Raw genomic sequence first — 72089 nt, 5'->3', positions numbered from 1 at the left:
GCTTACAATAGCGCACATTGCTGCTTGGTGTCTTGAGTAAAGGTTGGTTGTCTTTTATATGCCTGCATAGTGCATTGTGTTCTGCTATACAGATATGTTCTTTGGAATATGTGGAACAACTATTACACATATTATATTGCATATATATATTGTATATCCCAGCTATATATTCTAGTTATCCGTTCTACCTGCCTTAATGTATGCCGGAATGGATCGCTGAGTGCATTCCCCATCCATTCTGGCTGCCAGAATGGATCGCTGAGTGCATTCCCCATCCACTCTGGCAGCCGGAATGGATCGCTGAGTGCATTCCCCAATCATTCCGGCTGCCGGAATTGAGCGCTGAGTGTATTCCCCATCCATTCCGGATTCCGGAATGGATCGCTGAGTGCATCCCCATCCATTCCGGCAGCCGGAATGGGGTTAAGAGTACACCTAAGCATCCATTCCAGCAGCCAGAATAAAATCAAAAAATATTTTATAAGTAGCTTTATTATAGACAGAAATCATTGGTACATGCACTGTTTACATTTTTGGATATGGAAAATCAGTTATATATACTAATAATAATACAAATCATAATAATAATAATAATAATAATAATAATACTTCAACTTAATTTTTTTTTGGTTCCTTTGGTTTTTTTGGACACTTAGGTTTTTTGGGCTTTCATCTGCGGATTGGTCATATGCCTTTGCAATCCAATCATTTTAACTGCTGATTCTCTGTGTTGTAGCTGCACACATTATTCAATGTGCCATTTAGCCATATTACCCAAAATGTAGCAGAAATCAAACTCATAAACCCACTGATGCAAAGGGGATTGTTTAACTACTACGCTAACGTGCTAGTGGAAACAGTAAGTGCATGAAATTGACTAGAAGGAAAAGCTGAGCATCACCATCTCTCCTAACAAACAGTTTAACGCCAATAACTTTGGATTCATGTAATAATCAATCTACTGGATGCTTATTATCCAATCTACGATAAAATATTTGAGCCCTCAATGCTTGGTACATGCACAGTTTACATTTTGGGATAAGGAAAATCACAACACAACACATGCATTACTGCCCACATGAATGTTGAAGGAGAAACACTAAAGTATTACACACACACATTGTCTTGTTCTACATAGCGAAAAATGTGTCATAGTAAAATTAATAAACGTGGATGCGGTTGTAACTGCTAACAATTCGCATTCATAATATGCACAGTAGCTATGTTGCATGGCAAAACATATACTAGCATACTCTTCTATAAGTTACACAGTGGAGTACATCCACAGAAACATGGGAAGATACAAAGTTAGCACAGATACAGGCATGATTCTGGGTTTGAACTCTTGACCATGCTGTTGCCAGATGGAATGGCTAACCACCACACTAACGTCCAGACTAAAGAGTACATATGTTATATAGTCGATACTGAAATAATAGATCATGCAACATATCTGCAATTGCGAAACCGGATTCTTTACACAGAAGGAACACCTAAGTATATTAGCAAACAATGAAATCAAACCAGCCACATACACTTACATATTTTTTTAAAATCAAATGCAAAAATATGCCTAGTGTTTTTTGAGGCAAAAATAAACACACTCACTCTCTAAACGCACTTGTGTCTGTCGTCATCTGAGCAGTGTCTCAGCGTATGCACCTGCTAATAGTTCATTAATTAGGATTCCCTTTAAAATCTCATTTGTTCCACTGGTTTTTGGTTGGGAGTTCAGTGGATTTTGGTGAGTAACACAGACGAAAAAGTGCAGTTTAGAGGTATTTGGAGCAGTACCTTTCACAAATCAAAGTATGTTTTAAGAGTTAAAATAGCATTGAGATGGGTTTTATTGTTTGATACACCTATGCTAATTTAACTATAAGGTTCTCTAATTTGTAAAGTAAGGGGTTTACATTTGATTGTATAGATTTGTTTTTGAGGGTAGGAGTAAAGAATATAAAAATAATCTATATTATCGACCTTCTTGCACTGTGTATTGTCACTTTGAATAGGGACTGCATCTTGATAGAATTATTTATAGTTTGTTTAATTTTGTGCCCCCTTTTCTTGTATATATTTGTTACCTGATCCCCCTTCCTAACAGATTTTATGAGAGAAAGTTCAGAAAATTCTTTTGGAGTAAGGTGCCTTGGCATAATTTGTGTGTGGTAAGTATACAGTGGCACCCACTCATGTCTGTTGGTTTTATATTTCTGTATCTTTCGGGTGAGGTGGTCTCTGATGTGGTGTCTTTGCTCATTCACTATGGCTTGAGTATTGATGCCTTTCTTTTTTTTTTTCAATAATTACTGACTGTACTTGCCAAACCCAAAATAGAAGATGAATCGTGATTTTGTTGAAGTATAAGTTTCAAGTTTGGAGTCTACAGTGAAAACAGCAAGTTCTAAAGGCCTCACCTAATGTTTTTGTTGGATTGTAAACTCAGGCTTTTGTCACACATACAGGCGATCCTGGAGTTGGACGAGAGTCTTGTTCTCGAGGAGGCTGATCCTCCACAATTTCCAAACCAGCAACTGGTACAACATCTCTGTCCTAGGGAGTGTCTTCAGGCAACGTGGCAGCCTCTTTGGGAGTCAGATGCTGAGGTTGTCCATCGCTATCAGCTTACTACTCATGTCATCTTGGACACCCTGCATATTGTGCAGAGTGACCTTAAGCAAATGCGCCACATCCCGACAGCAGTTTCGCCTTTGACCAAACTGTTGACGATACTACATTTCTGTACATCTGGGTCATTCCAGACCACAGTGGAGGTTATGGCAGGTATGTCAAAGGCCACCTTTAGTCATGTGCTGAAGGTTGTGCTGAGGGCATCTGCCACTCAATGAGGAGTCCCTTGTGCGGATTAAGCAGCGGTTTGCCACCATAGCTGGCTTTCCACACGCCATATGGGCAGTAGATGGGACGCATGTGGCCTTTGTACCGTCGAATGGGGATGCTTCTGTGTATTTGAACTGGAAGCATTTCCACTTGATAAATGTACAGGCTATTTGTGACCAGTCTCCAGATTCGAAACCTGGTTGCCAAATGGGGGGGAGTACCCATGACTCCTTCACGTTTAGGCAATCGGGGATGTGGCACAGATTACAACAGAGGCAAGGGGATGCAAGGCCACATGGAGACGCGTGGCTTCTTGGTAATTAGAATAATGTATTTACTCAATTTATTTATATGCTTGTTTCTACAATCTTCTTGTTTGTGCCTAGGCGCAACCTGGGGAGAGAGAAGAGAGAGAGAGAGAAAAAAGGGGGGGGAAGGAGGGGGGGCAGGGGTGGTGTGTGGAGAACACAGTACAGATGCGGTACCAACAATATACTCCTGGGGCTTAATGTAGGTTATTGCTCATTTTGCTGGTGTGGGTCTATAGCTCTTTGCCCTATTTACAGCCCTAATTGCAATGTATATTGTGGTGGTTAGGTACCTCCTGTGAGGGGTGTGTCTATTGGTCTGTGGGGGGGTTTAAAAGCTCTTGTCCCACTAGACCAGGCTTGGCTAAACTGTGGTACTCCAGGTGTTGTGAAACTACAAGCCCCAGCATGCTTTGCCAATATTTAGCAGCTTATTGCTGTAAGGGTATGCTGGGACTTGTAGTTTAACAACGTCTGGAGTACCACAGGTTAGCCAAGCCTGCACTAGACTCAGATCATTTGATAGACTGTCCTACCTGTTGTTGTCACTTTTACCACCTGTGGCTGCTGACTTCTTTAGTTGCGGCTTGTCTGGATCCTGGAATGTTGAGGGCCCTATTTGGAAAAAATAATGGGTACATTTAGAAACGCCAACCATCCCTGCCATTAAATCAACAGCACCCACATTTAATAATTAGGCCTCTCTCCAGCCTCAACATTAAAGTAATAGTGCTCATATTTGATAAATAGATCTATTTCCCTCCAACCAACCCCAACATTAAATTAATAGTATTCCCATTTAATAAATAAACCTATTACCCTCCCTCCAAACAGCCCCAGCAATAAATTAATAGCATTCACGTTTAATACATCCGTTTCCCACGACCATTCCTAGCATTAAATAATGAATATTCACATTTAATAGATAGCCCTCCTCCCCACACTCAGCCCCACATTCAATTATAGACCCAAACCACCTCAGCATTAAAGGTCCCATCACCCCCTCCCTATAGTATTCTCTGTGCAGACCCCCTCACTATAGTTTAGTATAGTCAGTCCCCCTATTGTTTAGTATAGATAGGCAGCCCCCCTATGCCACATAGTAGTGCCCCCAAAACAATGTTATGCCACACAGTAGTGGCCCCAAAGCAATGTTATGCCACACAGTAGTGGCCCCAAAGCAATGTAATGCCACACAGTAGTGCCCCAATGTAATGCCACATAGTGCCCCCAATGTTATGCCACACAGTAGTGCCCCAAAGTTATGCCACACAGTAGGGCCCCAAAGTTATGCCACACAGTAGGGCCCCAAAGTTATGCCACACAGTGCCCCCAATGTTATGACACATAGTGCCCCCAATGTTATGCCACACAGTAGCGCCCCAAAGTTATGCCACATAGTGCCCCCAAGGTTATGCCACACAGTAGTGCACCAATGTTAGGCCACACAGTAGTGCCCCAAAGTTATGCCACATAGTGCCCCCAATGTTATGCCACACAGTAGTGCCCCAAAGTTATGCCACATAGTGCCCCCAATGTTATGTCACCCAGTAGTGCCCCAAATGTTATGCCACGCAAGTGACCACAATTCACACACACACACACACACACACTATATATATATATATATATATATATATATATATATATATAAATATATATATATTATAAACAAAAAAATTGGTTAAAGAATATACTTACCGATATGTTGATTGCTGCAGGGCAGGCTCTCTGCTCTTTTTCCGGCGGCGGGAAGATCAGCTGACAGGGGGAGGGGCGGGTCACATGATCGCAGCTGCGATCGCAATTGAGCAGCGGGGACGCCGGGTCCTCGTGAGGGGCCTCCAGGTAAGCTCCGTCCATGGGTAAACGGGGGTGTGGCCGTAAGGTAGCCGGGCCTACCGGTGGTTTCACCGGTAGCCGCTGGGCCAGTCCGACACTGCTGTAGGTCATGTATTCATGTTAATATGAGGCTTCCTATTGTTGACTTATGGCAAAAGGCTAAGTGTATGCATATTCTCCATCTGTAGAAACATACATCAATAAATCGAATTTCATGTTTCGCAAATTTAGCCTTAACATTACCTCTTTGTTAACATAAACAACAGGAGATCTAGTACCTGTCCTCTGTAAAAAACTAGTCAGGCTAGTGTTCTTTTTCAAACACAGTGGACTGAATAACCAACATTACATTATGCTGTAACCTTTTATATAGATTGTGTATATTTAGCCTTGCTATTATGATGTTTTGTAGTGTGTTTCCAGGCACAACAGGGTGGCTTTCTGTGCCTGATGTAATCATCTTAATTATGAAATTGGTATTGTATTCCTATGTCTTAATATCCTGAGACACAGCAGAGAGTCAACACACCCCTACAGCCTGAGGCTCTTCTCAGAAATATCTGGCTGCTGTAGGAGGTAATGGTTCCGGGCAGTTGACGGAGGAAGGAGATTGTAAGAAGGACTGTGACTACTCTTGTTCTTAATCCTTTGGCTACAATTACCCCAGGTCTTGTGATTCTGTGTGCTTGCCAAAAGCAAGGTGACAGTGAAGCCGGACCAGTGCCCTGCTGGCAGGCACTGGGGCTTCACACTACCAGGAAAGCATAAGCGTTTATTTTGAATTTCAAAAATGGCCATAATTGGACCAGCATTGTATTGTATGTACGACTCTCGTGTCCATTGTGCCTCCCTGTAATTGAAAATCTTGAACCATATGTTTGATTTGTGCCTGTTGTTGGTGTTACATTAATTAAAGAGACCATTGATAAAGTAGGATATCTGCCTTGTTGTAAGTATTTACACACCTACCGGGGAACACTGTAGGCTGTTCAACCTTTGGTACACACCATTCACTCACACAAACCATGATACACTGCAAGTGCTGCAAATTATATCTCTCTTTAGAGGCTAAGTTACAGTATGACAGTTTAACCACAATCCTCTAAATGTTTCAGGCCTTCACACCAAATAATTTACAAGTAAAGCACACTACAAGGGCACCTTTTTATGCAAAACTGCCGAATGGATTTTTTGTCTAAGTACTTAAACAGGGCTCTAAGGTCTGAAAATAAACATGTACATGCAACACAGAGCACAGAACAATGAAAATTTTGCTTGCACTACATCTAAGTAGTACACACATCTCTGAACCTCGCAACAATGGACAGATAGCTCTAAATGTTTGGAGATCATGATACTCAAATTTAAATGTTGTGTAATCTGACGTTACACACTTGTCACTGTGGAACAAACTATTATAGTGTTCTAAATTATGCCTCGTAGGTTACTATGTACCTTGGAGTTTGGGGGTATTGTCTTGTTATGGGTGAAATGCTTGGGTATGTGTATTATTTCACTCCACCCAAACTTTGCCAAAATAAGACATAGTATTAGAGGGCCTGATTCATTAAGGATCTCAAATGAAGAGGATACTCATTTCAGTCTCCTGGACAAAACCATGTTACAATGGAAGGGGTGCAAATAAGTGTTCTGTTTTACACATAAGTTAAATACTGACTGTTTTTTCATGTAACACAGAAATATTTGATAGCTTATTTGTACACTGAAATTTAAAGTTGATATTTGTGTGTTACATGAAAAAACAGTCATTATTTAACTTATGTGTAAAACAGAACACTTATTTACACCCCTTCCATTGTAACATGGTTTTGTCCAGGAGACTGAATTGAGAATCCTCTTCATTTAAGAACCTTAATGAATCAGGCCCAGAGTTTGCAAACACTTTGCAGGGCCATTTCGCACTGAAATGTATTGTAACACAGTTTGAAATGAGTGCTTTAAGGGAAGACTCGGTGTTCTGATGTAACAATGTACTGACAAACACCAATATGTATGAATTTGTCCATAAAGACTAATATGTCTACAATAACCAACAGCCAAAGTTATAAATGCAAAATGTAATTTTATTTTTCATTACACTGCGTATTTCAATTTTTGCTCCATACGGGTTAGGGTGATTGAAATTTCAGCAACATATATATCTAGGGATTCAGTGGGGACACAAAATGCTTACTGATGTGCGACAGTGACTGTTGCCTCGAGTCTTGCAGGCACCCCCTCTTCTGGCCTGGTAACAGCCCCCTCCTCTGCCTCACGTTCTGCCTCCTCCTCATGTTCTGTATATAGAAAAAAAGAAAATAACAACAAAAATTAACTTTTAAACTAAGCAAGTAAAAAATAAACACATTGGCCAAATATTATTTCTGCACAAGTGTGATGCTTCCATTTTGACAACAATATAGGGAATTTAGCCACAACATGCATTGGTATTCCAAACTATCAACCATGTCTATTAAGTATATGTGTTTTTGACATTAAGAAAGAGCCATATTTATGCTTTGAATTAGATTGGAACAACACATTAACACATTTGCAAATCAGTATGGACATCTCATTCCCTATTATGTGCTGCACAAACAGAATATGACTGGAAAGGTTACATTAAGTCACATACTGATAGAGATGCCACATGTTCCTAAACACAATATAAACATTAACAAACAGAAATATTAAATATTGCTCATGTACCTAGGGGAGATAGCGGCCGTGTTAGAGGTCGGTCACAGCCTGTATCAATTCGGCCCATGCCAACTATAGAAACCTCAGAAAGGGCCACACTTGCACGCTCCTCTAGGGGTGTTTGTCTTAGATCTTCCGGTGGCCCCCCACCAGTTTGCTGAGCGTGCCTCCTTCCAGCAGTGATTTTGTTTTTCAAGTGTTGTTTATAGTCTGCTCAGCTGTTAAAATTTTAAATAAAAATTTGCATTAAAATGGTTAGATAGTCAAAAACATGGCACATAATAGTGTCATTTTACTATTTACACACAAATTCACACTACAACTACACTGTTAAATGTGTGTGGCTTTTCAAGGGTGGATAGTGAACCAAACGTGACCTTTACATTTGTATAAGTACACTTTGAGGCAACCATTGCCATTTTGTAGTTTCAAAAAGGGCTTCACAGACAAATGACTTACACAGACACAATATGTGTCAAGCTCACAGTCGTCAGACTTATACTATGTTTTGAGGCATCTAAATGAAATTGTGGTTTAGAACATGCTATTTCATTGTACCGTTTCTGGAATTCATGGGTGAGATGCCAAGAGGGAGCTATGGTGTTAACTTATCTCTTCCCATATCCTCGATTTTTCACCAGCTGACAGCCGTCTGTTGGTTGCATGTAATTTGTCCACCACTTGCTCAACAAGCACCTGTAACTCCCTGTTCGTTCAACTGGACATGTTGACAAGCTGGTCCCAGCATCAGATATTGTGATCTATAATAGAAATTGAGTGCGAACATTGACAAATCCAACACTCATGTCAAACATAAAACAATCGGCATGCTGAAATGCTATACCCCTTCCTAATGAATCTGCTGTGTTTAAACAAAATGTGCTGGCTAAGGTTATGTAGCGAGACACGCTGTAAGAGATTCAATTAAGTAAACTGTTACTTTGTAAATAATAATATCAGCTAACCTCAGCATGTCTTGTATAGCCCTTTGATATTAAACAAACTGCATGTTAGCTTGTTCAATGCCCGCTATCATAAAACCATCTTCTGCTGCAAATTAATAAGCCTATCTTATCTTTTCAAGTAAATACCAATTGTTAAAACAACTTTTGATACAGGAAACTAAATTCAATCAACTGATAATCACATTTTTGGCGTACTAAGACACCGTGCCCTGATGTGCGTTTCGCACAACGCATTATCAAGGAGATATCAAGGAGAATGCTTACCAGGAAGTATTTAAACTAACATTGTCCAATCCAGTTGTTCATCTATTGATTGACACTCATAGGGGCCAATCCAGACTTTTATAGAATCTCTCTCTATTATACATTCTGGATAAAGTAAGGTTTAATAATTGCTGTCTAAGATTAATATGCTCAATATGAAAGGATATAATGATTATACATAAGCTAACTTGGTCTTTATTTCAATTGTTATTTTATAATTATTAACAATAAACTAATAAGAAACTAAATATTTTGGACATACATATTATATATATAATTAATCCATTTAGTGAAATAAGTAAAATTGTGAGAAATGTGTGAAAAATAAATAAATGGTGAACTAATTATGTGACAAATGTATTAATAATAGTAGAAAAGTGAAAAACAATCAAATATTTTAATAATTAATAATAATAAGTGAAATATAGTGTAATACTGGTGTGATAATTTTTAAGGCGAAATCCTAGTAATGTCATTCAGTGATATTAAAGGGCTCACTGTGTATGTCCCCATAAACTTCACAACAACCTTAAAAATTCTTAACCATTTATATAAAATAAACACAGAGTCATGTATAAGTTTGCTAAAAATGAAGGACATTTTATTATTATATTAGTATTAAACTAAACCTATGGTGGCGGAGAAAGGGCACTGTGGTATAGCTCCAAAGCTGACATAACCAGATAACGTGGAACTGGCACAAACCGCCGTACATCCACTAACCATGGGGAACACATCCCAAACTATCATGTGCTGAATTGGTGTCAGGGTGACTGCCCCCCTTTTAAACTCACGCTGCCCTCCCTCATCGAGCCAGACAGGAGACCCTTCTCACCGAAGGACCAAAAAGGAGTTGCTGGTGCCTCTAAGGGGACAGTGACCTGCGGCCAAACACCTTTGTGCCCACTATTCAGCCGCTGAACGCAGTGCCTTCCTACCACGCTGTGCCCCTCAGTCGCCGCAGCCCGCCACCAACTAACCAAGAAACGCCGACACTCCCCCGCAAATCCTATCCACGTAAAAACCCATTCCTTCATCCGTTAAGTGCACGCCGTCCCCTCTAAACAACTGCAGTGACCCTACCCCTATTCCCGGGTGATCAATAACTAACCCTCCTAAGGGATCCTACACTATCTTCCGAATAGCACTATTCAATTTTCTAACCGTCATTGTTCTTACGGGGATAACTGTTCTCCATACTAGCCGGGGAATTAGTGCCAACGAGAATATGATGATGTCCGGCCAAGTCGCATGAATTCGACGCACGTCCTCCCGAATCTCAATAATAAGTTCCAAAGATTTTCCCTTTCCCAGGTCATTACCTCCCGCATGCACTATCAAAATGTCTGGTGGGCCTTGTTCATTAATGAGCCACACCAACCATGGCATAAGATCAGGCCAACCTAAGCCCTGTCTACCGCACCATCTTATTTCAGTGCCATTGTGATTCGGGATTAACTTTGCCCTGGGGTGGCCAGCGGCCCAGAAAACGAAGGAGTGACCTATGATCCACACATGCTTAGCCGAAACAACTTCACCTGTAGGTAGAAAAACCAGTGTCAGAACAGTATATCCATATGCTTGAAGACAGGTCAAGATTAGATAAAAGTTTCTGAGAAGGATAGTGCATTGAAACCGATCAAACAGAAAGGGGTAAGGGAAGGAGACACATATGAGGAGCAGGCCACCCAGACAAAGGTAAACAACACCCGCGTAAAACGCCAGCTGCACACCACTAATCAGGACTTATGCCCAGGGAAACCGTGGGTGAAAATCCCTTTGCGCCCTCGTGTAAAAGAGATGAGCAGAGGAGCCCAGGTTAGCCCACCAACTGGAGGGCGAAGATGGGGTGGGGGAGGGGGAAGTAAGGTGGGTTGGTGTAACCAGAAAAGAATAAAAAATAGAATAAAAGAAAAACTGTGAGGATGAAAAACACACTTGATTAGGCATAACAACATTCAACAATCAACAACATATCCTAACATATTACTTATATGCCGTGGATTTCCATCAGCCCAGAGCTTTAATGGTCTTCGTAGATGACCCGGCTATGGCGGCGGATGTAGCCGCCCCAATCCTGAAAGAGTGTGTCCCGTACAATGAACTGTCCAAATTAAGGGACTGCAGCGCCCGCTTCATAATGGTTGCAAACTGATATTTTGTCAATGTCGTACCATCACTGTGACTAAGAAACAAGCAGGCCTCGGGTCTTACATTTATAAATTGCGATGTTAATCTAATTGTGAAAATCTGATTATTCTGCTGTGATGTTAATTGTACCCATGTACCTTTACCGCTCTGATAAGTTTTCGACTTACATATTTTACAAGCTAAAGTCCCATCACGCAAAACGACATGTTCTGCTCGTAAACCAGACTCTTAATGTCCCCTAGATCTAGCCACCAGCTCCAAAACTCAAAAAGCTCCAAAAAACGCCATGGAAAAAGTTGTACTAAATAAAAGCGTTTCGTAATCGTCTGCTGTGACCTGACCTAAATTCCTTAGCAGACCCTCTAGGATGTTGACGATAATTGGTATTCGAGCATCCGCATGTGTAGGCCACCCCTTTGCCCAACCTTTTAGAGCCTTGCTGATAATAAAACCCTTCGTGACATCAAGTGACCCGTGTAGTCGTGCCATAAATGAAATCCCCGCCAGGGTAGAGGACATGCTGGTTTTAGAATCACCTCTCGAGAACCTATCCCACATGAAAGCCAACAGAGCGTCTCTCTGACCTGCTACCAAATTGGTCTCTCTGGCTGATGTAATGTGACCACTGCTTCCAGGCCGTCTGATATGTTTGCAGGGTGGAGGGAGCTACGGCCTGTTCCACAAGCCCCCTTATGCCGGCTTGATGATCTGCCAAACACAAGAGGGACAGGGAATGCCAACTCTATCTGCCTGGGGGGCCAAGCTACGAAGCCTGCTCCATTGGAACCGAGACAACGCATTGGCCAAGCTATTCTGCACTCCTGGAATATGCTTTGCTTTAAATGATATATAATTTTGCAGACAGCAATATTGCGTGATTAGCGGAGGCACTCTGTTTGTTAATGGATTGAACCACTCCCAGATTGTCGCACCAAAAGACTATGTGCTTACCCCGCAATGCGGGCGCCCACAGCTCCATTGCCACCACAATCGGAAATAGCTCAAGGACCAGCAAGTTCTTAGTAATGCCTGCCCTATGCCAACTATCCAGCCACTGTACTGTGCACCAATGCCCGTCCAAATAAGCCCCAAAACCACATGCTCCGGACGCATCCGTAAATAGGTTAATTTTGAAGTTTGCTACGGGTGGGGATGGCCAAATTTGCCTGCCGTTAAATTCCCTGAGGAAGATAAGCCAGATCTGCAAATCCTCCCTGATCTCTATGTATAAACAAATCACCACATGCGGCCTACTCCTACCCACGGTGGCTCTCTGTAATTTTCTACAGAACACTCTCCCCATGGGAATCACCCGGCAGGCAAAATTGAACCGACCCAATAAGGACTGAACCTCTCTCAATGAACTTGAGCTGGAACCTAACACCCGCCTGTATACACCAGTGCAAGAAACTGCTAAACTTTTCGAATAGCGTGCAAGAAATCGAACAACCCATAGGTAGACAGCGATCGATATAGTATCCACCGCGATGTCGAAAACCCATGTATTGATACGAATCTGGGTGAAGGGGCAACAGCCAGAACGCAGATTCAATGTCAATTTTAGCTAACAGGGACCCCTCCCGCATTCTTGCACCAGTGCCAGTGCGGATTCGAATGACTGGTAACTAACCGAACTAAGGGAAGTGTCAATGGCGTTGTTTACAGATTGGCCAGCGGGGTAGGAAAGGTGTTGCATAAGTCTGAATTTACCCTCCGCCTTCTTGGGGACAACCCCTACCGGGGACAAAACCAGATTTGGAATGAGAGGTTGGTGAAATGGCCCTATCATGCGGCCCAAATTAACTTCTTTCCCTATCTTCTCGTCTAAAACTTCTGGGAGGCCAAGGGCTGATTTCAAATTAACCGGAGCTGCTGTGGATATATTGCCCTGAACTGGAAGCCTAAAGCCAAAGTGAAAACCATCATGAAGCAGCGCAGCTTCATTGAACATCGAGAGCCATTTGTCCAATGCCGCCACATTAATTGGCAATGAACCCTTGATCTGGCATAGCTGTATTTACGCCTCTTCCCTTACCACCACTACCGCGGGACTGGACGCATTCTGCGACTGGGTGATGTGCGCCACACGACGCACAGGTGTGCTTAAATCTACAGGCTGTTCCTCTCTGACAAGATCCTGCATTGAAGTGGTAGCATCTTCCTTTCGAGGGGAGGGCGATTTAAACCCTTCCCAGCCCTTGAAACCCTCCATCCTGCGCCGCCCTCCGCCGTCTGGTTCCTCGGTCTCATCAATTCTAACCAGGTGTCAATATCTTCAGAACCCAGGGGCAATTTCTCCCACCCACTCATACGCTTCCTGAACAGCTCATCGTATGCTCTCCATATCACTGGGCCGTCCTTTACGAACATCCCGCTAATGAGGTGCATATACCTCCAAACCTCCGCCTTTTCGCTGGGCCTTGTTTCGAGGTAAATCGTAGCAAAAATGCAGAAGGCATTAACCCATCTGGGGAACGACCGGTATCTCTCTTCTCCCATGACTGTCCTCTCACACGCTGCCGCCAAGGCTTTTTAATCCTCGCCGGTCAGTGCAAACATATCTACATACTTTCCCCGTTTGATTCTGTCTTGCATGCTAGGCCTGATCCCGTGAGTTATTTCTAGGGTTTCGACCTGCCCTAAATCACTTTGTACCACTGACTGCTCTGTGTCTCTAAAATCCTGATCAGTTTTCTGTGCCTATCCTCCGAGTCAGAAGACTCACCGCTAGTGGAGAGCACTGGTGAACCCAACAGCTGTGACTGGTGCATAATTAAAGTGGTGGACTCACCCACGGGAGCAGGGTTACCAGCACCAGCAGTCGTCTCCCCATCTCTGGCTGCAGCGACCTGCCCTCCTGAACTGCCCGGTGTCGACTCCTCGGTTTCCCTTGCAGGCCTCTGTCCCAGTGGTTCAGACCCGGACCAACCGCAGCTGTCCACCATCGTCTCCTGACTCGCGACCACTGGCTCTGAAACAGAATGGGGGAATGTGAGTTGTGACCTAGGAAGGTAATCCAAACGCCGCCGCACCGCTCCAATGTCTGGGCCGCTGTAATCTTGGCTTGATGCTGCATAGTGGCCTGGACTTAAATACCCCGCCATTTCCTCACGCCGCTGCTGGGCGTGGCTATCGTACCGCGCCTGGAACGATTCCCCAATGTAGCCACTCGGGAGCACATGATCTCGCAATGGCAGGGACCATTGTGACGAATTACCGACGTTAGTGTGGTTGTAATCAAATACTAAATTATTGGGCACGCCGCCCTGACCAACATAGCCGACACCCCTCACTGTGTTAACCGGGGGAGGAGCCCGACGTGTCCTAAATGCCCTGTCCACCGCTGGCGACAGAAATTGACAGTAAAGAGGGGGCCACACAGACGCTTCACTCCTTACCCTAAAATCGCCTGCGCCCCCGCTACTAAATGCGTCCACCCCTGGGTGGCGCCGTTCCAGCGCGGTCTGCGGCAAAATATCCCTCTGCGGTGTGAACTGGCCATGTACACCTCTCGCTACCAGGGGGTCTCTACCGTATTGTGCGCCCCATGATGAGCCCCTGCTACTGTGGGGCAAAAAGGGGCTTGGGGGAAAATGGAGCTGATGCATGGCAGGAGGATTTTAAATTTGTGACCCCCCCCGTGAGATGAGATGGGGGGAGGTAATTGGGCACTGCCTAAAATAATCTGTCCTCCGTGAACTCCCTGGTGAGCTCGTGGTTTCCATGCCCCTGACCCCCCTTGTGCTAGCCGCAGGAGGGGAGCTACTTTCAGCCTGCTGAGCTGCGGCAAAAGTGTAGCCGCCGGGGACCCGCCACCTCCCCCTACTGATCCCACTTCCCCGCCGGTAACAACGCCGGACAAGCTGGCCGGATGCGATGGCGCCCGCGTTCTGCGCATACGCGGGCTTGCCGTTGGCTCCAAATGCGCCGCACGTCCCCACCGACCGCCGCGCCCTGCTCCTCTCTGCCCCGCCGGGAAAGTGTTGAGGGTCCGCGACCTGGAACCTAGAGGTACTGAAGGGGGCCGCCGAGAAACCGCCGCAGGAAGGGGGGCCGCATAGGGGGAAGCAAGATGGCGACCAGCGCTAACGGGGGAGGGGAACCTAAGGCGCGCCGGGCGGGTTGTAGCTCGTTTGGGATGGGGCATGATGGAGGCTAGATATTAAAAAGGGGGGCCACAAATGGGGAATATCAGGGGAGTAAAGTGCCCTAGTCAGGAGGTAAGGAAGGGACTAAGGGAGCTGGAAAGGAGGAGGAGGGGGAGGAAGGGGGGATAGAAAAAAGGGGTATATAGGAAAATAACAGCAAGAAAGGATCACAGAAAAATCAGAGGGAATAACACAGCTAAACGATGAAGCAACAAAATTATATTAGTTTTGATCTAGATATTTGTTCTTGGGGTAAACCGCAGTACTACGCATCTACTACATTCAAACCCTGCATCTTAAACCACTGTATGCTCTCATTCGTTATGAAGCCTAATCATCTGATATCACCTGACAGGTCCTGTCAATATTACACCACAGCCATTATCAGATGCTATACAGTGTTGGATTATATGACTATATGCTATATCAGGTCAGTGTTATTGAATCGGAAGCTCATTCAATAACATTTTGGTGCCTGACCACCAATAATCCCCACCATGTGCTGAAGTAATGTGGGTATGTGGCTGACCTTTCCTTCCTAAATGTTTTATTAAGGACTGACACTGATATCTGAAGTAACCTCACATTATCACACCTACTTCAATCTTCATGGGCAAAGATAAGAAGGCAGCGGCTAAAAAAGAGGCCGTTCGTGGCAGAGACACTTCCCCGCATCCAGATCCACACCAAAATTTCAAGGCATCTTCCTCCACCGCTGCATCTAGTCCACCCCAGGCAACACAACACCGAAACGAGCAACTGAACCCATAACCATGGCGAACTCAGAGATCTCCAGGCAAAAATAGATGATCTTGATAATTGGGGACACCGCAACAACCTACGAATTAGGGAGATACCAGAAGACGTTCCTCCGCAGGGGATTGTAGATGTTCTTACAAAGATCTTCAATGAGGTGTTGAAACTTGATCCATCAACCTGCATCATCATTGATAGAGCCCATAGAGCCCTGCGCCCTAAAGCCCTCGCTACAGAAAAACCAAGAGACATAATTTGCAGATTGCATTACACACCCAAAAAGAAGAAACTCAGAGACCTGGACAACATTGACTATAATGGTAATAGAGTCCAAATATTCCAGGATCTCTCATGGAACACTTTATAACAGAGGCGTCTCTGAGACCTCTAACGGAAGAGCCCCACAAACGCAAAGTAAAATATTGATGGGGATTCTCTTTTAGTCTACTCGCCAACTGTGATGGGAAACAGGCCCTACTAAGAGACCCCACAGATCTTAATACTTTCTGCTCAACTTTGAATATTGCTCAGATAACCTTACCAGAATGGCAGGTTAGCTCATCTAAGCTCCGACCTCCCCCCCTCCCATAACGGGAGCAATGGCAACAAGTCAGTCACCCAAGCAGAAGTCCAAGAAATGTTCCGACCCGTGACTTGCCTGCAGCACCTGGAATTGGAAAGTGGTTTTAGTAGTCTATCTCTTACATATCATTCATAATGATCTAAGGAGCTCAGAACATTTGGAATGTTTCGACTTTATTTGATATGTTTCCATAGTTAAACCATATTCATATTTGTCTTCTATTGCAGATATATTGTTGCCCAGTAGTCAATATTCCATTTTAGCATATAGAAGTCTCTCATGATTGTAGATTTCTAGTTTGCAGTGGTGTCTATTCTCAAGTGCTATTTCATATCAAACCCAGATTTATGCTTAGGTTACTTACCATTATCTAATTTCATTTAAATAATTATTTTTCAGATTCAGTGTTTATAATAGACTTTGTATTGTAAAATCTTGGGAGGGCGGTAGACCTTATCCTTGTTCTATACACCGCTTGATTTTTCAGACATGTATTGGGTTGACCCCCACATGGTCCACAGGTGCGGTACATTGTACATGTTTTCATGTTTTTTCCTTTGTCAAATGTTTCTTCCCTCCTCTTATATTCCTGTGCATTCCTCATTATGTTCCTCTCCACTCTATTCCCTTCTTCTCTCCTCTCTGCCACCACCAAAACTCCTCCTGTCTTACGAAGACACTTTACCCAGATCCCCCCTAAGCAATGACGCCAGTTAATAATGTTTTAGGGAACCATTTACTTCAGGGCACCCCCTCGAAATATACTCCATTAATGCCAAAGGCTTTAATATTCCTGAAAAACGGTGACACTTTTTGAGTTTGATTAAAATATGTTGGTACCGGAGTCATGGCCTTATTAACCATTTTTCTAAACTTACAGGACAAATAACAATTCCACACAATCAACAGGATCAAAACCACTAATATTACCAGTATTGGACGGAGCATTACCTTAAAAATACCTGTTGCAGTGGGGGAATTACCTGTGAACACATCCCACCAATGGTGTTGCAGGTTATTTTTTAATTGATGAGCTACATATTTTAATTCCTGTGCTTCTATTATTGTCTGCATTTGTGCATGACTAGCTGAATAGTTTACCTGTGCCAAATGCTCTGCCAGGCGCTGGGTGTTGTTTATAGCATTGATTATCCCCTGAAGATTAATAGTCAAGTTATAGGAGGATAGTTTAATTGGGATAAATTGCTGATATATATTGTCTTTCCTATCCTTATAGGATATATAAGTCTCATTTTTCCATATTAGACAAGTAACATTTTGGATACATCCTGAAAATGGATTAGTCAAGTTATACATTTCTATAGTTTGTTTATCATGGGTTACTAAGCACACTATTTGTGGTGCTACTTCTATAAACATATCATCTCTCCAGTCATGGAGCTCCCAATTAAAGACACTAGTTGGATGTTCTAGCTTACAAGGTTCATAAACTTGAGTGTTTTGAGAGCACACTATTCCATTGTCCGTATTTGAACGCAATCTTAAGTTATGTGTGTTGTTTTTATCACCTATATACTCCCCTTTCATCTGTATATGCTATAGGCAACATCCCCACTTTTTCAAACCCGCAGCTTAGTAAATCTAGTCCAGTGTCTTAATTGAGCATTCAGTCCAGTTAAACATCAAGGAGATATTTACATCTATTCCTAAGGAATTGAAAAATGTTGCATTAAATATCTGTAAATATTCTTTGTCCCATAATATTTGTTTCTGCAAAGGTGTGAAAACTGTAGGCATCCACTTTGCCTGCATGGTGATTACCTTGTTATATCTTCTCCTGCTGCACTCATCTTATTACTCAATGTTTCTATATCTATACTGTTAAGCACCCCCATTCTAGTACCTGTTGCCCCCAATAATGTATCATACCACTCCCTTTTCTTCCTATTTTGGCACTTTGGGATCAAGAGGGAATGTGATATTGAAAGTGTGCTGGGTTGCATATTTCCTAGTACCTATATTTCTGCAAGTAGAGGGCACCTTGATTAGAGTATCATTAATGACTCTTGGCTTGGGGTCTAATATGTATAGTTTTTCCATGAGTACATACTCCCCTGGTATCTCAGTACTTTTGGTACACATCATCATCAAATCCCCTATTCCCTTCCACGCCCTTCTTATTGGTACTGTATTATTATTGGAGCCATTTACACACTTGAGGGCTTCTATCCAGGTTTGTTTATACCCTTTTAATTTGATAAATGGTTCAGTGCAGCATATGATGGGAGTAATATTAGTCATGCTCATAATATCATTTTTCCCTGGTGCCCAAAAATAATGGGGTTCATTCCTCCAATGCTGTTTCTACAAACCCATGGCCACCAGTAAATGTAAAGTTTAATCTACAACAGGGATATGGAATCTTTCTTCTGCTTCTACCTGTCCCTACATTTACCTTCACAAATTCTTCTTGATTACCTGATTTATTCCATATCATACCTGCACATTTGGTTAAGTCTACCTTCTGAACTTTATTTCCTGGCGTATACATCTGTATATACATTATCTGTACTGTTACTAGTGCTATGCACATTATCACACCGAAAGAATTCATGGTGCTTCAATTTTCACCGTCAGTTTTTTGCAGTGAGATGCGTGGACCCAGGTGTCTCTTCCTCCTAACTTAACAGAAGTGGGAGTAGTCAAGACCACTTGATATGGACCATCAAATCTGGGTTCCAAAGTTTTCCTCATGTGCCTTTTTAGGTAGACCCAATCTCCTGTTTGCAAAGCATGCGTTTCTATATCGTTATTTGGATCTGGAATGGAGGAGAAAATTTGAGAGCGCACATTAGTCATTATCTGTGTAAGCTGTATTAAATAATGAGTTAGATCTGCATTATGTTGCAATTGCTGAGGAACACCCTGTCTTGTCCCCCAAACAATATTTCATTAGGGGACAACTTATGCTTCTTTCCTGGTGTTGTTCTAACTGAATATAGAGCTAAAGGTAGACAATCTACCCAGGTTTTTCCTGTTTCTGCAAACATTTTATGAATTTTTAACTTTAATGTGCCATTCAATCTTTCAACTTTTCCACTTGCCTGAGGCCTATACTGGGTATGAAAGGCTTGATGTATCCCCATATCCTTCATTATATTTTGCATTACTTCCCCTGTAAAATGCGATCCTCGGTCTGATTCTATTGTTTCAGGTATTCCATACCTGCAAATTACTTCACTTATCAGTTTCTTGGCAGTGTTTTTAGCTGTTGTCTTAGCCACTGCCCAGGCCTCTGGCCAAATTGAGAATAAATCTGTACACACAAGGATATACTCATATGTTACTACCATAGGTAGCTGTATATAGTCAATCTGCAATCTCTGAAATGGGTACAATGGCTTTGGTGTGTTCGTCTGTGGTGTTTTCACTACCTGACCTGGATTGTATTTTCCGCATATCACACAGGCTGCTGCATATGCCGTAGCAGCTGCATTGAATCCTGGTGCTATCCAATGTCCTAAGACAATATTGGTCATAGCTTCTTTAAAATTGTGGATCAGCCCATGTGCCAATTGAGTCCTCATAGGGTATAGGCTTCTAGACAGACAATACTTATTAATCAACAGAGAACCTTAGTGTTTCAATGGGGCACTCATAGGATAGAATGAAATAATTTTTAAAACATATTATAGTTTATTAGTATGCATTAAAATAACAACAAAAATAATTGGTAGAGCATTGAAATATTAAAATGTGTATATGGCTAATTAAACCAATGTGATTGTTATACTACTGTTAAGACTAGCAGTCTCTGCTAGCACGCGCCGTTCTGTCTCTCCTGTGTATAAATCTGGGGTTTGGTTAGTTCTGTGATCTTTCAAAAAATGCCTAGATCACATAGAATAAATACTTGGGCTAGAATTGCAGTCTAATAATGACTCTGTCTTATTAGAATCCCCTTTCTCCGTAATAGGAGAGCACAGAATGAAAGGACTTATTGCCAATTAGATATCCCTATCCAGGTTAATGATGTTGTATAGTCTTGGATACATTAATCAGCTGAATTAGAAGGTTACTGTTCTATATATATTACTTAGAAGTAACCATTTGAAATGTAAGTATGATATGCCATAAGATTCTGTATACTTTTGACATCAAGACATGTTGGTTTCCTACAAAATATAGGTGTCAGCTAAACCTGGAGTTATTGATTACTACTACAAGTGTGCCACATTTTTAATTAGGGCACATCCTGCCTTTATCTCGGCTTGTTAGATCGTAGCCCTCTTGTTAGTATGATTTCATAGATAGACTGCCTATTCCTGATCTGTAGAGTAAATAGCGTCCTTTCTATTTCTGTTACACCCCGCTCCCCAGTAATCTCAAATCTCTGATAAATTCTTTTTATAATATTGAGAGAGACGAACAGCGCGTGAATCGCCGACGCGCGTTTCACTACGCTGAGCTTTTTCAAGGCTTTTCAAGGCCTTGAAAAAGCTCAGCGTAGTGAAATGCGCGTCGGCGATTCACGCGCTGTTCGTCTCTCTCAATATTATAAAAAGAAATTATCAGAGATTTGAGATTACTGGGGAGCGGGGTGTAACAGAAATAGAAAGGACGCTATTTACTCTACAGATCAGGAATAGGCAGTCTATCTATGAAATCATACTAACAAGAGGGCTACGATCTAACAAGCCGAGATAAAGGCAGGATGTGCCCTAATTAAAAATGTGGCACACTTGTAGTAGTAATCAATAACTCCAGGTTTAGCTGACACCTATATTTTGTAGGAAACCAACATGTCTTGATGTCAAAAGTATACAGAATCTTATGGCATATCATACTTACATTTCAAATGGTTACTTCTAAGTAATATATATAGAACAGTAACCTTCTAATTCAGCTGATTAATGTATCCAAGACTATACAACATCATTAACCTGGATAGGGATATCTAATTGGCAATAAGTCCTTTCATTCTGTGCTCTCCTATTACGGAGAAAGGGGATTCTAATAAGACAGAGTCATTATTAGACTGCAATTCTAGCCCAAGTATTTATTCTATGTGATCTAGGCATTTTTTGAAAGATCACAGAACTAACCAAACCCCAGATTTATACACAGGAGAGACAGAACGGCGCGTGCTAGCAGAGACTGCTAGTCTTAACAGTAGTATAACAATCACATTGGTTTAATTAGCCATATACACATTTTAATATTTCACTGCTCTACCAATTATTTTTGTTGTTATTTTAATGCATACTAATAAACTATAATATGTTTTAAAAATTATTTCATTCTATCCTATGAGTGCCCCATTGAAACACTAAGGTTCTCTGTTGATTAATATTTCTCATATTTAGTGTGGGAGCACCACTTCTAGGTTTTTTGACATATATATATAAACAGAATACTGAAAATATGTACTATATATATATTAATAATTGAATAACTATTACCTATTAGCAATTAGGATATTCCTGGTGCGATTCTCACAAACTTTAACAGACAATACTTATTATCTGTTCTCCAGAGCCCTCCCTGACATGTAGCACCTTCCTTTTCCCAGGCTTTTTGGTCTATTGAGGAGACTTGTTCCTGGAACTTCTGCAGTATGTCAAGGGTTACAGGCTCTACAGGGTTTTCACCCTGTGTCACATGAGAGATCTGCACCCTGGGTATAAGGGCTGCCTGTTTAGCAGCAGCATCTGCCTTGGCATTTCCCATAGCCTCCCGAGTCTTTTCTTTAGTGTGTGCCTGGACTTTCAATATAGCTGCCTTTCTAGGTAGCTGCAGAGCTCTAAACAGAGCCCTTATCTGTTCTGCATGCTTGATAGGTTTTCCTGCTAACCCCACAAAACCCCGGCTCTTCCATATTGGCCCAAAGTCATGGGCCACGCCATATGTGTACCTGGAGTCTGTGTATATATTAGCTGTTTGGTTTTCTGCCATTATACATGCCACAGTGAGTGCATGCAACTCTGCCTCCTGCGCTGAGCAGAAAGGTGGGAGTGGTTGTTGTATCAAAGTCTCTTCCAGGGTGGTCACAGCATACCCTGTGTGTGGTGACCCTTCATAATAATACCTGGAACCATCAACAAATAAGTTCCAATCTGCATTAGGTATAGGGACATCTGTCACATTTTCTGACTCCTTCATTTCTAGTTTCATTTGTTCAGCACAGTCATGTGACTCAGAAAAGGGAAAATTTTTGTCTGTATTTTGTCTGGTACTAATGCATTCCTCCTTTTCTGATTCATCAAGGGTGGGTAGGTCCCCACCCACCTCTTTCCCCTCTGTTGAATCTAATTCAACTGGAAACAGTGTAGCAGGATTCAAAACTGTGCACCTTTTAATTGTTACATGTGCATGACTTAATAATAACATCTCGTACTTAGTGAGCCTTGCTGTGGACAGATGCTTTGTTCTTGCTTGGTTTAGTATTTCTGTAACTGCATGTGGGACTTGTATAGTTAAGGGGTGGTCTAGTACTATGTCTGCCACTTTATCTTTTAGCAAGGCTACGGCTGCTACCACCCTTATGCAGGACGGGGCTCCTCTTATGATACTGTCTAGATGTAATGAATAGTAAGCCAGCGGTCTCTGTTTATGTGAGTGTACCTGTGAAAGGACCCCTTGTGCATGTCCCTTAGATTCATTGCAGAACAAGGTAAATGGCTTATCATATTGTGGTAATCCTAACGCTAGTGCCTGCACAATGGCTTGTTTTAATGTTTCAAACGATGTTAGTTGTGATTCAGTTAAATATATCCTGGACCCTTTTACCTCACTAAGAGCATCATAGAGGGGTTGCATTAGGAGGGATGCTCCGGCAATCCATTCCCTGCAGTACCCTACCAAACCTAGGAATGCCCTTAATTCCTTGGTGTTATGTGGTGGCTTTACCTGCTGGATTGCAGTTATCCTGTCCTGTGTGAGGTGTCTGGTACCTTGTGAGATGCAATGCCCTAAAAATATTACCTTACTCTGCGCTGCTTGTATTTTTGTGGGTGATACCTTGCAATGTTGCTGCCCTTAGAAGTTAATTAATGATATAGTCTCTTCCTGACACCCCTCAATCGTTTGGCAACACGGTAGTAAGTCATCTACATATTGGCTCCCCCCTGTGGAAATCGAGTCCAACAGTATTGTTTTCCCTGATGTGTAAATGCTAAGCAAAGCTGGCTGTCCTCTGTAAGAGGGACAGAAAAATGCATTTGCAAGATCTATAACAGTAAAATACTTTGCTTCTACAGGGATCTGATTGAGGAGGGTATATGGGTTGGGTACAATAGGTGCATCAATCACCAACCTTTTGTTAATTTCTCTAAGATCGTGAACCATTCTATATTCCTGTGGTTTTCCAGGTTCTAACTTCTTTTTTACTGGGAAAATGGGCGTATTCCAGGGAGACCTGCATTCCCTGAGAACTTTAGCCTGTTGGTATGCCACTACCTGCTTGGTTATAGCTGTATCTTGTTGTTGAGACAGGGTATTGCCTAATCTTAATGGAGACAGTATTTGGTTTCATTTTTAAATGTACAGGCTGTACTGCCAGTAATCCCACATCTGTCTTTCCCCTTGACCACACTTCCTTTGGCAATTTTTCACTGAGCCACAGGGGTATTGAGCTTGGTTTATCTGGGGGAATACTTTGAACCAAATATATGGCAGCTTGCAGCTGACAACTCTGATTTTCTGACAGGGAAGTAATCTGAACCCTCCCATCCTTGTATGTTATTTTGACCTATATTGCTGACAGTATATCAGCCCCTAATAGATTGACTGGACAGGTAGTTGAAGTTAGAAATTGTACAGGTACCGTTAAAGTCTTATCCTGTAATTTAACAAATACTGGTTAGCTTTGTTTAAGCTGAACTCCATCCCCTGATAAACCTGCGCCAGTGATTTTTACTTTACTCATGTATTTTTTTGGTATCTCAGAGGCCCTCTATACAGTGCGGCTTGCTCCAGTGTCCACTATGCAATCAATAATTTCCCCTTGGAGTAATTCCAACTGAATTTTTGCTGTGGGCCCTGGGGTATTAATAGTGGGTTGCTGGGGGCCTGACACTGGGTAGTCTATTCCATATGGGTGTGGGTTGGGTGTGGAGGTAATAAATGCTGAGGCTTCTGGGTTTTGGTGGGTATTTTTCTGCTGCCAGACTTTATATTTCTGACAATCCCTTTTCATATGACCTGGTTGGTTACAAAAGAAACATAATCCCTTTCTTTTTGCCTCTTCCACAGTGACTCTCTTTTTCTGGTTAAAGTCTTTTGGTCTGGGAGTCTCCTGGACCACATGGACAGTAACATGAGAGGACTTTTCTTGGCTCTTTCTCTTTTTCTCTTCTCTCTGATCCTCTATAGCCCTTAATACTTCTAACAGGGAAGCTACTATAATTGTACTAGCCTCTGGCCTTTTGGCCATTAACTCACTCCTTAGGGATTCTTCGAGTCCCTGTAGGAAAGCGGTACGCAGTAGCCACTGATGGGTAAGATTATCTTCCTGGAATCCCCTATCCAGATGTCCCTGATGAACTTGATCATAATAATCTTTCACTGACTGGTCCCTCCTCTGTCTGCTCTCTGGAACAGCTGGCATTCTCTGCTGTTGCGCCTCACACCAGAGTCTCAACCTGATTAGAAATAGATTACCAGACTCTTCTGTTCTCTGTTCTATTCCTTTTGGGGCTGCCACTATTCCATCCCCAACAGGTATTGCAAGTATGTCATATACACTACCCATTCCAACTATCATTTTACAAGCTTCTTCTAAGTCTCCCCAAGCGGCGGCGCAAATTGTCACCAGTCTTTCTATATATCTATGTAAGGCTAGGGGATTCTTCCTGTAATCTGGGGCATTCCTTACTATATCAGTTAATTCCACCGGTGCCCAAGGTCTATATTGCTCCTGTCTTCGAGTTACTCTTAATCTAGGTGCATCGGGGTGGTTTAATTGACCAAATTCTGGATTTGGTTAGTGCACTGTCTGTATAGTAATTGGGTAACTGGAGACAGTACTATAAAGATATGGGGGTGGCCCTACTTCCACTGGATACATTGTAGTCCTCCCATAATTACATTTGGTACCCTTGGAGTCAACCTGACCACAATTGCAGATATTACTTTACTCCTAGTCCAATGTGATGAGGGTGACCACAGGGGAGGTTTTCTATTTACATGGTTCTCCTTCAACTGATACCCGATTATCACAGTTTGGGCAGGTACTCCCTGCCCTTGGGATACAAAATCCACAAGCTGTACAATTTTTATCCCCTTTCACACCCCATGTTCTAAGACTGGGGTATTTTACTGGTGTTACAAATGAATTGTTGTTGGGCAATTGTCCTGACATCCCTTCTAATGTGTGATTATGTGGGTCTGATGGTGCACTTGAGGGTGGCTGAATAGAAGTGGTGCTTACAATTGTATGACCTTGGATGCCTTCTAACATCTCCCCCTTTACCATTTGTTCTTGATCTATTTGTCTACATGCCCTTACCCATGCTGATACTTGGTGTTCTTTCTTATTCCTAGTATTCCATATTGTCACGGGCACTAGGAGTCTTTACCCAGGGATCACCAGGTGATGGACTTACCAGAGCAGTATAGGTGGTAATATGGTACTCTGGTAGCGGGGTGATCACGGAACAGGAGACAGCAGATGGTAGAGAATGCTCGTGGAAAGTCTATGACTAGCAGCACTGGTAATATATATGTAATAGTACACGAGGAACTGAATGGACAAAGGAAACGTGAGGGTAGTCAGTGGTCTGCGGTAGCAAGTTGTACCACTGCTATAGTGAGGAGGAATGTCCAGAAGCAACGAGGAGGTGATGAGAGTCAGCGGTCTGCGTTTAGCAAGTTGTACCGCTGTCTAGGTGAGGGAACGGAATCCAGGTGGAGGTATCCGGGAAGTCAGTGGTCTGCGTTAGCAAGTTGTACCACTGCTATATGGAAGGATACTGGAACAGGAATCAGTGGTCTGCCTCTAGCAAGTTGTACCACTGAAATATATATGTGAGGAGGAGCACGGGGAGATAAATGTAATGCAGAGTATACACGGGCACACTGAACTTGAATCCACAATGATATGCACAAAGTAGTAATAACTGAGCAGCACTGCACAAATATACAAAGTCACAAGAAGTATCCAGACTACAAGGTAACACAATCAAATGATGGCAATAGACTCAGTGGATAGGCGACTTCAGAGAAGAACAACTCAGTCCAGCAAGGTATGCAATACACGAGCACAGTCAATGATAAGTATGCATACCGTGGTTCAGAAGAGCAGGCTGTCAGAAAGGAGTGCAGAGATACCTGAGCGGCAGGAGGCCGGCAGGATGCGAAGTCCCAGGGAAATGGAAGCGGTATCCAAGTAGGTGCAGCGCACAGGTAGGTAGACCAGCAACGATGGAACAATACTCAGGAAGCAGTAGTATATAGGACTGGTCACCTGGAGATCACTGAAGAGTAGAAGCGGTATGGCAGAGAGGACAGCAGCGGAGCGTTGATCCAATGCAGACAGGCGAGTTGACGCAGGCAGGAACACTGTAGAAGCACGGAGAGCGGATCAGCTGGCTGCAGACACGAGTAGAACTGAAGGGTAGCGACAAGCAGGACACTGCAGATACACGGAGGTAGCGGATAGGAATCAGCAGGTGCAGTCGCGATGAAACACGGGAGAGTTGAGATGAGCTGAAACTGTTGAGCACGGAGGCAGCGGATAGGAATCAGCTGGAGCAGTCTCAATGAAACACGGGAGAGTTGAAGTGAGCTGATAACTGTAGTGCACAAAGGCAGCGGATAGGAATCAGCTAATGCAGTCACGATGAAACACGGGAGAGTTGAAGTGAGCTGATAACTGTAGCGCACGGAGGCAGCGAATAGGAATCAGCTGGAGCAGTCTCGATGAAACACAGGAGAGTTGAAGTGGTCTGGAAACCACAGGAGAGTTGAAGTGGTCTGGAAACCACAGGAATCAGCTGGGCTGAATACACGAGGAAACACAGGAACACCTTCAGAGACTCATGGGGAATGAGACTCCAAGATCAGGCAACGAGGTATAGACAGCAGGTGCTTTAAATAGGGAGTGTTGCCTGATCAGCCAATTAACTAAAAGGAACATGTACTGAAGGTTTGAAAGGGCTGCACATGCGCAGACCCTCAGGATGGTGGACGGCCACGGTTCCTAAACACACGGGAAGAAGCACTCACAGTCTGGTGAGTGACACATATACTATGTTCTTTCTGAAAAGTTTCCCATCTTTTAGGATCTAATGACCCTATATCTGGCATTCCTGCCTTCCTGCAGATGATATGGATTCCTTTAACAGCCACAATACCTTCTCTTTCCTTAGCTAGATCAGCAGGAGTGTATGATGTCTGCACCATCATACCTTTACTGCCCTGGGCCCCCATTTCTGCAGTTATGGGAATACCGGCCCCCTAGTGTGCCTGAAAAGTGACTGATAACCTAATTTTATACACCTTTACAATTAAATCCTGTTATGGATTGCTTGATCAACTTGGGTACATACTCTCCTGATATGTTATAAATGAATGGACATGTAAGTGGGCCTATCCTTCTAATGTTTTCTGGTAAAAAAATTACATATTTGCCACCACCCCAATCCTATTTGGGTTTTTAGATAGTCTGGACAACCATGACTTCCAACTATTGCTGTATATGTTGGATTAAAAATTCCCTCCTTAGGTTTACCATATGTTACTGAACAATCAGTGTCAGTTCCTATCACCGCTATCAATTTATTAGTTTGTATCGTCAATGCCTTTTGAATTATAATAACACATTTACAGTCTGGACAACTAAGATTATTTTCTGACATTTATACTCCCCACAGCATGTCTCTGATTCCCTCCACTCCCCTTGATGTTTTTATGAAACAATATATTAATACTAGCACAATAATTACTATTAAAATAATTCCACCAATACACTCAGCTATTTCTTCTGAAGGTGTCATCTAATCTTTCTTAAGACAATAGACAGTAAACAGTAAACAGTAGACAATAGACAGTAGACAGTGGACAGTAGACAGACCTAACCTCCGACATCAGGCACCCCTCCACAGAGGTACCTACAAGGAAATGCGAAGGACCCTTTCCAGAATCAGTGAGCAACCTTTCTGCACTTTTACCGTGTTACTCAGTTGTTACTTCTTTCAACCTCTAAGAGAGCTGAGGACCCTTGTAGACTGACAGCTGGCCCAGTGAATGCATGTTACACAAAACAAGGTCAAACCTCAGTCGCATGTGCAAGGTACAGTCTTTGATCAGATCAGTCTTTTCAAGGTTATGCTGTCCCCTTATACATCTCTTATCAGTACAATATCACTCAATCTTTACAGGAGTGAAGGATTCTTATAATGACCTCTCAAACCCAAAAACAATCACCTACACAGAACAAGGCGAGGTCTCAGCAACAAGTATAGAGGAATGCCTTTGATTATCGAGGTCAATTAATAAGTTATGTATTTGCATCCTTTTATATACATCCTGTATCGATAGAAACACATACATTCACTTATCTATTTTTCACAAAAAAACAAATATGTCAGGAAAACAGGTTATTCAGTAATTGTTCAAACACCCGTTATACCATCCCCTACTGAACCCCACCTTATATCTTACAGGAAGAGCAGATAGAGTAGAGAGGTGCAAATGCACAAAACTTTAACTACTCACCGCCCAGATTTGTCTGCTGTTCCTGAAGATTAAGGAGGTCTCTGGTTAGTCCTGTGCTGGTATATTGAGTATCCCAGACGAAGTCCCCAGTAAATGTCGGCGTACCGAGGCTTGGTGCCCCTACTATCGATCTCTGATAACCTGATTATCTATTTGGTATAATACTGTCAACAGGAGAGAGTAGAAGTGAAACACAAACAAGGTGTTGCAGTTTCAAAATCAGCTCTGAGGGTCTTTCCAGGCTGGCCCTTTATTTATACCTAGGGTCCAGCATTAACTGGTTAACATGTACATATAAGAAAATCTCTCTAGCTCAGCAAATATTTCTTTGCAACAACAATACATATAAGGCAACATCCTTTGTTCAGTACTATGTGGTTTTCCTCCCGGCCGTTTCCTTCAGTCTGGCATGCTGCTATTGTCTGTTGCAGAGGAAACACTTGTTTTTCTTCAAGGCATATTCCTGCATCTGAAGTATAGTTTTAAGGTATTTCACACATATTTGTACATCTTAATAACTATTAATTGTTTTATACTCTCACAGTATTCATCCAAGAAACTCACTTCAAATTAGATTCAGCACCCCTTTTGCGGAATAAACATTACCCTCATGCTTTTTTTAATAATAACCCTGCAGGGAAAATAAAGGGCATCTCGATTTTACTATATAAGTCTCTACAAATCTCTGATTTATCACACCACTCCTTTGATGAGGGCAGAGGTTTACTTGTGAAATGTAAGATCTTCCATCAACAATTTATCAATGTCTATGTACCAAACATTAACCAGGCATCCTGGATCTGACTTTGGATACTTCAGTGGGAGCTCCGAGACATCCAGGTAGTATATATCGCAAGCTAAGGCATACGTTCCATGACTTCCAGCTGGTAGACTCCTGGCATCTTAAACACCCCCTAGACCGAGACTAGACCTTTTAATCGCACCCCCACACAACATACTCCAGACTAGACTATCTTCTAGTTAGTCACAGACACCTTCACTTGATTCGACAGACAGACATCGGCCAAATAAGCTGGTCAGATCACGCCCCAGTGTCCCTTATTATGTATATTCCTTTTAATACCCCAAACAATGGACATGGAGATTTAACGAGTCCCTTATATATGACACCTACTGCAGAGACCAAATAGGTGCCGCTATAGAAGATTATATCACTCATAACGATTCCACTGAAATGTCTAAAGTTACCATCTGGGAGGCTCATAAATGTGTCTTACAAGAAAAGATCATCCAATTAGGATCGAAGGTCAAAAAAGAAAAAAATGTTCTAAAAGATAAGCTCCTAATTAAAATTAGAGATTTGGAAATTACCCATAAATCCTCTCTGGCTGAGGGGAATGTTACGAGAATTGACGGACGCTAAGACTGCTCTTAATAAATTACTAGGTGACAGAACGAAATTGGCACATGACAGATGCAGATATAAATACTTTAAATGGGGCAACAAACCTGGCAAAATGTTAGCTCAAGCATTAAGATTCCAACATGCAACTTTTTTTCTCCTGTCAATAAAAGATACAAAAGGGAGGGAGAGCCACTTAACTGGGGACATAGCATCAGCGTTGCCTACTACTCTGGGCTATATAATATAGCAAGTTCTCCTCTTCTGATAAATTCAGATCTAAAACGAGAACAAATTAGAGCTTATCTCAAGAGTTGCAATTTCCCGACGCTTTCAGAACTGGATAGGGAGATGCTAGACTGACCTTTAACGATACATGAACTAAAAGAAGCCATTGCTTCCAAAACAACTGGTAAAAGTCCAGGGCCAGATGAATTCACTATTAGCTGCTATAAGATGTTTGGCCAGGTGTTAAATCCCCTCCTTCTATGGGCTAAGTATGAGATTTTCGATAAGTCAGGCTTCTCCCGACAGCTCCTTGAAGCACACATTACAATTATCCCTAAAGATGGAAAAGTCCCCTCCCTGTGCTCCAGTTATCATCCGATATCCTTATTAAACGTAGATCTAAAAATGTTTGCGAAAATGATGGCAAACCGCTTTAAAACCCTCCTACCGGACCTAATACATAGTGACCAAGTAGGCTTTGTCCCGGGCCGTGAGACACAAAACAACACCACCAAGATTATTGACTTGATGCATCACATAAAAGGAGGTCATTCTCCTACCCTATTGTTATCCATTGATGCTGAGAAGGCCTTTGACAGGGTGGACTGGCAATTCCTAAAAGGCGTGCTGGAGCACATGGGACTGGGTCTGATTTGTCTTCATAGAATCCTTTCTCTCTATAAGAACCCAACTGTGCGTATTAAGATTAATGGCTCTCTCTCTGACCCATTTTCCCTTTACAATGGCACACGCCAGGGATGCCCTTTGTCCCCGTTGATTTTTGTCTTATAAATGTAGGCACTTGCACGGTCGATTAGAAAAAATCCTGATATTTCTGGGGTGAGGGTGGGGACGACAGAGCACAAATTGGCTCTCTTCACAGATGACCTATTAGCGACTATAACCAATCCCTTAATCTCACTACCCAATTTAATGAATTTGAAAGGCTTGGGACACTGTCCAATTTTAAAATCAATTATACTAAATCTATGGCTCTGAAAACCTCTCCATCCCACCTCTTATTGCGAAAGGTCTTAAAAGCTCATTCCCCTTTACCTGGCATCCTTCTCAAATTAAATATTTGGGGGTACTGCTATCGGAACACCTCTCCATCTTATACAAAATTAATTTTGTTCCATTGATCCCCAAATTACAAGCAGAATTTGGCCGCTGGCATTCTCGGGGCTGCTCATGGCTAGGGAGAATAAATATTATCAAAATTAATATTCTTCCAAAGATCTTAAACATTCTCCAAGCTCTCCAGATACATATTCCTCCCCGATTCTTCTTAGATCTACAAAGATTGGTACGCAAATTTGTTTTGGGCTGGTAAGCCACCTAGGTTTTGCCATGACATTTTATATAGGCAGAAGACTCAGGGGGGTTTCAGCTCCCTCACTTTGCTAAATATTATCAGGGAGTACTTCTAAACAGGGTGATGAAGTGGACGAGAACGACACCCTTTAAGCAGTGGATTCATGTTGAAGAATATGCAATGGGGGTCTCCACAACTATATTTTCCTGGTTGCCCAACATGGCACACACTTCACATCCCACAATTGGGCCCACTGTTCAATGCTGAGCCAGACTCTAAACTTTAAAATTTATATCATCCCCACTGTCGTCTCTTACTCCCCTGACTGCCAATCCTGACTTTACACCCGGACTCACACCAGGGGCTTTTGGAACTTGGTACACAGACAAGACACTTCGGAGTGGCCAGCTGGTGGCTAATGGACAAGTACATGCCTTCTCTCTCTTACAGGACAGACTAGGCCTATCTGCTTCAGAGTTTTGGTCATAATTTAGACACTATTTACAATCGAGAGATGTTATGGAGGGCGCGAGTAGGGGTCTGACCGGCTTCGAGGAGTTGCGCTGTGTCTCCACCGAACCCAAACATACCATCTCAAAAGATATACCAAATACTCATTGTTAACTTATAGTCCAAATTACCTGTTTATGCCAGTACTTGTGACAGAGAATTGAGGAGAGAAACCTCTGAACAATTTTGGGCCAAAGCTTTTCAATATACGATGGCGTGCTCCTCTACCCTCTCTGTGGTAGAGACAAGGTCCTCTCCCATTGGTACAGATGCCCTTCTCAACTTAGCAAAATGCACCCAGATGTCTTGGGTATATGTTGGAGCTGTGGTTCTGGACCAGGAACCACCATGGTGGTCCTACCCTGTGATAGCAACATTTTGGAATAAATTGAAAACTGTTACAGAGAAGATTTTAGGCACCTCGACCCCAGATGGAACAGACTTCTGGTTATTTAGTATCTGTTAGGCTGTCGGTCTGATCACCAACCCACAGAACTAGATGGCGTAGGTCTTCACCTATAGCAGACGCTTTTCCCTTAGAGCTTGATGTTCTCACCGGTACTCAGATGCCCCCAAGACTTTGCTCCAGGTGTAGTGTGGGTTTGTAATGCAGAACAACAGCAGCAGGCCAGGAGACTGGGTAGAAAGCAGCAGATAGTCAAATGGTAGCCGAGGTCAAGGGTCACAGGCAAGCAGGGTAGTCAATAAACTCGCCAAAGGTCGGGGTCACAGGCAAAGTAGCAGAGTCCAAGGTACAGGCCAAAAGGATCAGGGTCACGAGCAAACAGGCAGAGTCCAAAGTCCAGGCAGGGGTCATACACAGAAAATCCAACAGAGTATCCACAGGACAGGGTATAGAAAACAGGAGCAGGTCAGCAAGACTGGTTCAGAAACACTATAACCAGCAGGGAGGCTAAGCCCTCCCTGCCTTAAATACATAGAGCAACCAATCAGGGCTAAGCCCTGTAACAATACACATGCCTGGACTAATTAAACAAAGCCACATTAATCAGCCCACAGGCTGGGGAGATTTCAGCGCCTGCGCCCGGCTGTCCTGTTTGCCGGGGCGCCCTGTGCAGGGAATCGGGATCCGGTCGTTGCCTTGGCTATGGTCGGACCAGCTGGCAGAAGTGATGTCCCCGTCACTAAAGAGACGGCCGGGACGCCCGGTGCCCGTGGCCGCCGCAGCTCCTAACAGTATCTCAAATATACCAATTTCTCATTACAAAAAATCCTTACTTTGGCATCTATGTAATGCCGCCTTAGCAGTTGTCCCAGTCCACTGGTTGTCTCCTGTGCCCCCTGACATACGGGAGTGGTTTAGACTGATTGACCTTTATTGGCTTATGGAGGACATATACTTCTCCAGCCAAAATGAATACTCTGCAATATGGCTACGATGACTTGATTTTAAAGAATCCATGTCTTACTGCTCTCTTATCGACTCGGGTTCTCTATTCTCAGTTGAGATCTGAATGTTGATAGATGCTTATGCTAGAGGTCATGTTACATGTAAACCCTGTTGACACTATCTCTTTTATCTGGGCTTTATACACTCGAAGAATTACCATCCTCCCCTATCCACTCTTACCTCCCTTCTCTTTAACTTTTCTTTGTCTTCTTTTATATCTATGTCATTACATCTTTATAATTGTTCTGTATTGTATATTCGTAAAAAACAAAGTTATTTTACTGTGGCTTAGATCATGAATCATATCTGCGACTCTAAGTTTGAAACATGCCTTACTTGTTACATGTACATCATGTTTGTACTAATTTTGAAGATTTAATAAAAAATAATACACAAAAAAAGGATTTAATTGGTTTTTGTTGTTAATTTTCAACTTTATTTATTTTGTTTCTTTAGTCTAATTTTAATAAAATTAGACTTATTGTCTAAATATTATGCTGAAATGAGACATGAAAACGTATTGTCGTTTGTGTGTACACTGTAAAATCAGTACACTGAGTCAACATAACAAACACTAATAAACTAATAAACACTAATAAAACACTAATATCCAAGCACCAAAATTACTGCTTACTATACAAATGGACCAGCAACGTGTTTGCTAAGTCGAAATCAATTGATTATTGTTGTCAAATTTTTGGTGAGTGTAAGCAAACACATACACAAGCACCCCCCTCCTCCTCCTACAAAACAATAGCACCAAAATCCAAGGTACATTGTAAATGCAAATCTCTAATTTAGGGGGCTAAAATTGTTTGAGGCACATGGACAAGTGTGTAATGTAAGAGTACACTAGAACTTTGAAAAGTTGTATTTCTTACAAATAAAGTTAAATTTAGAGCTGTCTGTTCTTTATTGCGGGGTCCATAAATATGTGTGTACCTCTTAATGTAGAACAAGCAAAGGTTTTATTGATCTGGGGTCTGTGTTGTATGTACAGGTTTTTTTTGCCCTTATGTGGCTAATTAAGGGAAGAAATTATTCATTATGCAGCTTATCCAAAACATGTTGCATTGGAGTGCACTTTAAATTTTCAATGTGTTGTGCAAATGCTGGGAAACATTACGTGAATTTTGGAAAAACAGACATACTGTAATTTATATACACAATCGAGTACTCATTTGCACCACTTGCAGTGTAGCATGGTTTGGTCCTTGAGATTACTTGTAGCAAAATTTTTAACATAAAGCCTTAGGTAATCAAGAAAAGATTTTGAGCAGGGTTAGGGCTTGTCCTAGTATAACTGAACATAACTTAGTTTTGTGCTTTGGATGGGCTACGTGAATATATTAGCATTGTTTGCTTATTTTGCTGTAAATAGCTTATTTTATTCACCCTTGCTTTGTGACATGGTTGTGCTACATTTCAAATTGTCAGATTGATAGTGCTTTCCTTTCCTTTACAACTCAGTCCCTCTAGGTCACAGCATGGCCATAGAGCCAAGGCATACTCCTCATCTAGTAGTACCTGCCCATCCTTGGACCTAGACTGCCCAAGTGTGAAGTTTCATTATCATTACATTATTTTGCCACACACACACTGCTTGGTGAAGGCAGATATTTATAAATACAATAATGGCCATTATGCACATGGTTAATTATAGCTAATACTAAAGTACTAAGTGTAAGAGACAAAGTGCAGTTTTGGTGTGATTTCAGTTTTCAGTTGAAAATATTGTTAAATTTCCTAAGGTCACCATTAACAAATCAATTAATTGAAGTTAAAGAAATTATGATGTAGGGCAACGAGACCAATGTAAATAAAAATTTATATTTTATTTTATTTTGTAACTGCACATCCATTATTGGCTAAAATAACCTCGACACATTTCTTGTAATTAAATTACAAAAGACACACACATTTTTTTTTAAAAAATGTAGTTTTTATAATTTTTTTGTTTATATTTTAAAATGTCATGCATTAATGCATCTTTGGATTGTGGAATTTCCACCCCAGCCTGGGTGTTTTCTTGAGCTATAAAAAATTATAAAAAATATATATGCTTAGCTAATTGTTCAAACATCAAAGGGTGTACTTTGTTTACCTCATTTGACGGGATCAGCAGAGACATGAAGTATTACATAACTTTACATTGTCGGAAAAGGGTAATGGTATGCTAAACACAGTACTAGGTAGAGGATTAATAATTTTGAGGACCAGAAATATACACATTTGTGTGGTGGCCAGGGGGTGGGGTTTACTTGAATCACCATAAACCAGGGCCGGACTGGTCATCGGGCACTTCTGGGAAATGCCTGATGGGCCGATGGCTAGTTGGGCCGGTCCAGCGGGACAGGATGCCTGCCCGAGTAGCGCAGCGCACTGCGCGCTGCTCGGCGGACATTTGCAATGTGATGTGTGGCTATTTAATCACATGGGGCGGCTACTGTCACGTGGTGCGCATCCCATGTGATTACTGGCAGCACATCACATTGCAAATGTCCGCCGAGCAGCGACGTGACAAAGGTAAGTGTGTGTCTCTCTCAGGGGAGGGGGGGCTGGCTGGTTATGTGTCACAGGGGGACTGGGGTGGGCTGTCTGGTTATGTGTCACAGGGAGACTGGGGTGGGCTGGCTGGTTATGTGTCACTGGGGGCTGGCTGGCTGTGTGTCATGGGGGGGATCTGGCTTGTGTCACTGGGGGGCCTGTGTGTCTGGTTGGCAATTGTGTGGAGTCTGAACATATATATATATATATATATATTTATATTAGTGTGTGTGTGTGTGTGGCCATACATATATTAGTGTGTGTGTGTGGGGCCATACATATATTAGTGTGTGTGTGTGTGGGGCCATACATATATTAGTGTGTGTGTGTGTGGGGCCATATATATATATAAGTGTGTGTATGTGGGGCCATATATATATATTAGTGTGTGTGGGGGGGGGCATACATATATTAGTGTGTGTGTGTGTGTGTGGCCATACATATATTAGTGTGTGTGTGGGGGGCCATGTATATATTAATGTGTGTGTGGGGCCATGTATATATTGTGTGTGTGTGTGCAGTATTTTAATATAATATGTGAGGGAAGGGAGGATCTTAATATAGTGTGGGAGGTAGGCTATTTAATGGTGGAGTGTAGGTGGGGGCTAATTATTTAAGGTGAGGTGAAGAAACCTTTAATTTCATGCTGGGGTGGTTTAGGGCTATCAATTGAATATGGTGCTGATTTTGGGGAGGAGTTCTATTTATTAAATGTAAATATGAATTATTTTTTGCTGGTGATGGTTGTGGAAAATGGCTATATTTATTAAACTTTAATGCTATTTAATTTATTGCAGGACTGTTTACAGGGAGGGAAATATGTTTTGAGTAAATGGGTATATCGTTAATATAATGTTGGGGCTGGTTGGAGGGAAATAGGTCTACTTATTAAATGTGAATATTATTATTGTAGGGACTGGAGGGAAGCCTAATTATAAAACTTGAGTGCTATTGTTTTAACACCAGGGCTGATTGAAGTTTTCTAAATTTCATGTATCCCATTTTTTTTCAGAATGGGGCATCCAGTATTCCAGGATCATGATAAGAAAGAACTGAGCTAAAGAAACCAGCTACTACAAGTGGTGAAAGTGACCAAGACAGTAGGAGAGAGCAGGACAGTCTGCCAACTGTCCTGAATCTGGTGGGGCAGTCTTGAATTTGGGTGACTGTCTCACTTAGCCAGTATTTGGTTGACGGCAAGGACAGTTGGGAGGTATGTCCCGCTTCACAACGTACTGCTTGTGAAGGCAGAGCTGTGTGCTTCAAACAGTAGTGCACACAGTATTGCATGTGTATTTGTCTAAAATGATAACCATGTTACATAATAGGGGCCCTGCTGTCTTAAATACCCTGGGCCCCCTGAACCTTAATCCAGCTCTGGTTAGGGGAAGGGACTGATAGCTGCTCTCCCGGACAGGACACACCCTGCAGAGTAAGCTGAGGAGCTCTAAGTTGTTAGGAACCCCTCCAGTCAGCACGAAAAAACCCGGAGTCTGCTCTGAAGTCTGTTGTTCGCTGGAGCCCCTAGTGGTGGGGACAGACTTGGCAGCAGACGAACGGAGGGTCCTGAAATGTGCACTGACTGGGGAGAACCCAGGGGAAGCGTGAGGTAGTACACAGCAGCATGAGATCCAAGCAAAGGTCAAGGGCCGGCAGCAGACAGCGATAGCAGATAACGAGCTGAGGTCAGAGTTCACAGGCAATACAACAAGGTCCAGAAACAAGCCATGGGTCATACGCGGGAAATCCAAACTAGAATACAGCACAGGAGCAGGGAAACAAGGAACAGGAGCCTAGCTACACAGGAAGCTATAACTGGCAATGAGGCTCTGTCCTCACTGCCTTAAATAGTGAGAGGAGCCAATAGGAGAGAGTGCCAGTGAAACCCCTCCCTACTGCACCAAAACCCAGGAAATAGTAATCAAAATAAAACTCACTATTGCAGGCAACATGATATCATTACCATGGTCAGATCTGCCACAACATGTTACAAAAGCTATTGTTCCTGGGCAACTTCCCCCACACAGGTGATCATCTGACACAGTGTCATCTTCTTCTGCGCGCACGCACCCGGTTGCAAGACCGCTGGACGGGCGCTGCGGCAGTAACATTAGAGCGTCCCGGTTGTTGCCCAGGCAACCGGGACGTAGGAGGCGGAAGTGACGTCCCGGGCGTCATGGAGACGGCCAGGACATCTGAAGAAACCGGAAGTGAGCCGCCGCGGCCCGTCGGGGAGCCGCGGCTCGTAACATAAGTATCACAAGATTTGGTAATCTCGTGAGACAAAGAGCTTCCCTGCTCACTCTACAGGAAGTTCCCACCCTGATGGATGTCAGCAGCACCAGAAGCATAGATAAGTACAGTGGGCTGGGGATGGCGTGATGTGGCTGGGAGAGCGTGATAAATGTAATGTTTTATTATAATGTATGTATCGATGCCCCATGTTGGCCACACCCATAACACAATGTGGTAACACCCTTTTCGGCGCCGCCGCTCAGCGGCGGCACACACTTTCTTTTGTTCTGGGACTGAGGCAGGCCTGTGTACATTAAATGCCAGGGCTGATTTTTAGTCCCAGTCCGGCCCTGCCATAAACTATTATTATGGCCATCATGGGAGAAAACTGTGGAATGAAACTAACTGAGGAATGGAAAAAAACTGAGGAATTAAATTTTAGTCAACACAGAGGGTATAGTGATGTTATTGGCAGTAAATGTGAGATTAGAGGCCAGTTGGTGACTCTGGCATGAGGGACAAGAATGAGCTCTGTATAGAACATGATTTACTTTAGGTGGTATTGGAGGCCAAATGACCAAATTAGTACCCCAAGACAAGAGATGTACAATAATAAAGTACAACATTTAGAAAAAAAGGAGCCTTGTGATACCCCAATAGAGAGTGAGGGTGGAAGGGAGAATGTGCCAGAGATGGGTACACTACAGGAGCGGTTAGAGAGGTAGGAAATGACCCAGGAGAGAACTGTGTCTAAATGGACAATGGAGTGAAGGATGTGTAGGAGAAGAGGGTGTTAAAAAGTGTCCAAAGCAGCAGAGAGTTACAGTAGCATGAGCATTGGTAAAAAAAAAAAAAAGTATTGATATTTATTTAGAAACACAATTTCAGTAATCAAATGAAACACTAAATAAAAACAAACTGAAAATACAAACTCCTTTGTAAAAAAATGTTTTTACAAAGATCGAATACAAACACATTCATGTTGGTTTTATCCCATTAGTTAGAGGTATTGCAAGGCAGGTCATGCTGGAACCCTTAATGGCTGTCTTCTTTATCTGTTTAAAATATTACAGAAAAAGCAGACAACCTTAGGTCATTTTGAAATAAGATATTACTGGACCGTGTGTACTTTGTATACACCTGTACTTTCAAGCTGTAAAATCTACAATTTCTGATGCTTTAACTATAACACAGGTCCCCCAATAACTTAAAAGGAATCACGATAGATACTTACATGCTGCAAAAGCAACTCCTCCAAGTCTTGACCTTCCTCCATGAAATGATCCTTGCCACACATCCTTTGTGCTCCAGCTCACAGCTGGGTCCTAAGATATTTTGGAATAAATTACAAACATTTAATTTCTACTAAAATGGTGTCTGTTTCTCACTTATCCTCAGAATGAAAGATAATGCAAGGAATATCCATTAGAAAACATTGACAAATCAGTGCCTTAAAATCAATAAACACACAACATTTAGTATATGTACTTTACTTTGCCAGAAAAGAAAATTGACATAGTAAGTCAGATATATTATCAACACAGACTATGCTTAATTACTGAATATTTTTCAGGTGAGGCAGACATGTCCCAGCTAAGGCCTGGTAGTATATCAATGAAAGTCTTTAGTTTGGTCTATTTTAACCTAAACTCTAACAATCAAGCTTCATTATTTTTTTTCTAAGTGCTATGGCTATAAAAGTCACATCTAATAATCTCAGCAAGGGCAGAGGAAGCCTATTAGCCGTTTTTTTTAAATATCAAAAAAAGGTATAGGGCTAAAAACCATCAACCACTTTACATTGCAATTTATTACAACTGTGAATCCACCATGTTTGTTTCTTAAAAAACAGTACATTGTTTAATGTTTACAATTAATGTAAAATATAATAAAAAAAAATAATTTTTTTGAGTGAAGTGTATTAAGATGTATGTTGTGCATATTTAGTTGTGAGTGTTTTAAATGAACGATGCATTTTTAACTGTTTAGTTTTGTTATTCAGCGCTGCTGCTATAGCTGTTTAGGACTTAAACATGACCCTGAGCTTCCTTAAGTTTAAGCAAGAAGTTGAGAAAAACTCTTAGCATTTCTTTTTATTTATCCAAACAGATCCGGAGGTAAGTGCTTACTCTTCTTAAGTCAGTACTATCTCCGCCCAATCTCCGCCCATTCCCCTCTCTTTCCCAACGCTTTTTTCTTAAGTGTTGGGAGAACTTCTTAAGTGCACTTAAGAAGGGTTTTCACCTTAACTTAAGACATTCTTAACTTAAGCAACAGATTTTTATTCTTAACTCCCTTTTCTGGGCATGCGCAGAGAAGATTTTCGTAAGATCAGCAAAAAACGGCAGATAAGATCGCTAATGAATCAGGCCCATAAATATTATATACACACATACTGGTGTAGGTCCCTGCGGTTATGAATGGAGAGAGAGTATGGGCTCCATTTATCAGGCCCATTCCGGGTCTTCTGGGCAACCAGCTTAAGTGTAGGCTAATTTGTACCTTTGTGTGGGTGCTTAAAAAGCAGTCAGGCTGGACATGCAGTCTCTCCGACCTGGGGAGGTGGTTGGATGCCTCCTGAGAGACTCTTCAAATGGTGAGCATTTACCTTTATGTTGTGCATGCGTGTAGGACAAAAGGTCCTTCACAGGAGTGAGGGTCTTCTTGTGTGTTGCTGTACTGGCAAGTTGATTATTTTGAAGTTTTCTTTGTTTTTTTCTGTTTAATAAAAATGCTTGAGGCGTGTTGTACTGTAAATCCTTGACTTATGTGACTTCTCTGTTGCCATCCAAGGAGATGGTACCTGTTCCCCTAATGCTGTTACAATGTGGTGGAGAATGCAAGCATGAGATCTGTGCATGTTGAGAGCAGCAGCAGCAGCAGCTTTGAGAAATCTGCAGAAAGCAGGTATGTGTTTGCTTGGGAGATTTAATGTGACAGACACAATGGAGAAAGACTTGCATTTGACTTGTTATGTGGATAACAGCAACTAGAGTTGGGTTGTTTGTGCACAGCAGCAGTGGGAAGTGGATGGATGTGAGTGAGAAATACTGCTATGGAGTAATGTTTAAACAGAGTGCTTGCTGCATGCATGAAGATTTAAGATGAGTTAAACTTTCTCAGTGCAAAGTGGATTATTCTGATGATGATGATGATGATGATTATTCTGCATTGGAAGGTGGAAGTTGTGATTATCCTACAGCAAGGGGAGGAGATAGATATAAAAAATTATGCAAACAGGAGGTATACTGGATTTATCTCTTAGACACATTGTACCCTGTAGGTCTAAATGAGTCTCTTGAACTTAATGATATTATATGAACGAGTTCTACCAGATAACTAGATGTCTGCCTATGTAGTGATCTCCCTTTTTCCTTTTTATTATTTTATTTATATATTTTTTATGCTCTATGTCTGCCTGATAGTAATGGTAGATTCTGGTTTCTATAATATATATTTTTTAAAAAATTCTATACCTTTCTCATTATAGTCAAATGTTTATTAAAATATGGATCTAGTAAATAGCAATTTTGCTAATGTCAATCTATTCTCACGTTAGAATGTTAGCTAAATAGAATAAAATACATGTATATATATATATTTTCAAAAATGGTTGTGTGTGTAACTTGATAAATACTATGTATATATATGTATAATTATATGCATGTATATATGTGGAGGAACAACTAAGCACATGGATACTTGTATGTTTTTAAGAAGAAATGTTAAAACAACAAGAGAACATCACTACATATGAAAAATGTCCACTTGGAAATATGTGTAGAATTTTGTTTGGTTTGCTTTTTTTTATATATATATATGCTTTTTCTAATGGATATAATACCCTCTACAAGTATAGGGACGAAACACTCATGCATGATTCACAAAGGGTTAATTTTTTACCAGGTGTTAATTGTTTGTAATTTGCTGTGGTCTTAAAAGACGACTGAAGTCAGTGTGGAAACTATCTCTGAGGAAATCGCCTATATGGGGATGAAACGCGTCAGATGAACAGCAATTATTTTAACCATTCTTGTGGACTACAGTCTAGTGCCTATACCAGTGCATCTTTCTATCACCGTTCAACGTTATACTTTTGAAGAGTCCCGAGGAGTCCCGGAGGAGACGGGGACGCACTTCTATGACGTCGGTCACTAGCGAGACCACGCGCTAGTGTTTGGAGTTCATGTGGTGAGAACAAGAGCTATCCATAGAGCTCCGTATATTTTCTGCATCTAGAGGAGGAGGATCCATGTCGGTTACACAGTACATAGTACAGAATAAGGTACTGGTCCTATAATACATCGCCAGAATTGGTAAGAGACCTTTGTTACCTTTTGACATTTCGTATTGGATTTCATCAGTTATTCCGGAGTTGGACCTCCCAAATACATCACTTTATTCTCCATTTAAATTCCCTGACAGGGTTTGGAAATTCCGTGAAAAATATATCGCAATCTCTATAATATTAGAGTGGAACGGTTTTTATACAGTTGCTGGACTGGTACATATAATATCTGGTTAAACGTGTAGGTGCACCTACCTCGCAACCAATTGTTTTGGCACAGATTATAGTCCTCATTGGTTTACCTATTATGGTTTTTTATATGTTAGAATAAACATTTTATAAATATATACTTTGTGCATGAGTGTTTTTGTGGCAGACTCGGACATACCACCGCATACCTTGGTTGTTTAATTATCTACTTTTGGGGTGCAGATCCCCAGCGCTGGTACCGAGTCTGAGCAGTCATTTCAGTGCCGGACTAAGTTATATTTTGGTGATTATCCAAGTGCCAGCATGCCCTGGCTGCCACGGATATGCTGGTGGTTGTAATACTACAATCACCAGCATACCCAAGCTATTAATGACAGCTTGTGCTTGCTAAAACCTGTAATGCATTAACACAACATGGTTATTAAAAACACTTTTATTGCACACATACCACCTAGGGATGAAGGAAGAGTCCTAGGGCTAGATCTACTACAGCTTCTATAAAGGTAAAATGGAGGTGTTGCCCATAGCAACCAATCAGATTCTAGCTATCATTTATTTTGGACATTCTAGAAAATGATAGGCAGAATCTTATTGATTACTAGGGGCAACACCTCCACTTTTTCTTTTTAGAGGCTTTAGAAAATCTACTCACTAGTGTTTTCAGCATGGGGCTGGGTACTTCTAGGAAAGGGAGGCCCGCATTTATTTTGTCGGTTGCCAAGTTCATAGGGAATCCAGCCCCGTGGTGACCAGCCTGGGTCTGGTTTGACATTATGGCACGGGGACCCAATGCTGTGATTTCTCCTGCTATAGTAAAATCGGGGGGACCCCATGCTTTTTTCCCCTCCGATTTTACTACTACCAGACTAGGCTCTCAGCACTAGGGGTAAACTGTTTTGGAGTGAGGGGTGGGGGGCACTCTGTTGTTTTTTTAATATTTATTTAATATAACACTGTATAGTGCCGGCAGGTCTAGTGGCTGTAATGGCAGCTGCACTTAGACTAGACCCCTAGCTGAAGATGGAGATATGGCTGAAAATACATGTGAAAATATGGCTGAAAATATGTGCGCCCGAGGTTAAATTGGAAGGGGCTGCATGGGAATGCCCTCACTGTACATTGACTACATGGATCTGCCCATTCCCCACCCTGCTCCCTTCCTGAACTCGTAGGCTGCAGTAAGTTTGCATTCTAAGATGAGTTGCACTTTGCTGATTTCACTGGTGCATGGGCCAGTTTGTGACATGCGCAGATTGATTTAGCAGAGGATATGCTCAAATACGTGCCTTGATGAATCAGGCCCTGGGGATGCAAAAAGTGTATGACCACTTTGTGCAAACAAAAAGATGTTGACATTTTGTACTCACCAAACATTATTATTATTATTATTATTATTATTATTATTGCTATTCTAGCTATTTTAAGCAGTACTTACACTTAAAGGAAATGCAATACATGTTAAGTTGAAAAACTCACATCAAAATCTTCCTTGCTAACAGGTCCCATGCTAAATATAAACAGTGTCTTCTAGTATACTATCTCAGTTTAACTGTAAGACCCTGTGAGTTCAATTGTCATTGCTTTTGCCATCTTTGTTCCTCCTTTGGTGATCTCTGCTGTCTCCTTGGTTACAGCAACTGATGCCACAACTTCTGAGAACACTCTGTATCCAGCAATGAGCATAATTCCAAAGAAAAATACTGAGCACAAAACAACTCTGCCCATGCAGCACAAAAGCAAAAGCCTTCTCTAGCATCGGAACAGGAAGCAGATGCGATTAATGTAAATGGTGAATGACAGTCATGAATGCCAGCAAATAACTGTCTTAAGATTTCTACAATGACTGATTCATCTTTCATGTCTCCACTTTTCACTGTCTTCCCTCATCAATAGCCAGACAAAAATGGAAGTCACCAATGACTGCTTTAATATTGATGGCTAATAAAGCTTCTGACTTGCAGTAACTAATACACACTTTCCACACCAGCAGCTACAATGGTTATTCAGCTATCTTATTATCAAATGTCCCCCATACCTCTTAGATTGTAAGCTCATTTGGGGTGGACCATATTTACCTTCTGTTCCTTTCATTGTACATTATTGGTTTGTATTACAATCCCTTAATTGTACAGAGTTGCATAATACGGTGGTACTTTATAAATAAAGGATAACAATATATGTGTGTCTCTGCATCTTTTTGTTAAACAGATGAAGACAGATAAAGAGTTGCATGTGTAGTGGTGTTCAAGATCACTTCTGGAAAGACCTACAGGCAATACTCAAAAGTCCCTCTACCCAAAGTGATTTTGCACCAAAGAAGATTCATTCTCAGCCAAAACAACTGATGTTCCTGAAACCAAGTGTGTATCTTCAATGGATATGTAGTCGCAGGATGAGTTTTAAGTATTACTTACTTAAATATTAATACATTTTTTTTTTAGTTGCTAACAAAAGGCTAATACCTCTGGCATTTCTACTAAAGCCTCTGCCAATGTTGAGAATTAATCAATGATTGCCTTAGAAATAGAAGCACAGAGAATATCTGGTCTACCGACTGATCATCCACCAACTTTGACAATGGAAGCACAATTTCCATTTCCTACTGTCAAGGCTTCCAGGCTCAAAGCAAGAACTAGGAAATAATACAAGACAGAGATGCCCATACTACAGCATTAGTCAATATCATTGTTTGAAAACCCAGCTACAAAGCCACATAGCCAAAAAAACAGTGTTGTAATATGACCATCAATAGATGATGGTGAGGCATCCTTGTTTTGCAAAAGTCTGATAGGAAATGTACCCATGACTATTTATGTAATTTAAAAATTTCAATGATGAATTTAATTCAACACCATCTGTGTAAGACACACACCTCCAAACCATCCCTCCTATGTCTCTCATTTTTATTGACTCAACATGTGTCTATAAAATGCCCCAACCTCATCATCATCATCATCATCACCATTTATTTATATAGCGCCACTTATTCCGCAGCGCTGTACAGAGAACTCATTCACAACAGTCCCTGCCCCATTGGAGGTTACAGTCTAAATTCCCTAACATACACACACAGACAGACAGACTAGGGTCAATTTTGATAGCAGCCAATTAACCTACTAGTATGTTTTTGGAGTGTGGGAGGAAACCGGAGCACCCGGAGGAAACCCATGCAAACACGGGGAGAACATACAAACTCCACACAGATAAGGCCATGGTCGGAATTTAACTCATGACCCCAGAGCTGTGAGGCAGAAGTGCTAACCACTAAGCCACCGTGATGCCCACCTCAGCTAATACCACCTTCACATTGCTGCCCCGGCAATACCCTGGGTATATGACCCCGGGATATTGCCGGATGACCGAGCCTCCCCTCCCCGACAAATTCCTGGGTCGACCGGGTTCACACTGAAACTGGGTCTGCCCGGGTCTCCCCGGCAACAACAAAATAAGAGCTTTGATTGGCTCCTCGTGTGATGCTGTTTTTTTCAACTTTTCAATAGTAGGTAGACTGGCATCTACGCGGGAATAACCCTGCAAAAGTTCTGGGTTCAATTCCTGAGTCATCCGACCCAGGTAGATGCAAGGGACCCGTTCACACACTTAGCCTCAACTCGGCTCGCTGTGGCTCGCCCCAGCAAAAAAAGCAGGATTTTGAGGCAGTGTAAATGAAGTATAAGTCACGCTTTAACTATAGGTCACACTCGCCCCCAATCACCTCAATTGGCCTATGTAACCTCCATGGATCAACAGCCAAGTGGAGATTCCTGGAATTATTTGGGCAATCAAACCCCTACATCTCTTTGTTAATATTATCAACTGTAATGTTTACATAGTGAAAAGATAATATTTACAAAATATTGCACTTTTTTGGTGACCATTAATGAATATAGTCACACAAAAAATTGTCATCTACATTTCATCATGTAATCTCCTTGATGGTGTTTACTAATGGGACTGTCAATGCTGGGCAAACTACATCCTACTTACCTCTCCAATTATAATTATAAACTGTACAGTCATGAGAATGACACAAATATTATTTTTCACAAAGTCTGCTGCCTCAGTTTTAATGATGCCAATTTACATGTACTCCAGAATGTCATGAAGAGTGATCATTTTAATTGCAATTAATTTCAAAGTTCCTCTTTGCCATGACAATGAACTTTATCCCAATAACAACATTTCCACTGCATTTCAGCCCTGCCACAAAATGACCAGCTGACATCAGGTCAGTGATTCTCTTGTTAACACAGGTGAGAGTGTTGACGAGGACAAGGCTGGAGATCAAGCTGTCAAGATCAAGCTTCCAGTCTGTTAGAATAACAGACTGGAAGCTTTAAAAGGAGGGTGGTGCTTGAAATAATTGTTCTTCCTCTGTTAACCATGATTATCTGCAAGGAAACACATGTAGTCATCATTGTTTTCAAAAAATGGGCTTCACAGGCAAGGATATTGCTGCTAGTAAGATTGCACCTAGTGTATCTAATCATCAAGAACTTCAAGGAGAGAGGTTTATTACTTGTGAAGAAGGGTTCAGGGTGCCAAAGAACATCCAGCAAGCGCCAGAACTGTCTCCTAAAGTTGATTCAGCTGCGGGATCGGGTGTCACGCTTGGCCTCAGAGATCGATGGATCCCCGGACTCTGCAGGATGACTGGGCACTCTCTCGCAGCTGTGGAGTCTAACGAGTAGGTGGTATTCACAAGGGACCCCCCCAAGGGAGTATGGGCTTAGCGGCACCGCAGGTCGCGGTCCTGAGAGAGAGTGCATGTAGCAGAGAGTTGAGGAGGAGCCAAATGGAGACTGGAGGCTGTAAGTGCACAATACTGAAGGCAGTATAGAGAGAAAACAATCATTGAGTAGCAGGTTCAGTGCAGAGAGAGAACCGACTGATACCTCTAGGTAGCTGGAGGTAATGTAGGAAAAACACAGAACAGTGAGTCAATGCTGGAGTAGAGTGGCTGGTACCGCATAAGTAACTTGGAGCAGCTGCAGAGAAGTCACCGGAACAGCAGTAGCTCAGAGAGACAGCAGATGGAGAGAACCGAGGCTGACACGATACAGGTAACTCGGTGAAGGTGGAGGAGTCACTGGAACAGCGGGTTCAAAGCTGGAGTAGAGCGACTGATATCGCATAGGTAACTTGGAGCGGCTGCAGGGAAGTCATCGGAATAGCAGTAGCTCAGAGAGATAGCAGATGGAGAGAACCGAGGCTGACACGATACAGGTAACTCGGTGAAGGAGAGGAGTCACTGAAACAGCAGGTTCAATGCTGGAGTAAAGCAGCTGATATCACATAAGTAACTTGGAGCGGCTGCAGGGAAGTCACAGGAACAGCGATATCTCAGAGAAGCAGCAGATGGAGAGAACCGAGGCTGACACAATACAGGTAACTCAGATGATGGTAAAGGAGTTACTGGAACAGCGGATTCAATGCTGGAGTAGAGTGGCTGATATCACATAAGTAACTTGGAGCGGCTGCAGGGAAATCACAGGAACAGCGATCACTCAGAGAGGCAGCAGATGGAGAGAACCAAGGCTGACACGATACAGGTAACTCTGGTGATTGTAAAGGAGTCACTGGAACAGCGGGTTCATGGCTGGAGTTGAGCGGCTGATATCACTAGGAATACAGAAGCCAGATCCTAGAGCACAGGAAGTGAACTGAAGAACAGGCAATAGGCAGGTGTTCCTGGGAGGTTTAAATAGTGAGCCTTGATCATGTGGCCAATGAGGGAAGAGAGGAGTCTTCTAATATGTGAATTTCGGTACTGCACATGCGCAGAGCAACTGTCCATGATACAGGTGAGCAAGTGATGCCAGCATTACTGTTTATGAGAAGGGGATAATGGTACAGATTCCCGCAAGCGGGAAGGAGGCGTGACATCAGGGCACCACCAGTGCAGAGCTTGTTCAGGAGTGACAGCAGGCAGGTGTGTGTGCATCTGCACGCACAGTGAGGTGAAGGCTTTTGGAGGATGACCTGGTGTTAAGAAGGCCTGCAAAGAAGCCACTTCTCTCAAGGAAAAAAACAGGGAATGATTGATATTCTGCAAAAGGTACAGGGATTGGAATGCTGAGGACAGGGGTAAAGTAATTTTCTCTGATGACTCCGCTTTCAGATGGTTTGGGCATCTGGAAAAACCCTTGTCCAAAGAAGGATAGGTGAGAGCTACCATCATGCCAACAGTAAAGCATCCTGAGACCATTCATGTGTGGGGGTGAACTCACTGACAATTTTGAATAAAAACACAGCCATGAATAAAGAATGGTACCAAAACATCCTCCAAGAGCAACTTCTCCCAATCATCCAAGAACGGTTTGGTGACAGACAATGCCTTTTCCAGCATGATGGAGCACCTTGCCATAAGGCAAAAGTGATAACTAAGTGGCTCGGGGAACAAAACATCTAAATTTTGGGTCCATGGCCTGGAAACTTCCCAGACCTTAATCTCATTGAGCACTTGTGGTCAATCCTCAAGAGGCAGGTGGACAAACAAATTCTGACAAACTCCAAGCATTGATTAGGCAAGAATGGGCGGCCACCAGTAAGTATGTGGCCCAGAAGTTGACTGACAGCATGACAGGGTCAACACTGCAAATATTGACTCTTTGCATAAACTTAATGTAATTGTCAATAAAATCCTTTCACACTTATGAAATGCTTGTAATATTACTTCAGTATACCATATAAATATCTGACAAAAAGGTTTAAAAACACTGAAGCAGCAAACTTTGTGAAAACCAATATATGTGTCATTCTCAAAACCTTTGGCCATGACTGTATATAGTTCCACGTTCCAAAAAAAAATTATCTGACTGCTTGTGATATCTCTATTTTGGGTTCTGGCATAACCTGTGACTTTAAGATCTAATAGAAATATAGAAATATAGTGATGCAAGACTCGATATTATATAATAGATAATTTAAAATAACATATATAGTTAAATGAAGCTGTCAATATTTCCCGCAGCAACATAAATATGGGTTGCAGTACTTCTATATTTATCTGTATTCTAAAATAAGTGTCACATTATAATACACAGTTCTGTTATGATATATTAATTATATAGATATATATTCATATAGTACCTACATATTACTCAGCAAATATTTTAATCATATACATTAGTTCCTGCCCTAGTGGAACTTACAATTAGAGATGGGCTGGTCCGGTTGTCCGAGAACCGAACCCACCCGAACTTTGGGTATCCGAGTACCGAGCTGAGCAGCTCGGTACTCTCCCGCCCATTCCGAATCCAAATCGAGGCCGAACGTCATTGTGACGTCGTCGGATCTCGGGGCTCGGTTCTCGCGATACTTCAACTTTATAAATACACGCCTCCACAGCAATCCATCGCCATTTGACAGAGGGAGAGAGCAGGGTGTAGTCATAGGCTAATTAGAGCAGGGACAGAGAATACAATATTGTTCTTGCAATTGCTCTAACCAAAATCGCTAGTGCAGAGAGGAGGATAGAGGTTTATTATTTTTTCTTCATATTTGGCACCCCCCAGCGCTTTTGGGGTATCCCCCATAATTGTGCATAAATATTTCTGGCTGTCAAAAGTCATATCTGTCAGCAGTATCTACTAAATAATTTTTAGCACTCCTCAGTGCTTTTGGGGTGTCCTCCCTAATTGTGCATTAATATTTCTGGCTGTCAAAAGTCATATCTGTCAGCAGTATCTACTAAATAATTTTTAGCACTCCTCAGTGCTTTTGGGGTGTCCTCCCTAATTGTGCATTAATATTTCTGGCTGTCAAAAGTCATATCTGTCAGCAGTATCTACTAAATAATTTTTAGCACTCCTCAGTGCTTTTGGGGTGTCCTCCCTAATTGTGCATTAATATTTCTGGCTGTCAAAAGTCATATCTGTCAGCAGTATCTACTAAATAATTTTTAGCACTCCTCAGTGCTTTTGGGGTGTCCTCCCTAATTGTGCATTAATATTTCTGGCTGTCAAAAGTCATATCTGTCAGCAGTATCTACTAAATAATTTTTAGCACTCCCCAGTGGTTTGCGCTCAGAATGGATTCAAAGCAGTCCACATATGATCTGAATGAGCAACCAGGTTCTGTCACCAGTCCTGATGTTAGTGTTCCCAGTACGTCATCTGGCCAAGGCGATGTCAAACAACAGAGTGTTTTCAAATTAGTGCAAAAAACAAAAACCAAAAAAAAATTTACTGTATTGAAGCGAAAAAGAAGTGTAACTGAGCAAAAGTTAAGTGACGATAAAAAAAAAATTGCAAGCATCCCATTCTACACACGCAGTGGCAAAGAGAGAATGAGGCCTTCACCTTTGGCTATTAGTGGCAGATCCCAAAAAGTTACCCAGCCTACAATTGGTGCACAACTACTGTTACGCATCAAAGCCGAGCTGCAAGATAACAGTGAGGCATTACAGGAGAATATTTGCTCTGATTCACAAATGACAACAATCCCTGTGGAGAGTCCATCCAACAGTGGGATGTCTAATCGTGAGCATTCTGCTGATGTGTGCCTTAATAGCCCGAGTGTAGCCGGTGATACCCAAATTGAGGATGCCACTTTGGAATTAGAAGAGGATGAGGGGGAGATTTGTGTAGGCGACGAGGGCGCTAATGATGATGTTGATGATTATGATGCAGACAGATACCAAATTGCCTTTCTCAATTTCTATTTATATTCTAGATTATATAACGGCTGAATAGTTTTCTATTTTACTCCTAGTGGAGAGAGGATCTGATGCAGACAGATACCAAACTGCCTTTGTCCATTTCAATTTATATTGTACAGTATATAACAGCTGAATTTATTAGTATTTTATACAAGTGGAGGGGGGCCTAGAGAGACAGAAACCAAACTGGCTTTCTCCATGTCAATTAATATTGTACAGTCTATAATGGCTGAATTTTTTGGTATTTTATACAAGTGGAGGGGGGCCTTGAGAGACAGAAACCAAACTGGCTTTTTCCATTTCTTTACATATTTAACTATAAGTGTAGGGTGTAATATACATTCAAAGACGATGGCTGCATTGCCAATATGCATAGATGGAGAGGAAGACAATCTGTTTTGTGTGTAGAATAGGCCTACCAATGAAGAATTAAACTGTTTTTTTGGATGATTTATTACCTCAACAATTAGATTACTTGTCTCTAAAACAGTTGGAGCACTAAATTGGGTTAATTTAGGCCCAAAAACATGGATTTTCCAAAAAAATAGCAAAACAAAACCAAACAAAACCAAAACCAAAACACGCAATGGCAGTTTTGCAAAACCAAAACCAAAACCAAAACATGACGGTAATCCAGATCCAAAACCGAATCCAAAACCAAAACACGGGGGTCAGTGACCATCTCTACTTACAATTTATATTTCTACCGAACAGAAAACACACATACACATAAATTTGACAAATTCCTCAGGGCTTATATTTTGCCCCAGTCGACACCAAGTACATACAAAGTTCTTCTAAAAAACATCTATAGACGCAATGTGGTTTACATACATTATTACTTAGCATCTATTTTAAAAGCATTTTAAATACTAGCTTTTACATAGCATAAAGCTGTGACCACAAGACATGGCCATTGTTTGGTGCAGAACCAGAGGCAGGCTGGGCTGGGGGGCATGGGGGCATCTGCCCCCTGGGCCGGTCCCATAATGAGCTACCTTGGGCTGGGTCCCTGGGCCACCTGCATTTTTCCCCTTTAAAATAGGCTGCAGAGTCAAGTCTTGTCCTCTGGCTTAAATTTGCCAGCCCTCCACTGTGCAGAACGGTATACATGCTGCATATTTTACTAAATGCTCTCCAAAACATTTGCTCATAGGAGATTCAATCTCAGTTTCTGTCAATAGAACATTTTTGTTTTGGTGATGTAACAAGTAAAGGATCCCATCTCAGATCTTTATAAAATAGGATGCTTCTAGGTTTCACATGATGCTTTTGTATTTGACATATTAGCAAAAGCAGAAGACTAAATAAAATAAATGTATTTATTGTTATAACTATTGTTTGTCTCTACAAGCTATGCAAGTTTTTTGCCCCCAATAACGAGAGTCGGGAATGTAAAATTTAAATACAGGTATTCTAAAAGTATAGTGTTCTGTATTGTGCTGATTGTTTGCCAATTCAATTTAGTCATACATATTGGATCATATAGGAAACAAGTTAACCCGTGCATGATACTCATGCATTCTAGTCAAATCAAGCTACTTAAGGTGTTAAAAAGGTTCTTGCCATGCATTTGGGCCTAGCCCAGGCCTCCTCAGGGGAAGAGCGTTACTTCCCGACGCAAGCGCCCTTTTTTTAACGTGGTTTTGTCCACATGTTACCACCTCATAATTTTTCTCCATCACCTCATCCTTCATCTTCATCGCCACATCCTTCATCAAGCTACTTAAGGTGTTAAAAACTCCCCACTGTCACCCCCAGCAACCACCAACCACTCCCAACTGTCACTTCTCCTTCAAGAAATATATACGTCAGTGTATAACTCTGCCCAGCAGGTGGCGCTGCAGCTTGGTTTTTTTTTTCCCACACACGCCACTAGGCATTTATATAGTAGATGATAAGATCTTGTCAGATTTTTAGATTTTTGAAATTTTAGTTTTTGGTTTTCATTCCATGTGCTTTTGTCAAGCAAAAATGAAACAGTTAATTTTATTTAATTATAGTATATATTCAAGTGTGATATAATACAATATTACTAGGGCAAATTATCGCTAATTCCTGCTATCGCAACTACAATTAGTTATATACAAATAGACCTTTAAATAAATAGATTTCATGAATGGCATATGAAAATAGCAAAGCCAGATTGTTTAGGGTATATAGGGTGCTTTTCAAACAAAGCAAATCTGTATTATAGTACCAAAAATTATTATTATGAAGAAAAACAACTTGTTGTGTTCTTATAATGCATTGCATTAAGGAGAAAAAGTATAATTAGCAGTCACTTCAGCTTTTTGTGACTAATACATTATGCTTGGGATTCATCAAACAGCAATTTCATGCAATTCACTGAGATCTTACAATGTCGGCAACTGTACAAAATGCAAGGGATAGCTTGTTGATGAATTTGCTTCATCTCATTTTCAAAATGTTAAATACAGCACAATTTCTCCATAATGCAAAGTGCACTGTGGAATGATGTATAAACACCGCCATCTAGTGTTGATATAGAATAACTTGTACTTAGAGATAAATTTTGATACCTTTTCTGCAGAACATTACTGAATTTTTTGTATGTTTAGCTTGTGGAATTTGCCCTTATGTGTTCCCTGTCTGATCCAATCAAACAACACAGCAAACCAAATGAACCTTCTTTGTCTCAGCTCTATTCATAGACTATAAATTCTGCCAAGCTTAATTGTATACATACAGTACAGAATGGAGAAACGTAAGTAGAACTCAAATTCAAAGGAACTATGCACCGCAGCAAAACATCCTGTTCCACCACAAAATCCAATTCACATGACATTTCCATGCAATTTTGCTCCTCTCTACTCTTAGCAGTTAGCTTAGTCAAGATAATGTTAGTATTACTACTAGCACATTATTCCATAAATACTAAGGGCTAGATTTACTAAACTGCGGGTTTGAAAAAGTGGAGATGTTGCCTATAGCAACTAATCAGATTCTAGGGGGTAAATGTATCAAGCTGAGAGTTTTCCGGCGGGTTTGAAAAGTGGAGATGTTGCCTATAGCAACCAATCAGATTCTAGCTATCATTTTGTAGAATGTACTAAATAAATGATAGCTAGAATCTGATTGGTTTTTCAAACCCGCCGGAAAACTCTCAGCTTGATACATTTACCCCCTAGAATCTGATTAGTTGCTATAGGCAACATCTCCACCTTTTCAAACCCGTAGTTTAGTAAATATACCCCTAAGACTGCACAGATTAGGAGGAAATGTGAAAAAAACTGTCAGCATTTGCTAAGACACAGAAATAGGTGATATAATGTAACAGAATTCTTAGCAGTTCAGCACAGTGTATGGTCTTATATTAATAAAGAGGTTTGAAACAGTCAGTTGGTGTATATATCATTTCAGGTATTCTGCTACTGATGTAAACTCACAAAATTATTGAACTGGAGATGTTTCCTCTCTCTCTGCTGCCTTTTTTCCAAGATCAAATTATATTGTTTTTACTATCTTGTGCAGGGGTGTTGGTATGCCAGATTATTTCTGTTTACATAAAATGTGCCCGCACGGCGAATAATTCACAGACATACATAGAAATGCTTTAAGTAACATCCACACAGAAACATTTTTCAGGTGTGCCAGTGGCACTAATGTGATGGAGAATAAAAAAAGTATGTGGGCATCATTTATCAAACATTTATCGCTGTGTGCATGTAGCATTAGCTTAAGAATATAAAACACGGGGGCGTGGCCTGGACGCCATTTCGATCAGTCCAGATATTGCTGAGCTCCGTATAAAACTTGTAAAAATGCTTAATTTAAGTGGTCTGACCCCAGCGCTGTGGATATATTTCAAGATCTAAGCCCTCCAGGCATCACCAACGACCTTTGAGGCTCAACATTTAGCCCTACAGGCTGACCGCTGATCGCCAGGCTGCCTGGCCTGGTCTATGGCCGGCGCTGAATATTAAGGAGACCCCACTGTGACGCTGTTACCCGGCGCTGAAAGAAGTTCTTCTGGAAAAGGTATCTTACCCTGCTTGTGCGGCTCCGGATCCTTCAGTTGCGCTTCTGAGACTTGTGGCCTATAACTGCCCTCATCACCGCGGTCCCCAGTGAGCTAGAAGCCCTTCTGACTCGACTTCCGGTCCGCGGCGCATACAGCCTGAAGAAAGCAGACTTAGCTGCAAGTGAGTGCTCCCCGCTGCCGATCCAATAGGACCAGTTTGGAACCACTTGTGGGGAACTTGCCAGGGGACACTCCCATCAGTCATCTCTGATCCAACGCTTCAATAAACGGAGCACAGGGGAGTCACTCTCGGGGATCCAAGCCTGGATTTGTCACTCTCAACCCCTCCAGCGCTGCCCAGACTGCCAGCAGAATAGTCTGAGGTCTCCGAACCGGAAGTCCCCTTTCCACCATTGTGGCTTCGCTTACTGTAGGAGTAGCTGCGTCTGTACACCTCACAGCTCACTTGTGAGTATACACTGCCATCTGGTGGTGAAACAAAGAAAGTGCAGCTAACTATATCTCTAAATTACATATAAGGGTTTTTCTAACCCCTTTACCTGGCACCTGCCACACAAAAGATATCTACCAAGGGGACCCCTCAGTCGACCTCACCGTGTCAGAGGTGAATTCAGCCTGTCTCTAATTTACCCAGCTGGAAGAGAGTTAAGTCACACAAGATCCACATTCTGCAACAGGAGCCCTAATCTGGCAGCAGTGCGGATAGCTCCTTCTGCAGCAACAATAGTAGATAACATTGACGTCATCGGGATATCTAGATTATATATCATGATTGGAGCTCCTCTGTCACTCTCAACTGTAAGTTGTAAAGAAATGTTACCTTAACTCTAACTTTAGTGGGTGCGGGATGCACTGCATATTAATGATGTCCTGAAGCAAAGTGTCATATATTATTCTATACAGTTTGGGAAGCCGTGCATTGTTCAATACATCCGAGTGTTGCAGATCTTGGTCTCTACGTTAATCCTGGGTCAATAGTAGGTGCTCCTTATTTGCTAATATGTCTCACATAATTAAAAAAATAAGTAGCACTCCTAAATATACCATTATAAAAGCTCTTGAAAAGGCTGGTGGCTGATCTAAAGCACTGCCTGAAGCAGCTGATATGGGATCGGATTCAGAAGACAATTCATCACCTGAAAATCCACTTACCCCCAAGGATGTGATTGCCATAGTCACAAAAACAATTCAGTCAGAAATGAGAGCAATTGTCTCAGAGCTTCGATCAGAAATATCAGAACTCGGATCTCGTACTGATGTTGTTGAAAGTCAGCTGGATGTAGTCTCCAAGCACCAACAAACAACAGACACGGAGATAGCTGACCTGCGAGCAGAATTCACCACTTTCAAGGACCAACTGGAAGATCTAGAGAACCGCAATGGGCGTAAAAACATTCCAGATAAAAAATGTCCAAGAGTCCATTTCTGCAGAAGCATTGCCTGACTACATAGAGGGTCTATTCCTCCAGATGATACCTGATCTATCAAAAAAGTTACTTAATTTAGATAGGGCCCATAGAGCCCTTCGCCCGAAACCAAATTCAGATCAACCTCCCAGAGACATAATTATACGTTTCCACTACTTCAAAACCAAAGAGCGAATAATGACATCAGCTAGAAACGTACAATCGATCTCCTACTCTAGATCGCACCTACAGTTGTATCAGGACTTGGCTCCATCTACTTTAAAAAAACGTAGAGACCTTATTAATGTCACAAAAGTTCTACGTAACCATTTGATAAAGTATAATTGGGGCTTCCCATTCCAGCTAATTGTCTCAAAAGATGGTCGAAGCCATTCAGTGAGAACCCTGGAAAAGGGTCTTGACCTGCTTAGGCGTCTTCACCTTATCCAGGACTCTGAACCTTCGACTTCAGCATCTCCTTCGCAACAGAAGACTTCGGCTCCGGCTGCATCTTGGCAGAAAGCGTGATTCTTGGTCATAAACTGACTCCAGTCTATTCACTATCTTAGACTCTCCTTTTCATGAGGTTTGAGTAATCATACTGTCTTAACTATGGCTACGGTTGTTAATATGTAATTAGCTTAATATTTCATATAGGTTTATTGTGTCCATTATAATACCTAAAGTTTATATAAAAATGGATTATAGGCCTTCGCTAATTTCTCAGACTATGTAACTTTTTAATATAGGTATTGGTAACCAGGTAAAAGCCCTCTTCCCCCCCTCTTCCCCTTCCATCCCTTCCCCCATCCTCCCCCTCTTTCCTCCCTACCCCTTCTTCTTAAAGGGCTTTAACCAATTCTAATCTGGTTGATCTAAAGATAGACATGGAGTCTTAATTTATATATTAGTACTTACTCCGGTTTTCGCGGGAGCCTATATATAGAATATGTTTACAGTTCTTGTTTATAATGTTGAAATGGTTATATGTTTGAACTGCTCTGACATCTTTTTATTTGATGTTTATGTTGTGCTACTTATATCACTTTGTTTAGGTAATTACCTGTGAGATCCCCCTCACCCATGCTTATCCCACCCGCACACATGTGCCTTAAAAGTGCGCTAAGCACAGACTTTGTTAGTTGTCTACTACATTTCTCACAAAGTACCACTACCCCCACCAATCCTTCCACTACCAAAGAGATGGTGTCATGCAACCCGCCACATCTCTTTCATCTAGGTCCTGGAACTCGTCTCGAGATAAGGGCCGTCATACATTCCCATCCCCTTTTTCCTTATGTGTCTTCCCTTCCCCACATTCAGCTACTAGGCTTAAATAAAGGCCTCATTCTCATTGTTAAAATAGAGCTTCTCTTACATTAGTATCCCCCATGAGTCTTAAAATAATATCTCTAAATGTCAACGGCCTTAATTCGCCGAATAAGCCTACAATGGCTTTACAATATTTTGAGAGGAAAAACCCAGACCTGATTTTCTTACAAGAAACACATCTTAGAGGTCCCCATCCCTCATTGGCCTCTAAATCTTATCCACATGCCTTTTATCCCTCTGCAAACGCAAAACGCAGAGGTACAGCAATACTGATGCATAGTAGAGTTCCACTGACTGTTGAATCACAGATATCTGACCCTCTTGGTAGATATGTTATTCTGAAGGGTACTTTAAATCAGAATCCTATAACTTTAGCCTCAGTATATGCTCCAAACGTGCAGCAGGGAGCTATTTACGCAGATTTCTTTCAGCAACTATCCTCTCATGAAGGTGGTATGACTATCATGGGAGGGGACTTTAATACTATCCTTGACCCAACACTAGATAGATCCACTCAAACTCATATCTCCTCAGGACACTCTAAGGAGTATAGCAGGCTGAAGGACCAATTGAAGCAATTCAATTTGTATGATGCCTTGCGAGTTCTATATCCTTCTTCCAGAGAATACACTCATAATTCGTCCCCTCATGACTTGTATTCAAGGATAGATTATTTTTTTGTTGCTCATCGGACAACCCAGAAATCTCCAACACAGCTGGTGAATAAAATAACGAACCCCTTCCTCCGACAAGTGAACACTGTCTAATCTGTATAAGAAAGCAAACTCTGCTTTCAACAAAGGGTGCTTTATAACAGAACCACCCAAATGTTAACAGCAGACATAGAAGATCTCCAATGACGTCTAGGGACAATATAAGACCAACACAATTTAAGATAAGGCCATCTACTAGAAATCACAGACATGTCTTCCCGAAATTCTAATGATGAGCTCCAGGGATTTAAGATGACCTACATCATTACCACCAGCGTGAACGACCACCACATCGGGAACCCCATGCAAGACAATTTCCTCTGACAAGAAAAGAAGAAAATCTGCCCTTTTCAAACCTCTCTTTCCTATCCATCTAATGGGAACACTATCCGGTAACCAGGGGCACATACAAGATAAAGGGTGTCTATCAGCCCAGTAAATGTAAGAGTGGCCCAACACCCAAACAGAGATCTTAGAAGATTTATCCTACAACGAGATAAATAGAGAGGAACCACAAGCAAGGAGCGCATGAAAACAAACTAACAGAAATACCAAAGAGAACACAACTATAACTGTACACCTAAGGGACAAAAGACCCAACAAAATAGAGGTACTATCCCCAAAAGAAATGGACCCCTGTAAATAACTAGCAGAAGGGGGCTGTGAGAGGGAATACTGGGGATAATACATGCAAAAAGCGGCGAGCAGCCTAACGCTCTGGGCTAACTTGCTTAGAGGAGAAAAGAGGTAGAGAAGAGCTGCGTAAAGGGAAAAAATAACATGGTTATACATCAGGACGTATATAAGACTTATAAGAGCCTGACATCCATCTTCCTAGTATTTGTATTGAAGCTACGGAAGCCCCACTTGCTGCAGCCACGGTGGCAGCTCTGATCCTAAACAAATGTGTCCCGAATTCTGATGTTGATAAACCTAGGCCATTTAATGTGCTGCACATAACTGAATAAAATTGAAATTTAGTAAGGGGGGAGCAATCTTTATGAACAAGCCAGATCTCTGCTCCATGCGGCCTAAGGCTGGCGAAATATTGACAAAGCTTTACCGGACATATCACTTGATCCTGATGTTTACTAAGGGTAAACCAATGCTCTACCCCTACCATATCAGTTTTAGAGCGCCTAATTTTTACTTGAATGTTGTCGTCCGACAACACCACGTGTTTAACTAGCAAAACAGCTTCCATCCTGTTTTTGGACTGTGCAACTATCTCACTGACTCGCATAGCACCGTGAAAAGCCATAGAGAACGCTGCCACAAACAGTGAAGCTTCAAAATGGTCTGATGTCACTTCAGGCAAAATCAAAATCATACGGGACAATAATACGGGATCTATGGGCTTTCTCCTATCCTTGGGGGTGGGATGAAGCCTTGACCATTCTTTTAAAGCTTTGTTAATGAGGAACAATTTAGTGGGATCTTGTACACCCTGGAACCTAGCCATGAATGATATACCCGCTAGAATAGCTGACATAGATGTTTTTTCTAACCCCCTCCTGGTAGCACCCCCACATGAAGTCCACAATACCATTAGGATCCCCCGGGGCATGAGAGGGACCGGACGACAGAAAGCTCTCCCATCGTTTCCAGGCTGCCCGATAGGCCTCCCACGTGGATGGAGCTAGAGAAGCCTCTGCTAAGAATCTTAAACCGGACCGACCATCTGCCAAACATAAGATGGACAGGCTATACCCATGGGTTCAGCATGAGGGACCAGGGATCTAAAGCGCTCCCATTCAAAATGGGAAAGGGAGTCAGCTATGCAGTTGTCTATAACAGGAACATGTTTGGCGCGAAGATTTATGTCGCAGTCCAAGCAAGGAAGCACCAGAACGCGCAGCAAATTTACTGCCGGCTTAGAGGAGGCGCTCTGACGGTTAATTGCCTGCACCACGCCCAAATTGTCACACCAAAAGGAAACATTACGCCCTGACAGCTGAGGGGCCCACAACTCCAGCGCTACAATTATGGGAGAAAGCTCTAGCACTAATAAATTCTTTGCAAGCCCACTCTCTATCCACGATTGAGTCCATGCTGAAGCGCACCACTGACCTTGGAAGAAAGCACCGAATCCCTTAGCGCCTGCGGCGTTCCGTGAATAGATCCACCTCTAACGTGGATATATGGGGGGAAGGCCAAATCCTAGAACCATTAAATTTCTGAAGGAATGTTACCCATACCGCCAAATCCTCCCTTATCTCGTCACTCAGTTTAATTAATGCGTGGGGTCTGTTCCTACCTGCTGTAGCAAACTGTAATTTCCTGCAGAAAATTCTACCCATTGGTATAACCCTACATGCAAAATTAATAGATCCTAGCAAAGCTTGAACCTGCCTAAGTGTACGAAAAGGAGAGGCCAGAGTGCTGGATATCAAACTCTCCATTTTTTCTATTTTGTCAGCCGGCAAACGACAACAGCCTGCAACCGAGTCTATTTCTATCCCTAGGAACTACAAGCAAGTAGTTGGGCCTTCTGTCTTATCCTTGGCTACCGGTACCCCCATAACCAAGAAAAGGGCCTGAGCTGAATACAGCGTATCCGAGCATACTGAAGAGCTAGCCGGGCCTACGAACAGAAAATCATCCAGATAATGCACAATGCCCTCGTGCCCTGTACCCGCTTGAATCGCCCAGTGAAGAAAAGAACTAAAGGATTCAAAGTAGGCGCATGATAGGGAACACCCCATGGGAAGGCATCTGTCAATATAATATTTGCCTTTGATCTTAAATCCCATGTAAGGGAATGACTCTGGGTGAAGGGGAAGCAACCTGAAAGCCGACTCGATATCTAATTTGGCCATAAGAGCTCCCGAACCAATCCTCCAAATGAGCATCAAAGCCTCTTCGAATGACTGGTATACGACAGAACTTATGTCCTGGTCTATGGCATCATTGACCTAATTACCTGCGGGATGTGACATGTGCTGTATTAGCCAAAATTTACCTGCCACTTTTTTGGGAACTATACCAACTGGGGATATGATTAAATCTGAAAAGGGGGGGGAATCAAATGGGCCAATCATGCGTCCTAAGCTTACCTCCCCACAAATTTTTTTGTCAAGGATTTCAGGGAATACATATGCTGATTTCAAGTTCCTAGAGGCCCTGGCGCTGACCATTGTGACAATAGGGAGCCTAAATCCATGACAAAACCCCTCGCAGAGAAAGGAAGCCTGATCCGCATTCGGGTAAAGCCTTAGCCATTTTTCTAAAACATTGTTACATATAGGAGACTGGGCTTTAACAAATGCCGCCATCACTGCGATTCTGGAGAGGCCGGGGGCACTCCTCGGACACTCTCTGGCTGCGTGTGCACCACGGCAATAGGAGCAGATGTGCCTATATCTGCATGACTCTCCCCTGCCGCAAGCCCCGTTATTGTATGCGAAGCACCTATTCTTTGCAAATTGGGGAGCTCCACGTCTCCACCTTGTGGAAATCGGTTTCCTTGGGCCCCTGAACCAAAAGCTAAGCTAGCACGGTTAAGCTGCATCCAAATCTCAACGTCTTTCATGCCTAAAGGCATTTCTACCCGACCATCAACTTGCTCCCGGAACAATTCGTCATACTTCCGCCACGTCCCCGGGCGGTCGTTAATGAACATCTCATTTATCAGATGTAAATATTTCCAAACATCCTCGCTGGCCTGCGGCCTCGTTTCTATATAGCACGATGCGAAGGAACAATAACCCGACCGCCAGTTAGGGAATGTTTTATAGGCATCCTCCCCATGCCCCTTTTTGTCCGGACCACTTCCAAATCTTTCTTATCCGATTTTGTAATCTCGATCATATCCACCAAACAGCCTTTACTTATCCTGTCCCTAATGCAAGGGCGTACGCCCACTAAAAGGGCCGTGCATTCACATTGCACCATGGGGGCTTTATTTACTGACGGGTTCGCTGCTGCTCCCTTTCTAACACCTTTAGGTCTAGATCTACTAAAATGCGTGTTGAGAATTTTTATCAACTTCCGAGGACCCTCCCCCGATGAAGAGTGAGAATCCTCGTCAGTGGAGGACATTGGGGGACTATGTGTACAATCGTGCACCAGACTAACATCAACCAACTCACCACCTGCGCTCGCCTCCGCTTGTTGACTTCCCGACACGCCAGAAGTTCCCGGGCCCGATGGATCTGCTGTTGCCCCCGCCTGCTGTGGTTCCGAAACCCTCAAAACTCCGGCAGAAACCGCTGCGGGAACCTCCGCACTCTCTGCTGTGATGTCTTGTCGGCCTTCGGGTCCTGACCTGGGCATGACCGGGTCCGAAGCCTGCATTGTTGACCTGTCCATTGGCACTTGCATTTCTGCAAATAGAGGCACGTTAGAAACAGAGGCAAACTGAGTACTACCACCCGGGACCCTTACCCCCACACCCTCTGCCCCAAATTCCGCCTGTCCTTGCCAGGCCCCTACAAATCCTGAGAGAGGGGGTCTAAACACAGAAATCCCCGCTTCCCTACATGACCTTACCCGCTGTATGAAAGGGGCAGGGTATAAGTGGGTGTAATTACCAGATGGAGTGGAATAAGGAGGCCCAAGGCCTAGCGTGGCTCCCGAGGGCAGACTACCCCCGGCGGGGGGATAAGACAAGTTCCAAGCTTCCCTGACTGTCGAGCTGAGCCCAGCCAGCGGCCCCCCCATAGCCTCCCAGTGACCCTTGACCCGCATAAAAAGGCTGGAACCCAGGATCCACGCCCCCCCCCTTAAAAAAATGCATGAGCCCTGTTATCTGCTCCAGGCCAAAGGGGGGGCAGGATAGTTACACCTTCCTGCACTCACCCCGCTAACAGCTGCGGACACCCCTGGGAAACTCGTATCCACATTACCCCTACCCTTCGCCACCCTCGCCCTGCCACTGCTATCAACCCCTGTGGCATATAAATGAGACAGCTCCCAAGGAGCAGCCCCCCTCCCAGCCGGGACAGAACCACCTAACTAATGAAAAACTCCCTCCTCTGACACAGTGGGGTCCCATATCACGGGCCCCAAACCCCTATAAGGAGTTACATTGCTCTGCCCACCCGCCGCTGGGGACACTCTCCGAGAAACCGATTCCCATGACCTAAAAATGCCCCCGACCGCCGCAGCTATAGAAATAGGATGCCTGCCTCTGCGGGAGGAGGGGAGGGCAAACTACCTACAAGCTGCTCTATCCTACCCGTTCCCCCCCCGATGCTTGCTCTATATCCGCTGACACCCCCGATGTTACAGGCGCGGCGCTTCCAGCCCGCCTACCCCTGACTGCCGAAGTCGTCCGGGAAACAGGGGGAGGAGAGGCGCTGCGGGTCCAGAAGAAGCAGCCGGGCTGGACCTGACTTCGGAGGCTGACTCCCGGAACCTAGTCGGAGCTCTGCACGTCCGGCTAGGACGAGACATGCTAACAAAACAGGTATGCAAAATTAAATACCAGGGAATAAAAACTGAAAGGGGGGAGTAGTGAGGGATGGGGGGGGAGCCGCACGGAGCCCTGCGCAGCGGAGGGAGAGAGAAGGGGGAGTAATAAGAAAAGCAGAAAGGAGGGGAGACAGGGAACAAAAGAAAATAACTGTAAAGGCACACAATATTACAAGAATATTCAAGTGCAGAGCTCAATACTCAGACCAACTCCCACGAAATCCGGAAGCAGGAAGAACTATATCCTGTCTGCACTGATTTATAACTGTGTATAAGTCCCAACCCCTTCCTGCTCCCATTGGCTGAAATTCCAGGAATCCACAGATAATAGGTAAACAAATCAAAACAGGCAGCTAAAACTCTTCTGTGGGTACAACAAAAGTATTATGAAAAAGGCGACAAAGCGGATAATATCTTGGCACGCAAACTCTGTGCTTGCTGTACTCGCAACAAAATAATATCAGTAAAAGATTCTACAGGTTCTCCTCTTTTTGAAAAGATTGTGCAACGGTTTAGGGATTATTACGCTTCTCTATACAATTTGAGTCCAACAATAGAAGATCCAGTCCTCCTTAAAGCAAATATTAAGAGCTACCTCCGCTCCTACCAGTTACCCAAACTCAGTAGAAGTCAATTGGCAACTCTTAATGAAGAGCTTACCCCTGAGGACATTAAAGCGCTGAAACGTCAGTCATCCCTGCGTCCGGATGGATTTTCTTCTATATATTACAAAAAATTTGTTTGCCAACTGGTCCCCATGCATTCAGGGTCATTTAGCTCGATACTTGAAGTAGTCAAATTTGATGGAGCCACCACCGGTGCGGGGATTGTCGTAATACCTAAACCAGACAGAGACCCGACAGAAGTGAGTAACTATAGACCCATCTCCCTGCTTAATGTTGATCTAAAATTTTTTGCTAAGATACTAGTGTTAGGAACTCCCACAGCCAGCAACACAAAACCCGGAGTCTACTCAGAAGTCTGGTTTTCGCTGGAGCCCCTAGTGGTGGGGACAGACTTGGCCGCAGACAGCTGAGGGTCGTGAATTGTGCGCTGACTGGAGAGAACCAGTAATAGAGGAAAAGAGCAATAGCAGAGTGAGGTCCAGGCAAGGGTCGAGGCCAGCAGCTGACAGAATATCCAGTACACAAACCGGGGTCAGAGGGCACAGGCAAATCAGCAGCGTAGGAGTCCAGGCAAAAAGGTCAATGGGCACAGGCAATCAAACGAAGTCAGGAATCAGGCTAAAGGTCGGCAACAAGTAATCAATCCAATGGTAACAGCAACCAGGAACAAAGCAGGATTAGTCAGCAGCAAAGCAGGAACTATAACCGGCAGGGGAGGATTGCCCCTCCCTGCCTTAAATACTAGCACTGGCCAATAGAAATTCCAGAGGCACAGGAAGGTTAATGGGCCAGCTGCTATTTTCTAATTTGCGAACGCGCCCGGCTGCCCTGGATGCCAGGAGGCGGCGCTACACATGAGGAGCGTTTTGACCGTTGCCTTGGCAACGGTCGGGGTAAGGCGGAAATGACGTGGCCGGGACGTCCGGAAGCAGAGGGGAGCGAGTCGCGGCGGTGCCCAGAGCCACTTCGGCTCGTAACAGTACCCCCCCTTGAGGAGGGGTCAAGGAGTCCCGACAACCTAGCTTTCCGGGAAATCTCCTAAAGTACTCAGTGAGTAACCTATCTGAGTGTAGGTTTCTTTGTGGTACCCACGACCGTTCTTTGGGACCGTACCCCTTCCAATAGACTAAGTAGTGAACCTGACCTTGGACATTCTTTGAATCCAGGATTTCTCCACTACAAACTTGATGTCCATCCACCGAAACTGGTTGAGGTTTGAATTTTCTGGAAGATCGGGCAGGTTTCAATAAAGAGCAGTGAAATTTACTGGGAATCTTTAAAGATTCCAGAAGCTTCAGTTTGAAGGCCACTGGGTTGATTCGCTTTAGGATGGTAAATGGACCAATAAATTTAGGTCCTAATTTCTTACATTACCCAGATGGTGTTACACCCAGAGGATAGGGGTAAGTCAACGATGAAGTCCATGGACACATGGGTCCAAGGTCTGACCAGGATAGGTAATGGCAGTAATGGCCCGGAAGGGGAACTCCGGGAAACTTTGTTCTTGGAGCACAGGTCACAGGACGATATATACTCTCTTACATCCTTAGACAATGATGGCCACCAGACAGTACAAGAGACAATTTCAATGGTCTTGGCAATACCAGGATGTCCAAAAGCCTTGTTGTTATGACACTGTGAGAGTACCGACTTCCTGAGGTGTACAGGCACAAAAAGTTTGCCCACTGGTGTTTCAGAAGGTGCATGTGGTTGACATTGCTGAAGGGTTTTATCCAATTCCTGTGTGAAGGCAATCAAAATAGAAGAAGCGGGAATAATGGAACATGGCTCAGAAACTGGAGTTTGAGAAGAGATAAAGGTACGGGACAGAGCATCCGCTCTTAGGTTCTTTGAACAAGGCCAAAAAGTAATAATAAACTGGAAACGGGAGAAGAAGAGGGACCACCGTGCTTGCCTGAAGATCAATCTTTTAGCGGACTCAATGTAGGATAGGTTTTTGTGATCAATATAGATTGTGATAGTATGTTTTGCTCCTTCAAGCCAGTGGCGCCATTCTTCCAATGCCCATTTGACGGCCAGTAACTCATGATTGCCCACATCATAGTAACATAACATAGTAACATAGTTGATGAGGTTGAAAAAAGACACCAGTCCACCAAGTTCAACCTATTTTGGATCTCCTGCGATCCTGCACTTATATTTGAAATTGATCCAGAGTAAGCAACCGCCAATCTGTTTAAATTGTGAAAATCCCCCCAGACTCAATATTGCAGTCCTATTTTTACCTTATTTCTACTACTATCCTACATTTTAATTAATGGTCGTATCCCTGGATACACCTTTCCGCAAAAAATTTGTCTAACCCTTTGTTAAACATATCTATTGAATCTGCCATCACAACCTTCCCTGGCAATGGATTCCATATCTTGACTGCCCTTACTGTAAAGAACCCCTTCCTTTGCTGGTTGTGAAATTTCCTCCCCTCTAACCTTAGAGAGTGACAACGTGTCCTTTGTATAGTCCTTGGGGTAAAAAGTTCCCATGAAAGTTCTCTGTATTGACCCCTAATGTATTTGTACATAGTAATCATATCTCCCCTTAGACGCCTCTTTTCTAAAGTAAACATGCCTAAACTGGCTAACCTTTCCTCATAACTTAATGACTCCATACCCTTTATCAATTTTGTCGCCCTTCTCTGAACCCTTTCTAGTTCCAAATTATCTTTTTTAAAGAGTGGTGCCCAGAACTGTACTGCATATTCAAGATGAGGTCTTACCAACGATTTATACAGTGGCAAAATTACACTATCTTCCCTTGCATCTATGCCTCTTTTTATGCATGCCAATACTTTGTTTGCCCTTGCAGCTGCTGCTTGACATTGAGCACTATTGCTAAGTCTACTGTCTATGAGCACTCCCAAATCCTTTTCCATTATAGATTCTCCTAAATTAATTCCATTTAATTTATAGATTGCATTCTTGTTTTTGATCCCTGAATGCATAACCTTACATTTATCTGTGTTGAACCTCATATTCCATTTGGCCGCCCAATCATCCAGTTTGTTTAAGTCCCTCTGTAGAGAAGCTACATCTTGCTCTGATTTTATTACCTTACAAAGTTTAGTGTCATCTGCAAAAATAGAAACTTTACTCTCTAAACCATCACCAAGGTCATTAATGAATATATTAAAAAGGAGTGGTCCCAGCACGGAACCTTGAGGTACTCCACTTAAGACTTTTGACCAATTAGAAAATGTTCCATTTATCACAAGTCTCTGTTCCCTATTCTCTAAACAGTTTTCGATCCAAGTACAAATGTTTGATTCCTAGACCCAGTTCCCTAATTTTGTAAACCAACCTCTTGTGTGGCACTGTATCAAAGGCCTTTGCAAAATCTAAGTAGACCACATCTACTGTGCTACCCTGGTCTAAGTTTCCACTAACTTCCTCGTAGAAACTAATTATATTAGTTTGACATGACCTATCCCTCACAAATCCATGTTGATTCCCACTAATAATTTTATGGCGTACTAAGTAATCCTGAATACTATCCCTTAAAATACCTTCCAGTAGTTTCCCCACCATTGATGTCAGGCTTACAGGTCTATAACTCGCTGGTTGTGATCTCGTCCCCTTTTTAAACAACGGCACCACATCTGCTATTCGCCAATTCCTTGGTACTGAGCCTGATGAGATTGAATCTCTGAAAATTAAGAATAGCGGTCTAGCTATTTCCGAATTTAACTCCATAAGTACCCTTGGGTGTATGCCATCTGGACCTGGAGCTTTATTTATCTTAATATTCTTCAGTCGCTTTTGTGCTTCTTCCTCTGACAACCAAGTATTAATTAATGGCATGGTTTAATTTCCATTTTTATGTATTACTTCTACCATTTGTTCCTCTCTAGTAAATACTGAAGAAAAGAAAGTGTTTAATACCTCTGCTTTTTCCTTAGTATCATTTATCAATTCACCCATCTCACTTCTTAGGGGTCCTATATTATCTTTTTTAATCCTTTTGCCATTTATATACTTAAAAAACTTTTTGGGGTTTGTCTTACTTTCTTTTGCAACGTGCCTTTCATTTTCTAATTTAGCCAATCTAATTTCCTTTTTGCATGTTTTATTACATTCCTTGTACCTATGGAAGGACTCCTCTGACCCTTCAGACTTAAACAATTTAAATGCACGCTTCTTCCTTTGCATTTCTTCCCTTACCTTTTTATTTAGCCACATTGGTTTAGACTTAATTCTTTTAAATTTATTTCCCATAGGAATGAACCTATACGTATATGTTTCCAACAACATTTTAAAGACAGCCCACTTTTCTTCCGGATTTTTACCTTCAAAGGCTTTGTCCCAGTCTCTGCTCTTTATAGACTCCTTTAGCATATTAAAATTTGCCTCTTAAAGTTTAAAGTCCTAGTTGATCCCTTATACCGTTGCTTCTGGAAACTAATTTCAAAAGAGACCATATTATGATCACTGTTTCCCAAGTGCTCCCTTACTTGAATATTTGATATTACGTCTACATTGTTTATTATTACTAGGTCCAGTATATTCCGGTTCCTAGTTGGTTCCTCTACTAATTGGGACATGTAATTGTCTTTTAGCGTGCTCAGAAACCTATTTCCCCTAGCTGTACTGCAGGTCTCAGTACTCCAATCAATGTCCGGATAATTAAAATCCCCCATAATTAAAATTTGACCTAGTTGTGTAGCCTTTTCAATTTGCTGTAGAAGTTGGGCTTCCTCAATCGTACTAATATCTGGTGGTTTATAGCATATCCCTATCAGCAACTTCTCTGAACTTCTTCCTCCGCTGGATATTTCCACCCACAATGCCTCTATATTATCACCAATATTCTCATATATAAAATCCTGAATACTTGGTTTTAATTCTGGCTTAATATAAAGACATATTCCTCCTCCCCTTTTATTTACCCTATCCCTCCTGAAGAGAGACTAGCCTTCCAAGTTGACCACCCAGTCATGTGTATTATCCCACCAGGTCTCCGTAATACCTATAATATCATACTGCTCATTCATTGCTACTAGCTCTAACTCCCCCTTTTTACATGTCAGGCTTCTTGCATTTGGAAGCATACACTTAAGTCTATTGCCTCCCTTAGGTATTTCTTTTTGCTTTAAAAAGGGCCTCTCCTTATCGGCTATGCTTCCCTTTCCCCCCTCTCCACCCCCTTGACTCTTGTTAAATTCCTCCTTACTACTCTCAATGTCTATCCCATAAATACTTGCTTGCCCCTCCCCCCCGGAGCCTAGTTTAAAATCTCCTCCAACCTTCTAACCATCCTCTCCCCTAGCACTGCAGCCCCCTCCTCATTCAGGTGCAATCCATCACGACAATAAAGATGGCAACTGACCGAGAAATCAGCCCAGTGCTCTAAGAATCCAAAACCCTCCTTCCTACACCAATCTTTTAGCCACTCATTAACCTCCCTAATCTCCCGCTGCCTCCCTGGACTAGCGCGTGGCACAGGTAGTATTTCTGAAAATACTACCTTGGATGTCCTTGCCTTAAGTTTCCCTCCTCCCCCCTGACCCACCCCAAAAAAACAAAACAAAACACGAGAGAGAGCTGCAGCAGCTCCGTTTTGGCAGCACTGTCCTATATAGTAGCCGCGGCACTGTCAAAGAAGCGTCCGCGACTGCTGTATAGGATAGTGCCGCTATGGTGGCCACTTAGTTAGTTTCTGTTTGGAGACTCAGAAACCCCTCCTGTGTGCGCCACTGCTTTGTGAGATCCATTGCAAAGCCTTCAGGGGAAATGACATACCCCAGAAAAGTGACCCTGGAGACTTCGAAGTCACACTTTTCTAGTTTAGCATACAGATGATGATGACGGAGCTTCAAAAGTACTTGTCGAACATGTTCCCGGTGTTGCTCTAATGAACGGGAGTAAATCAGGATGCCATCCAAATAGACCACTACGAAGGACCCCAAGAATTCACGAAGGACATCGTTGATCAAGTCTTGGAAAACAGCTGGAGCATTGCTGAGGCCTAAGGGCATAACGAGGTATTCATAATGGCCCGTTTGAGTATTAAAGGCAGTCTACCACTCGTCGCCACTTCGGATACGTATCAGATTGTAGGCCCCTCGTAGGTCAATTTTGGAGTAAATTTTGGCTCCCTTTAGTTGATCGAAGATGGCTGAGATAAGTGGCAAAGGATAAGTATTTTTAATGGTTATTTTATTTAACCCTCTATAATCAATACAAAGCCTAAGCCCACCATCTTTTTTAGCCACAAAGAAGAAGCCTGCTCCGGCGGGAGACTTGGAAGGCCGTATGAAGCCTTTTTGCACGTTCTCCTTTACATATGATTCCATGGCTTGGGTCTCTGGAATAGATAAGGCATATAATCTTCCCTTGGGCAACCTAGAGCCAGGGACAAGGTCAATAGCACAATCGTACTCCCAGTGTGGAGGAAGAACATCTGCTTATTTTTTAGAGTAGACGACAGAAAATTCATGGTAATGAAAAGGCAACCGTTCAGGACAGATCTGAGTAATTCTGAGTGGTAGAGACAAGCATGAGGAAGAACATAGAGGACCCCACTTGATGATTTCACCCTTGGTCCAGTCGATAAAAGGATTGTGAAGAAC

General features: G+C 42.5%; 2 long non-coding RNA genes across 2 annotated transcripts; both read right to left on the bottom strand.

Moving 5' to 3' along the window:
* Positions 1–7073: 7073 nt before the first annotated feature.
* LOC142138770 (uncharacterized) lies at positions 7074–9133 on the bottom strand. The gene is made up of 3 exons (XR_012688113.1): positions 8250–9133; positions 7701–7909; positions 7074–7288 (listed from the first exon to the last, which is right to left on the bottom strand). It is a non-coding gene; the product is annotated as an uncharacterized LOC142138770 (long non-coding RNA).
* An 8269-nt stretch (positions 9134–17402) lies between these two features.
* On the bottom strand, positions 17403–56390 carry LOC142140332 (uncharacterized). The gene is made up of 3 exons (XR_012688413.1): positions 56017–56390; positions 40080–40170; positions 17403–19338 (listed from the first exon to the last, which is right to left on the bottom strand). It is a non-coding gene; the product is annotated as an uncharacterized LOC142140332 (long non-coding RNA).
* Between the last annotated feature and the right edge of the window lie 15699 nt (positions 56391–72089).

The sequence above is a fragment of the Mixophyes fleayi genome, chromosome 2 (assembly GCF_038048845.1).
Source record: "Mixophyes fleayi isolate aMixFle1 chromosome 2, aMixFle1.hap1, whole genome shotgun sequence".
Classification (NCBI taxonomy): Eukaryota; Metazoa; Chordata; class Amphibia; order Anura; family Limnodynastidae; genus Mixophyes; species Mixophyes fleayi.
This window is presented reverse-complemented; position numbering and strand designations above follow the sequence as displayed.